General features: G+C 46.5%; 3 protein-coding genes across 6 annotated transcripts; 1 reads left to right on the forward strand and 2 right to left on the reverse strand.

Annotated features, from left to right (window-relative positions):
• Nucleotides 1–25,608: 25,608 nt before the first annotated feature.
• On the reverse strand, nt 25,609–33,501 carry LOC133898874 (vacuolar fusion protein CCZ1 homolog). Of its 3 annotated transcripts, XM_062339670.1 has the most exons (10): nt 33,026–33,500; nt 29,309–29,402; nt 28,842–29,025; nt 28,540–28,649; nt 27,359–27,454; nt 27,092–27,246; nt 26,788–27,028; nt 26,548–26,703; nt 26,073–26,302; nt 25,609–25,875 (listed from the first exon to the last, which is right to left on the reverse strand). In XM_062339670.1, the coding sequence occupies exons 1-10, from the start codon at nt 33,202–33,204 to the stop codon at nt 25,845–25,847; spliced, it is 1,476 nt and encodes a 491-aa protein (XP_062195654.1). In that variant the 5' UTR covers nt 33,205–33,500; the 3' UTR covers nt 25,609–25,844. The 3 variants fall into 3 exon arrangements, with proteins under 3 accessions (XP_062195654.1, XP_062195653.1, XP_062195655.1); XM_062339669.1 differs by having other exon boundaries at nt 26,788–27,246; XM_062339671.1 differs by lacking the exon at nt 26,073–26,302 and having other exon boundaries at nt 26,788–27,246; nt 33,026–33,501.
• LOC133898875 (phospholipase D gamma 1-like) lies at nt 30,982–32,831 on the forward strand. Of its 2 annotated transcripts, XM_062339672.1 has the most exons (5): nt 30,982–31,077; nt 31,600–31,716; nt 31,928–32,122; nt 32,333–32,581; nt 32,679–32,831. In XM_062339672.1, exons 1-5 carry the CDS (start codon nt 30,997–30,999, stop codon nt 32,760–32,762), a joined length of 726 nt encoding a protein of 241 aa, XP_062195656.1. In that variant the 5' UTR covers nt 30,982–30,996; the 3' UTR covers nt 32,763–32,831. The 2 variants fall into 2 exon arrangements, with proteins under 2 accessions (XP_062195656.1, XP_062195657.1); XM_062339673.1 differs by lacking the exon at nt 31,928–32,122 and having other exon boundaries at nt 31,600–31,662; nt 32,679–32,830.
• Nucleotides 33,502–51,531: 18,030 nt separating the features above from the next.
• LOC133898590 (probable inactive receptor kinase RLK902) lies at nt 51,532–53,573 on the reverse strand. Its single transcript, XM_062339291.1, has 2 exons — nt 52,244–53,573; nt 51,532–52,154 (listed from the first exon to the last, which is right to left on the reverse strand). The coding sequence occupies exons 1-2, from the start codon at nt 53,571–53,573 to the stop codon at nt 51,532–51,534; spliced, it is 1,953 nt and encodes a 650-aa protein (XP_062195275.1).
• Nucleotides 53,574–71,764: the final 18,191 nt, after the last annotated feature.

Here is a 71,764-nt window from a genome sequence, read left to right on the forward strand (position 1 = left end):
GTTTGCCCCTTCTTCGATTCTGCCTAACCTTACGCCACTGGAGAGGTGGACAATCTGATCCGTACCTGTGAATGTTGGATGGTGGGGGTGCGGCGGCTTCAGTCCAGGGAGTCGGGTCTTCCTTCCCGACGGTGGCTGTGAGGAGGAGTCGACGTGTCGGGAGGAGGAGCGGTGGCATGTCAGGAGGAGGCGACGCGTCGAGGTGCGGTTGGGGAGGAGGCGGTAGCCGGGGAGGAGGTGGTGTGGTCGGGGAGGAGTCGGCGCGTTGGGAGGAGGAGTAGCGTCGTGTCGGGAGGAGGAGGCGTGTCGAGGTGCGGTCGGGGAGGAGGCGTCAGGAGGAGGCGGTGGCTGAGGAGGAGGCAGTGCAGTCAAGGAGGCGACAGTCGGGGAGGAGGCGGTTGTCGGGGAGGAGCAGCACTCGGGGATGGAGGAAGAGCAGGCTGAAATGGTGAATGGAGTGAACAAGGAGAGCGGACAAGTGTTGGTATATATATGTACAGAAGCATCAGTGCCGATTCTAGTTGATAACCGACACTGATAAATATATCAGTGCTGGTTCTATTTACTAACCGACACTGATATGTGGAGTATTAGTGCCGGTTACTCCTTAGAATCGGCACTGATAAATATTTTTTCCTGCAAATATTCTTCTATTATTAGATTCTACTGAAAACTTGAAAAATTCCTAGAAAAATGATTACAGTTGAGAAAAATATAAAACCAAATTTGTTGAGTTTGTATTACTGTCACCTACATGATAAAAATACTTGCATACATGAAATATGCATTGAGTTATCTTTATTTCATTAATAAGTCTGTAATTTGTTAATTCCGTAAAGAAATTATGAAATATCCATATAAAAAATATGTGAAACCAATTATGTTAAACTAAATTTTTCATACTCTTTACATGAAAATTAGCGTTAACCACTGATTCTTGGTTAACTTTATGATTTTTAGCTATTATTTGGTTTTCTCCTTTTAATCCAATTTGAATTCTAACCAATTCACATAAGTCTAATTGTATGGTGCGACACTCGATCAGAACTTTCAAAAAGTTACTCTTCACCATACATGTCCTCAATACAAATTAAAACTTATCCTAAATTTGTGCAAATTTCACCAAATACATGAAAGTTGCTTTCATTAAATGATTAGTGCTTCGTTATGGTCGTGGCATATGTAGGTAGCTTCCTCAGTGTCATTAATGAGACAAAATTCGGCATTCTGTCCAAAAGGAGGTAGGTCATTGAATTTATCGTAGTCTTCTTCGTCGACAACATCCTCAACACCGATAATCTTTCTTTTTCCTTGAAGAACTGCGTGACACTCCTCCTTGATAGTTGGGACCAGGTCTTTTACATAAAAGACTTGTGCAACATCCATGGCAAGAACGAATGGTTGTTCTCTGTATCCGGCGAGTTTGAGGTCCATGGTAGTCATACTATACTTGTTGACCTTGACTCCCCCTTTGAGCCTAACCCATTGGCACCAAAACAGAGGGACCATCAACTCGCTATATTCAAGCTCTCAAATCTCCTCTATGAATACATAGTAGGTCTCCCTGTAGCCAGTGCGGTCATAGGTATCAATACAGACACCGCTATTTTGATTAGTGCTCTTGTTGTCTTGTGCTCTCGTATAAAATGTATAGTCATTGATCTCATATGCTTGGCATGTGCGAATCGTAGTTGATGGGCCATTAGCCAGCAGTTCCAACAGAGCATCATCGGTATCCTTACCCATCATGTGTTAACATAACCAATGACCAAAATTATCTCTATGCTCTCTTGCGATCCAATCATCTAACTTCGTTGGATTTGTGAAGCGTAGCATGCTCAAGTGCATATTGACATATGGGCTCACTACAAGTGACTGTTGCAAAATTACAAAGTGTGCTTGAGTGAATGAAACATGATCTTTGATATGGATTGAAATATGACATATCGTCCCTTTCCCCTTTAGCCTCCCCTCATAGCGGGATATAGGTATACCAATCGCGTTCAGTTTCATGTAGTCAATGTAAAACTCAATGACCTCCTCCGTATTCCACTCTTGGGCAATGAAACCTTCCGGGCAACCTCGGTTATGAACATATTTCTTTAGAACCCCCACGAACCTTTCGAAAGGATACATATGATGCAGAAACACAGAGCCAAGGCCCTTTATCTCACCCACAATGTGAACAATTAGATGGGGCATTGTATCAAAAAATATCAGAGGGAAAATAGTCTCAAACTGACATATAGTACGGACCACGTCTTCCTGCAGCTTTGCTAGTTTGTTCGGATCAATGACCTTCTATGAAATTGTGTTGAAGAACGAACACAACTTTACGATTGGGTCTTGGACCTTATCCGGCAGAATACCTCTAATTATAACTTGAAGCATCTGCATCATCATCACGTGACAATCGTGAGACTTCATGCCAACTAACTTCTTATCTTTCATGTTTACTAAGCTCTTGATGTTGGGGGAGTAACCAGTCGAAACTTTAACATCATACAAGCAACCACACAGGCGGATCTTCTCTTCCTTGCTTATAGTGTAGCAAGCTATGGGAAATTTCTTTTTGCCATTGTCTAATTGTATGTAATGTAGGTCCTTCCTGATGTTCATTTCTTCCAGGTCTAGCCGTGCATTTAGTGTATCTTTTGTTTTCCTGAATATGTCTAATAAGGTACCAATCAAGCAATCAAACACATTCTTCTTCACATGCATGACGTCAATTGCGTGTCGGACCATAAGATACTTCCAATAAGGAAGCAACCAAAATATTGATATTTTTTTCCACACATGAGCATGTTGCTCAATTGGGATTTTTGTACTACCTGGCCCATTTCCAAGTACAACTCTAAGTGTCTTTACCATCTTAAATACCTGTTCTCCAGTGCGAATCTTCAGAGCTTGATGATGCTCCACTGTCCCTTCAAAAGCTCTTTTATTCTTGCGATATGGGTTATCTGGATGAAGGAACCTACAGTGACCCATGAAGATCATTTTCTGACTGTTCGTCAGCCACCGCTCCCCCCTCGTTTCCTCCAAGCACTAAACACATCCATTGTAACCTTTCACAGTCTGCCCTGATAGGTTAGCAAGAGGAGGCCAATCGAAGATCGTTATGAACAGCATTGCGTGCAGGGTAAAATTCTCACGTCTCTACTCATCCCATACCTGTACGCCATCTTTCCACAATATAAGAAGATCTTCAACCAATGGTTTGAGGTATAAATCGATATCGTTGCCTGGTTGATTCGTCTCACTAATCACCAAAGGCATCATAAGGTACTTTCGCTTTATGCACATCCAAGGTGGAAGGTTGTAGATATAGAGAGTCACGGGCCAAGTGCTATGAGTACTTCTCGTGTTGCTGAAAGGATTCATCCTATCCGTACTCAACCAGAACCTTATATTCGTCACTTCATCTTTGTATTTCTTGTATTTTGAATCGAATCTCCTCCATTGCATGCCATCAGTAGGGTTTCTAAGCATTTCATCTTTCTTGCGCTGTTCGGTGTGGCATCGCATCAACTCGGCATTCACTTTGTTAGCAAACAATCACTTCAAACGGGGGATTATAGGGAAATACCAAACAACCTTAATGCGGAGTCTTTTCTTCTTTCTCTTCACCCCCAAGCAATTGCTCTCGATATCATCAATGTTGCGCTTGTACCATGGTGCATTGCAAACGCGACATGCTTCCAAGTCTGCATCCTTGCCGCGAAATAATATGCAGTCATTTCCACATGCACGTATTTTCTCGACTTCCAATCCCAATGGGCAGATAACCTGCTTGGTATGGTACATATTTTTGGGCAACACATTCCCCGTTGGAAGAAATTCCCTCAAGAAATCTAACAATTCATTGAAGCCCTTATCGACCCAACCATTACTAGCCTTCATTTGCATCAGTGTCAGCACCACATGCAACTTGTTGTGCTTATCTTTACAATTCAGGTAAACTGGTGTTTTAGAGTCCTCTACCATGTGCTGAAACTTCTAATGTTGTCTTTCACTGGTGAAGTCCCCCTCCCTATCACGCAACATTTTCTCTAAGCTATCTTCATTGTTGTCAACAAAAGTGTCCCCTCCATTGTTCTCGACAAAAGTATCTTCAAATGCTGACATATCGAAGTCTTTGTTTGCCATCATATCGTTGCTTATGTCTTCTTCGATTGTTGGTTGCCCTTCATGCCCAACATCTTCAAGTTCACCGTGCTCAATCCAACAGGTATAGCCAGCCTTGAAACCCCTGCGAATCAAGTGTGCATGGATCTGCTTTATGTTTGAAAACTGCTTCCCGTTCTTGCAATCAACACACGGACAACATATATAGTGATCGGCACGCTTCCTTTTTAGCTTCTTGTATACTGCGGCAGCCCTAAAAAAATCCTCAACACTAACAAAGAACTCTGGCCCTTGATCTTCGTACATCCATGACCGATCAATCTGCAAATCATTATAATTAAACACATTCAACTTATAATCATTAAACATTTCAAAATCTACAACAAATTCATTGAATTACCTCGCATCCTAATTGGTCCCTATTTGAGGGCCCATCTCCTTCCAGTACTTGGGCCAGATTGGGGGACCTGCCTTCCAAAGGCTACCGTGTCCGATTGCGACCCGTGGGTAGACGTGCCATCCCTACAACACAATATTCTATCAATTGTGTTAAATTCACTATATTGATTAATGAACAAAGGAAATCCACTGGATTATATTTAAATTTAATACTTTAAAAATATACGCAAACAACATACTAGAAAGTCGGAGCTAGATTTTAGGGGCATTTGCAAGTACCTCCCTGATTTTTTATTCTTTGCAAGGATGCCACTCAAATAACAGTTCTAGTGGTATTTTTACAATTTTTTAATGGCAATAACGGTTCAAGTAGTGTCAAATTTACAATTGTTCATAGATTTTAATGTATGCAGCTACATATATTTACATGTGACTATTAATCTACTCATTAAATCATCTACAATGACAAAATAGCGATCTTTCTCTAATTTATATCATATTGGAGCTCTTGCTCATTCCATTCAACACCGAGGAACAACCACCTAAATTCAAATCTAGAGCAATATAGCAACTAAATTCAGCTAAGAATCAAATGTAGATCATCTCTATAGATCTAACAATGACAAAGTTACAAACTTTTCCTAAATTAGATCTCAATTGTATCTCTAAATCTATAACCATAGAACAAGCACCAACCATCAACCCTAGAGCAATATACCAAGTAAATCTATCTAAAAAAGAAATATAGATCATCTTATTAACCTTAGAGAACTTGACTCCTCCAGATCTTGAATCCTCCAACTATAGAGATGGCAAAAGTGGCAATCAGCGCTGTTCTGGTGGGCTTGCGGTGACTCCGATCATGCTTGGGGGAGAGGGTGGGCTTTATACTAGAGCGCCCCATCAGTGTCGGTTGGTATATGGAACCAACACTGATGTATCAGTGTGGTGTTCTGTAGCACTGGTGGGGCGCAGGATAGGAGGAGCGATGTGAAGTGGAAGGGGAGCTGGATGGTACTTGCGCCGGTGACTTGGTGGGTGGTGGCACAGGAGAGGAGGAGCGGTGTGAAGTGGTGGCGTAGGAGATAAGGTGGAGAGAGAGGCTAGCTTGTGGACTTGTGGTGGAGGACGCGTGAGGAAGAGATAGTGGAGCGGTCAGAGCCGATGGACATGAGAGCGAGCCAAAACACGATTCAAGCAAAAATTCAGGTTCGGGTACCTTCAGTGCCGGTTGTGACTATAACTGACACTGATAGTCAACTATCAGTTCCGATTCATGGTTAGAACCGACACTGATGTATCAGTGCCAGTTCTAGCTAAGAACCGGCACTGATAGTGACTCTCAGTGCTGGTTCTTAGCTCCTCGATCGTCGTTCACGCGCAGAAGTTTAAGAACTAACACTGATACATCTTCTGTAGTGGTTACTATTAAACCGGCACTAATGGGCACTACTTATGACCCGTTCTGTAGTAGTGTGGGGTGGTCAGCTTGAGTTCCATTGCCACCCATTAGGGCCAGTTCTTAACCTGCCGACATGCCACTGTACGGGGATGGATTCATGGAGACGGCAGCAGTAACAGCAGAATGTAGGCTACGGTGATCACTGCAGCTCCAACGAGGAGGCCCACGACATATCTCATGTTGTACATAGTGATGAAGAATAGATATGGAATGGTCTCTCTCGCGGCATACACCTTCTGATGATAGGATTTCATATACGAGTAATTTTTGGTGATCCATGCACGCATATGTATATGTAATGAACACTCACAAGCACTACTGCAGAATACCTCATCAATGTCGGTTCAAAATCATCATCAGTGGCGGGTTTTGAACCGACACTAATTGCTCAGCACTGATAGTTAGGGTGTGTTTGGTTGCCCGAATGTCCTCAGCCTGGCTCGTATGGCTCATGCAGGTTGAGTTGAGACAGGCTGAGGAGATACAGTAGGGTCTGTTTGGTTGACTGCATGTGTTCAGTCTGGCTGAGAAGAGATTGCGTTTGGTTGCCCGCACGAGTATACGTTACATTAGATTGAAATAAAAAACAAGTATTAATATGATGTTTATTTAACATAAATACACTCTATAATAATTAATTTATCATATTAAACTTTAATCTAATTTAAAAAATATTAATATGAGATAATATTCACTAATTATTCGTCATTAGTGCTAATCTGCTGCATCTCGCCGGCCAGGCCCAGGAGAAACGGCCGAATCTGACGTTTCCCGCCGGCCTGGCTGAGCGGATGCATTTGCACCAGCGGGTGCAGCTTTTCCCACCGGTGCAGCCATCCAAACGTCAGTCTCTCTCCGTCTGGCTGCACGCGCGCGTCCTGCATGAGTGGAGCAGCCAAACCAAACACGCCCTTAGTGACTATCAGTGCTGGGTATGGAACCGCACTGAAAATCACTATCAGTGCCGGTTCCATCCACGAACCGGCACTGATAATGAATTAGGAACCGGCACTGATACTGATTGTTAGTGTCGATTCTAAAATAGAACTGTCACTGATAGATATTCGGCAACCACAAAAAATGCACAATCCAAAATACATCACATGCACATGCATCCATTGTTCTAATGCTTAAGTCACGATAAACACTTAATACATTAATTCAAACTACAGGCATTTCTAAAATTATATCAAATACCATTACATGCATAGTTGATATCTAAAATTTCAACTCCAAATATTACATCAAAATGATTCAGTGCATAAATTAGCGCACTAGCTGTTGCTTCAAATGGAAGTTCCATTGGACTTCTGTAAATAACAAAATTGTTACTATTACACTAAAATTTAAGGTGTGACTGGTACTTTCCTTCCCGAACCTTCCTGCATTGAAGACCAAGTAATGTGTACGCCATTGCTAGGTAAGAAGACGTAAGATTGAAGTTAAGCTATGATCCATCTGCATCCGAGTATTCCAGTTGAAATCCTACAGACAAAGAGCAACAATATAGAGGAAAAAATTAATATTATTGAAATAATCCTAGCTACAAATTACAGGTTCATGTCACCAACTGTTTCAGTTGCATGTAACCACGAGAGCCTAGGAGTCATTGCAAGCACATCCTCATTCTGTTCAAGCGCTTTCACTTTGGAATAGCTATAGTCAGGAAACATATATCCAAGTTGCAAGTTAAGAGATTGTAGAAGCGCATGGACAGCAGATCTTTCAGCCAAAAGTCTTTGGTCTGTTTCGAAGCTTGATGCTATTAAAGTGATATCCTTCTATGGGAAAAGCAATGCTAAAAGAGATAGTGATCTTCATTTTATTGTTATCAGCTAATGTGGTCATCACCGCAGGTGGTGTGCCACCAAGGTCCGCAATAATGTCATGTAGCCATTGTAGATGAGGAAGCATCTACATCAATCGTCATGTTAGTTTCTGAATTTGTTAACTGCAAACTACAATATTAACTGACCTTCTTATAATTTATAGCAAAGAGATTTTCATCTCTGAGCACGCAGATGTACCTAGGACAAGTCATAGGTACGTCTACATATCCAGAGAAAAAAAAACCCAATATCATATCAATCGGCGCATGTGGATAATCTCGCAATTAGGTCAAGTCATCAATTGCAGAATAAGGAAGTATCAAACTAGTTACTCATTGGAAAGTGATGGTAACATCTAAAACACCTATATAGCAATACACATCTAATATCATGACATACATATCTAAGCCAACATATTTTGAACTAAAAGACATATCTAATTTCATGACCTAAATTGGCTAACTAAAATTGCTAACTACAATAAGCTAAATATAATTTACTAACTTGAATTTAAGAATTAACCCAGGTGTTTCGTGGCCCTTCCGGGTAAGAAGCGGATACGCCGTTGAGGATCTGGAGGCCGGGAGTACGAGGGTGGTCACCCAAACCCGGGCGGTCGGATAGGATGAAGTGGCTGCCTCCATGCTGCCTAGATCTATGTCCTCCACCTCCACTGCCGCTGCTGCTCGCCATGGGGACGTTGAGGAGGTGACGAGGAGGCAGCGGTGGGCAAGAGTGCGACGAGGATGAGGAGGCAGGGACGGGCCGACGCAGGACGAGGACGAGGAGGTGATGAGTCAACACGTGACGAGGAGGCAACGAGTCAACGTGCAACGAGGTGGCTACGGACGGGGAGGAGGCAGCAGTAGGGGAGGAGGAGCGGCGTCAGGCTGAATGAAGCAAACGAGGAGAGCAGCTAAGTGCTGGATATAAATATAACATAGACATCAGTGTCGGTTCTAGTTCCAACTGGCACTGATAATGACTATCAGTGCTGGTTCTTAACTCCAGCGCGAACAATAATTAAGGCTCCAAGAACTGGCACTGATAGGCAGTATCAGTGCTGGTTCGTGGCTAGAACTGACATAGAAGTATTGATGCCGGTTCTAGCCAAGAACCGGCACTAATAGTGCCTATCAATGCCAGTTCTTGGCACCTCAATCGTGGTTCACGCATGGGAGTTTAAGACCGGCACTGATACGTCAACAATAACAGTTACGTTTGAACCGACACTGATGAGGTGCTACTTATGACTTGTTCTATAGTAGTGAAGAACAAAAAGATCAAATAGAGAAGAGAAAGGATAATTCAAAGACACGGCAACGAGCCGTGCTTGATTTCTCTATCCACCAATGTTCTGTTCTTCATCACCGTTTTTACAACAACTTTCCCCTCTCTTGTAATGAATTCTTACACAAGCATATGCACACGGGCCGCCATAAATACATGGGCCGCCTTCAGTTCACCCAGGTCGACCCACTCACTCATTCATTCAGTTTCCTTTGGCGCCTTGACCTCTCCGGCCTGCTCGCTGCCTACCCACCATCTTCAGCCTATGGAACCACCTCTTCTCCGTGTTGCTTCTTCAGGCTTGAGTTGGTAACATTCCCTCCTCCTTGAAAGACAGTTTGTCCCCAAGCCGGTGCCCTTGGAAACTACTGGCACAGTGCCTCCTCATCCTCCCAGGTAGCTAGATCCCCTGGCCAATTGGACCATTGAATCAACACTTGAGGAACTATTTGATCCTGATGGTGATGAAGATGTCTATCCAGAATTGCTTGAGGCACCTGCAAGTTAGAGGAGAATGTAGGCAATTCTGCACTTACTTGGTCAGGAGATGAAATTGCCTTCTTCACCTGTGATACGTGGAACACTAGGTTGACCATTGAAGATTGTGATAGCTGTAATTTGTAAGCCATTGTTCCAATTCTTTGCAAGATCTCATAAAGACCGAAGTATCTGAATGATAGCTTGTGGTGTGCTCAATTGGCTATAGAAGACTACACATATGGTTGTAATTTCAAATACACTTGATCACCCACTGCAAACTAATGTTCTGAGCATTTCTTATCAGCCTAAAATTTCATTCTTTGTTGTGCTCTAGTGAGATGCTAGTGTAAGAGTCTTGTCATAAGTTCTCTATCATGTAACCATTCTTGTAAACGTGGAATCTGACATGCTTATACCCTGTCAATGCCTATGTGTCTGGGCTCATAACCATAGAGAACCTCAAATGGTGTTTTGCCTAATATGGAGTGGTAACTTGTATTGTACCAAAATTTAGCCAAAGGAAGCCAGTTGACCCATTTAGTTGGACAACCATGAACAAAGCATCTCAAGTATGTTTCTAAACATTGGTTAACTCTCTCACTTTGGCCATCTGTTTGTGGATGGTAGTATATTCTCATTCTTAATTTTGTTCCCACAAATTTGAACAACTCTTGCCAAACTAAGCTTGTCAATATTCTATCTCTATCAGACACTATAGCTCTAGGCAGCCCATGCAGTTTAAAGACATGATTCATGAATGTAACTGCAACTTGAAAGGCAGTAAAAGGATGTGCCAATGGTATGAAATATTAGTACTTGGAGAATTTATCCACCATTATTAACATACATTTGAACCTAGCAGAAGGGGGAAGGCCTTCAATGAAGTCCATAGTGATATCTTGCCAGGCACCTTGTGGAATAGGCAGTGGAGACAGAAGGCCTGGGTATGATACCCTTTCAGTTTTGGCTTGTTAACAGACACTACATTGAGTCACAAATTCCTTAACAATTTGTATCATTCTGGGCCATGGAAACAAAATTTTCACTCTTTTGTATGTTACTTCCAGTCCAGAATGGCCCCCAATTGCAATAGTATGTAGTGCCAGTAGAATTTTCCTTTGCATGATCACATTGGTAGCCACCCAAATTCTATTCTTGTATCTAATTAATCCTTACTTGAGAGGAAAATGTCCCACTGTACCTTAACTGCAAATTCAATCAACAATTTGCTAGCATCAGCATCTTGATGATATCCAGCTACCACTTCTTCCTGCCACACTGGGTGAGCTATGGTGGTCACTGCTGCAATAGTTGCATGATTTACTCAAGAAAATGCATCTGGTACTTGATTCTCAGACTCCTTATGCACAATCTTATATTGTAATCCAAGTAATTTAGTAAGAGTTTTGTGCTGCCAAGATGTTGAAAGCCTTTGGTCTTCTAGGTGCACCAAACTCTTTTGATTAGTTTTGGTAACAAATTCTACTTGTTGTAAGTATGATCTCCAATGATCAACCGTCATAATGATAGCTAAGTATTCTTTTTCATATGTAGAGAGACCTTGAGTCCTGAGTCCACTATGAATTGTTTCTGAAAATCTGGTAAGGCTAATATTGGAACACTCACTAAAGCTTGTTTGAAGGTTTGAAAAGCCTCTTCTATGGCCTGAGTCCACACAACAATTTCCCCCTTTTTCAGCAAATTGGTGAGTGGTTTGCTAATATTGATCGAAATTTCTAACAAATTTTCTATAATAGCCAGCCATACCAAAAAAAAACTTCTAATATCCTTCACTGATGTAGGAGTAGGCCAATTGTGATCTCTACCTTGCTTGGATTTGTTGCCACTCCTTGAGCACTGAGAATATGTCATAAATAAGACAATCGAGGTTGAGCAAATGTGCATTTGGAGAGTTTGACCTTGAGTTAGTGTTCCTGCAGTATGTCAAATACTTGCTCAATATGTATGAGATGGTATGACCAATGTTTGTTATAGATAAGTAAAGGAGCCAATATGGTGTTCATCACCCCTTGGAAAGTAGCTGGATCTCATGTGAGGCCATAAGGCATGGCCTTGTACTCATAGTGCCCATGATGTTTTTGAAATGTGTTTTTGAATTCCTCACCCTCTGTCATTCTTATTTGATGGTAACCAGATCTTAAGCCAAATGATGTAAACCAACAAGCCCCTCCTAATTCATCCATGAGTTCATCTATCACTGGTAGAGGATACTTGTTTTTTATAGTTAAGGCATTCAATCTTCTATAGTCTGCACATGTTCTCCATTCACCAGTTTTCTTTCTAACCAACAATATTGGGAGGCAAAAGGGCTAGAGCTCAACTGAATCATTCCATTCCTTAACAGTTCTGCCACTTGATGTTCAATCTCATCCTTTTGGGTAGGGTTATACTTATAAGGTCTGATTATGCATGGTTGATCACCAGCCATCAATGGTATATTGTTATCCTTTATTCTTTAAGGTGGAAGATTCTTGGGTTCTGCAAATAATTCAGTATGTTTTTGAACTAATTCTTGTATCTCAGGTGGCCATTGATTATCCATTTCCTTGGAAGGTTCAACCATCTTGAGTTGCAACATGTGTATGAAACTATCTACCTTTGAAAAGCATCTCACCTGCAGATCATTGATGGGTGTGCCAATTTGGACTTGAGACTAAATACCTTTCAACTAAATCTCTTTGTTTTGATGCCTAAATGCCGTCCATTTCTCCATCCAGTGTATCTTCATAGGACTGTTTTCTTCAAGCCAGTCCAAACCCAATCTGATATCATAACCACTAAGAGGTAGTATCTTGAAAGTATTGCAAAAGGTATATCCTTAAACTCCCCATGTTTGATTCTGCAATTCAGGAGTGCAAAGTAAAAGACCTCCATCTGCAACTCTGACCCTTAAGGGTTTGTGAGTTTCTATCCATCCTAACATTGAGGCTGTTACTGTTCATTGATGAAAGAATGAGAGCTCCCTGAATCAATTAGCATGAGAACTTCTCCAATGGGAAAATATCCCTGGATCCTCACTGTTCTGGCGCCTTTAGTCCCATTCACAACTTGTTGAGAAATGGCCATTAAATCCTCCTCAGATTCAGACACACTCCCCTTAGTAGCAGGTTCAGAATTCTTAGACTATTCAGAGATAAGTTGCCATAGATCCTCTACTACATTAAGAGATATTGCCGATGCCATTTATGATTTAATCCCTATTTCTCTCCACACTTAAAGCATGAACCCTTTGCCCTTCTATAAGCTCTGAGAATGGACAGTCTATCATCAGCATCACCATCTTTTGAGATACTACCAGACAAAGTTCTTCTCTCTTCAATGGAGTTGTTCAGTGAGGAGCTTCTTTGGACAGTGACAGGTACAATTAATTGGGGCATCACAGTACTCTTCAGATAAGAATTCCCTTCTTGTTTTCTAGATTATTTTATTAGAGATTCTTGTAAGACCTCTTTGTTGGGGATGATCTCTTGCCCTCCCCCTTTGTAAGGTAACTCGAAGTCAAATGGTGGCTACGCATTCGGGTGTTGCAGGGATGTTTCAGGGAGTGCAGGCGAAGATCACGGCATACCTTCGGTTGAAGCCTGGAGGTGCGTCCGCGATCCCAGCTACCCGCGTCGGTGAAGGCGACAACTGGCCTTTGGTCGAAAGCCGAAGGCTACACCGACAGTTTCGCTGATGGAAGTGGGCGAAGGTACCAGCGCGTCTTCGACCGGAGGCCAAAGATCGGCTCATGGTGCCGAAGGGGAGGAGCGAAGCCGGTGGTGAACCTCCAGCTGATAGCTAAGAAACCTTTGGCGAAGTCATGGGATCAGTCATGGGATCAGCCGAAGACCACGGGTGGATGTCGAGGCCCACTTGACTGCCCAAGGCAGAGTTGTAATTATGTAAATACACTAGATTGTACCATAGTGCCCCCGAATATTCCGAGAATGTAGCAGGTGAGGAGGTAAAACTGTAAACCCTAGCGTGGAGTGGTTGAGTACAGGCTGTAAATGGGACCATACTGTACCCGAGAGGGGCAAAATCAATTGAGACTATTTACCCCCAAACACGTGTCACACCCAGAAGCCTTTGGCTTTCCCTTCAAGCGAAGGCTCTCCTTGTTCGGGACATCAGTTCCAACAATTGGCGCCAACCAAAGCCATGCCACCCAAGAAGAAGACGAAGCCAACTGGTACACCGGAGGCATTGCCGGAGCCTGCGGCTGCAGCCGGACCTTCAGTCGAAAGACCCCCTTCGGCGCTACTAGGGTCAAGCAATGCTTCGGTCAGAGGAGCTTTCGGTGGGCGCGAACAACACTACAGTGTTGATGTTGCACCACTAGGAAGCAATGATGACAGGCATGGAGCGGCCGTCTAGGAAAGTGCGGCACCAGCGCGGGTTGTGGAAACAAGCAATCACGCACGCTTTGAGCCTTCGGCATAAGAAGGAGGAAAGGCGCAAGACAAAGAGTGGGAAGACCTGGATGACTTCGCAGTGTATGAAGATGAAAATGAAACACAGGAGGAAAGAACAGCTAGGTTGGAAGCCGAAGAGCTAGAGAGGCAGATTGCGTAGAAAAAGCATATGTTGGATAGCCTGGTAGCAAGTCGAAAAGCTGCAAAATACCGCAGGCGGGTAGAGGAAGCTAGGAAGACATTAGAGAAAATGGAAGAGGAAATCGATATGCTACATCGTGCGGAGGAAACAGCTTTCCACGTGACGTTGTCGGAAGACACGGCATGACCTGCGTAGGACCTTCGGCGACGGTCATCCGCGGGGGACCCGAAATCCCCGCTATTCATTGGTCTGCAGAACCAGCTGTGGCCCTCAGGCTTCAAGATGCCTAGAGTAGTAATGTTCAATGGAGAGTCAGATCCAAGGGAATTCGTAATGAGTTCCAAAGCGGTAGTCAAATATATCGGAGGAGACGATGCAACACTGACGAAGGCCTTCATGACGACTGTAAAAGGGATAGCAAGATCGTGGTACTCTGTGTTGCCTCCGAGATCCATCTACTCGTGGGAGAAATTGTGTAATGCCATGTACCACAATTTTCAGGAAAATCGAGTAGACAAAATTACCGCGAGCGACCTCTTCGCACTGAAACAACCACCAACAGAAACATTACATAGCTACATGCATCGCTTCGTACACATCCGCTGTCAAGTGAAGGGGTTGAGCGAAGACACAATCATCGACGCAGCCATACAGGGCATCAGAGGGGGACTCCTAGCAGGAAAGCTTACAAGAAAGAGGCCAGGGAGTGTACAAGAGCTGCTTAACAAGATGGAAGAATATGCGAGATCCAAGCCCGACCATCTTCGGAGGAAAAATGAAATGGTAGCCTCAAAAGCAACAAAAGCAAATACGTCGGCCAGGGAGGCAGGCACTGGCCACTCTAGAGACCGATTGCGGCATGTGAGGAAAGATGAAGCATCTGACTATATAACAAGGCAAAAAGAGGTCAATCAAATAGACTCCAACCCCTTCGAAGCTGCTCAAGTGATAAGCGAAGGTTAGAGTGGGGCTACTCGAGGAGGCTGAACTAGCAGAGGTAGGGGCCGAGGAGGCCGGGGTGGACGGGTTCCGCAAGACCCGGCCACGTTCTACTACAAGTTACATGGCAAAGGAGCCGGCCATAGGACCAAGCAGTGCTCACAGGTCATAGCCTTGAAAGAGAGCTTAACGAAGCAATCCTTCAATCAGGCAAGAACCATACACCACGCCGCACAATTTAGGTGAGGCGAAGCATGGGAAAACCCCAACCAATGCACGACGTTTGCCAACCAGTGGCGACTGATGCTTACGCCACAACAATATGCCCCTGCAGCCTGAGCTCAGCTGGATCAAACAATGGGGCAACTGACCCTCCAAGGGGAGCTACCTCCGCCTCCACCAAGACCTACGATTGAAGCACCACCAGAGACCAGTAGGTTCACGAACATAGTAAATCATGGATACAATGTGGTGTTGGCGATCTCAGGAGGATCTAATCAGCAGATAGAATCTAAGAGGCAGCAAAAAAAAATGTGCGAAGGGTCAACCACGTTGGTGTAGGGCCAACTTACGTTCACTCAAGATGGTCCAATGTGCCCATCACATTCTCGCAAGATGACATGAGGGTTCTAGATTACCCACACACGGATGCCTTCGTGATCACAGCAAACATTTTGGGAAACGAAGTGCATAGAATCTTGATATATGGTGGGAGCTCCGCGGATATTATCTTTGTGGATGCCTTCGACAAAATGGGTTTATGGCGAATCCACCTGGACCAGGCTGGGCTTCGTTGCTAGGCTTCGACGGAAACACAATCAACGCTCTGGGAAAGATAACAATCCCGGTGTCATTTGGTGAAGGGACAAATTTCTGGATAGAGGATATTACCTTCAATGTGGTCGACACCAATTATCCATATAATGCGATATTCGGTCGAGGAGTCCTGAACACATTCGGAGCAATAACGCACCAAGCATATCTGTGCATGAAACTGCCGGGTCCCGGAGGCTTCATAACAGTGTTTGGAGATCAGCAAGTGGCCCGCAGAATCGAAGTAGGAATCACTCCAGGATGGCGAAATGTCCATATGGTGATGGAACCTTCGATGGATTGCGAGGAAAGTGAGATCCAGCCAAAGGTAAAGAAAGTGGCGAAGGCTATACCAGAATGGGAAACCAGAATAGTGCCGCTACATCCAGAATAACTAGATAAAAAAATCACCATAGGGGCGGAGGTCCCATAGGAGGACCAGCGAGAACTGATCATGTTTCTTTGCAGCAATGAGGATGTCTTCGCTTGGTCTCCAAAGGACTTGCAAGGAGTCAGTAGGGAAATCATTCAGGACACATTAAAATGTAGATCCCCACGCGAAGCCAAGGAAGCAAAAGCTCCAGAAAGCTTCGAATGAAAGGGAAGAAGCAGCGAAGGCTGAGGTAAAGAAGCTGTTGGATGCTGGCGTAATACGTGAAGTGTTGCACTCAGAATGGCTGGCCAACCCAGTGCTAGTCAAGAAAAGCAACGGTAAGTGGAGAATGTGCGTAGACTTCACAGACCTAAACAAGGCTTGTCTTAAGGATGATTTCCCATTACCTAGAATTGATCAGTTGGTGGACTCCGCGGCTGGTTGTGAAATGTTGAGCTTTCTAGATGCATACTCAGGGTACCACCAAGTTTGGATGGCAAAGGAAGATGAGAAGACAAGTTTCAGGACATCCTTTGGCATATACTGCTTTATGAGGATGCCCTTCGGCCTCCAAAATGCTGGCGTAACCTTCACCATATTGGTGCAAACAGTGCTAAGTTCACAAATAGGGCAAAATGTCCTAGCATACGTTGACAACATAGTGGTCAAGAGTGCAAGAAGAAGCCAACATCTCGAAGACCTACGGGAAACCTTCGGAAATTTGCGAAGGGCGGGACTAAAGCTAAACCCAAAAAAATGGGCCTTCAGAGTGCAGTCTGGGAGGCTATTAGGGTTCTTGGTGTCGAAGTGAGGCATCAAAGTAGAACCCCAAAAGATCCAGGAAATAATAAACATGAAACCTCCGCAGAGCAGAAAGCAAGCACAGCGCTCGATAGGAAGGTTAGCGGCACTGAATCTGTTCATTGCAAAATCTGCAGGACAAAGCTTACCTTTCTTCAGAATGTTAAAAAGCTCTGACCCATTCAGATGGCGTGTGGAGCAGCAAGAAGCCTTCAATGAACTGAAGAACTATTTGACGAAGCTCACAGCCCTATCCAGTCCCGATCCCGAGGCTGATTTGTTGTTGTACATAGCGGCATCCCCTTCGGCAGTAAGCGTTGTACTTGTGCAGGAGAGGCACGAAAACAAGCTACAGCAGTTCCTAATATACTATGTGTCAGAAGCTCTTGCAAGACCGAAGAGATTCTATACCAAAATGGAGAAGGTAGCATACGCACTGGTCATGGCATCTCGCAAGCTTCGTCATTACTTCACGGCTCACGAGATCATAGTACCAACCTCCTTATCCCTTCGCGACATGTTTGAAAACAGAGAAGCTATAGGAAGGATGGTGAAATGGGCTGCAGAAATTGCCCCACTCATGACAGCTTTTGTGGCAAGAACGGCGATGAAATCCCAGGCGTTAGCAGACTTCATAGCAGAATGGACGCCGCTGGCTGAAGCCCCAGTAGAAAAACCGTTAGACCCGATCTGGATCACATATTGCAATGGGGCATGGGGGGCTACAGGAGCAGGTGCGGCGGCAGTACTATGTTTGCCTTCGGGCGTAAAATTAAGATATGCTGCCAGACTAGAATTTCGATCTACAAACAATATCGCGGAGTACGAAGCCGTCCTCCTTGGCCTTCGCAAGGCAAAAGCTTTGGGTGCTCGAAGGGTGCTGGTTAAGACGGACTCCAAAGTAATAGCAAGCCAGATCGACAAGACGTTTCAGACAAAAGAGCAAGAGCTTGTTAAGTACAAGGCAGCAGTCTGAAGCATGGAAAAGTACTTCCTGGGGTTCACAGTCAAGAGTATATCGAGGAATGACAACTTCGAAGCAGATGACCTCGCCAAAACCACCGCACAAAATCTGCCTATACCACTAGATGTATTCTACCAAAAGTTGAGCATGCTAGCTGTCCAAGACTGTTCGCAGACAACGTGCTCGGTTGCTATGATTGAAAGCGAAGATTGGCGCTCTCCAATAATGGCTTACCTTTGTAGCTATCACGAGCCCGAAGATAATGTTGAAGCGAAGCGCATGGCCCAAAGAGCTAGAAATTACAAAATTGTGGGAAACAATTTGTACAAGGTCAAAGTCTATGCACCTTGATTGCGGTGCATATCTCAGGAAGAAGGGTAGAATTTGGTGAAAGAAATACACGGTGGACTATGTGGCTCTTATGTGGGTACACGAGCCTTAGTTGGAAAGGTATACAGATAGGGATTCTTTTGGCTGAAGGCGCTCAGTGATGCGGATTACATAGTTCGAAGTTGTATACAGTGCCAGTACTGGGCGAAGGGGTCAAACAGTCCTTCAGCAAAGACACAGCTAATCCCACTAGTCTAGTCGTTAACACAGTGGGGAATTGACATTGTCGGCCAGCTGCCAGCCGCTCCAGGGAACTTGTGGTATGCTGTCGTTGCAGTCGAATACTTCTCCAAGTGGGTGGAGGCAATGCAGCTCGTAAACATAACATCAAAAAATATCCAAAAATTCTTATGGCAGCACATCATCTGCCATTTCGGAGTCCCACAAGAAGTAACCGTAGACAACGGCACCCAATTTGACAGTGCAGGATTCAGGCACTTCTGTGAAGGCTTGGGAATCAAAGTCCATTTCGCGTCTATATATCACCCACAGTCAAATGGAGCCGTAGAAGAGCGAACGGTATCGTCTTTGGAGTGTTGCAAAGCGACTACAAGGTCTGGCAAAAGGAAAATGGGTTGAAGAGCTGCCGAAGGTCTTATGGTCTATAAGAACAACGATAACAAGACCAACCGGTTTCACACCATTTCACCTGCTCTTCGGAGAGGAGGCAATGACTCCGGAAGAGTGTAAGAACAAATCATTTAGGGTTATAAATGAATTAGAGCAAAGCGAAGAATTAACATCAAAAGATTCCCTCTAGGAAGTGAGATTGCAGGCTGCCAAAAATTTGAACAAGTACCAAGAGGAGACAAGAAAGTGGAGAGATAAGAAAATATCCGTAAAGAACTTCGTCCCTGGAGATTTGGTGCTGCAAAGAATTAGCAATGCCTCATCAGTGGGAAAACTGTTGAGCAAGTGGGACGGCCCTTTCTTGGTCAAAAGGTCGTTAAGGCCCGGCTCGTATCACTTGGCTACTCTGGAGGGCAAGGAGCTCCCGCATACTTGGAATGCGAATAACCTTCGTAAATTCTACGTGTAATAGCGGTGAAGGTCTTCGCACCTCTGGGCGAAGCACCCGTGCCAAGGCAACGTTTATGTAATTTTCTTTTCATGTAATAAAAAATGTACGGGAACTGCACTCTTTTCCTCACAAGGGACCCCTTCGTTAAGGCGTGAGGTTTTTAATGAGGCAGAGGCCCTTGTAAACATCAATATAATGGATATACCCCCAAAAAAGAATGCACTTTGGTTTGAGTATGAATGACTCGTCGTCGATGTATGCCAGCCTTTCAGAACAAGGCGGCACACCAATCGACGGGGAGCGTGCCGGAAGTTGACGGCAAAACTTGAGGTGCGAAGTGTCAAGAAAAGACACCGTACCCTTTCGACCTGAAAATAAAAGAAATTCTTAGATAAAGCCGAAGTGCCGCTCGACCCGAAAGAAGGCAACGCACTTCTCGCTAAAAAGTCGGGGCTAAGAGTGTCTGCCCCCGCACCGAAGGAAAATAAACCTTCGGAAGAAAAAGCCAAAGTGCCGTTCAACCTGAAAGAAGGCAGCGCACTTCTCACTAAAAATTCAGGGGCTAAGAGTGCCTGCCCCCGCACCGAAGGAAAAACAAACCTTCGGAAGAAAAAGTCAAAGTGTCGCTCGACCCGAAAGAAGGCAGCACACTTCTTGCTAAAAAGTCGGGGGCTAAGAGTGCCTGCCCGCGCACCGAAGGAAAAACAAACCTTCGGAAGAAAAGCCGAAGTGCTGCTCGACTTGAACGAAGGTGGCGCACTTCTTGCTAAAAAGTCAGGAGCTAAGAGTGCCTGCCCCCCGCACCAAAGAATAAAGTTCCATCAGTCAAAGGTACCTACAACAAAAAGTCGGGGGGGGGGGGGGGACGGCGTTCTCGGAACAACACTTCCATCGTTGCCGAAAGTACCTACGGCAAAAAGTCAGGAGGGGGGACGGTGTTCTCAGATCTTAAACATCCATCACCGCTGAGGCATCACCCCAAATAAATTATCGGGAATGACACTCGAGAAAACGCTTCGCGAACAGTACTCGGTTCCTGCGACCCTAGAAAGTCGGGTAAACAGTGTTCGCCGAGGGAGACTTTGCTCAAGTTATTGTGAAGTGTTCCTAACCTCTCAAAGCATTGCGAAACGTCTTTACTAAAATCACACTTCAAGCGCGGTGCCGTCGAAGAAACAACTCAAACGCCCAAAAGCGAAGTAACATTAATTGTAAAAACACTTTTTATTCCGCAAAGCGATCAATATCAGGATCAACAAAATCCTTATACCATCGACTAAAATCAAATTGAAAGGCTATGCCTTGACTAGCATGAAAAGGCATAGTTGGGTCCAGTAGGGACCCAATGTAAGAAGATGAAGCGGCGGGAAATGCATGAAGGGCGCTCTCGCCTTCGGTGTGTTGCACTAACTGCAAAGAGGGCCCCCGGCGGTAGCAAAGCTGAGCCTGGCAAGGCAGGAGTCCGTCGTCGTCTTTGGGCTCGGGCTTCAGTTCGATGAGAGTAGGTGATGGTTCGACGTTTCCGCGCGCAATCCGACGCGAATTACGCTCAGCTCTGCAGATAACCAAAGCCGAAGGGCTAAAAGATCTCCAAAATGCTTTGGTTCTGTTATTCATCACATCGTATGCCCTACACTTCGCCTCCCAGTACCGCTCAAATTCAATATCTGGATGGCGGCGGTGAAAGGAGTCCCGCATCATAGTAATGGGAACAGCCTCTTCAGCTACCTGCGCAGTGTCAGAGGGAAGGACCTGCGCAGGGAGCGCAAACAGTCAAGAACATTTTGCAACAAGTGAAAATAGTATATATTACATTGCTAATATATATTACATCGCCCCAGGTTATAACAAAATTTCAATAGACAATGTGAAGCTTCGCACTAATTCGTCACACCTTCCCTGTCTTTTCGGCCACCGCGGTCGTAGCCTTAGCTGAAGGTTCCTCCCTCGCCTTGGCCTACAAGAGAAAGATTTCTTCAAAGCACACACGACTGAACCAATTAAATAAAACTGGTAATAAGAAGCAACGTACTCACTGGTGGTTCATCTCCGCCTCCCGAAGGGCAAGATCGTGGCCATGTCTGCACCAATAATTGGTGGTGAATGATCGGGCAGTGGCCTTCGATGCCCTCGACACGGCCGAAGTAGACATGTTCATTGGATACCGGAAGGTGTGCTTCTGGAGTGCAATGTGATGGTCGCAGCCAGTCATTTCAATTGATTGGACAAGGCTTCGAGCTGAGACCATTGCACAGAAGTCTTCATACAATTGAGCCGCAGGGAGAAGGCTTCCGCTAGTTTCATAAATCCACCTTATAAGACCACCCAGCCAGACAATATCAAGTGTTGGGGGCGTGGCCGAAGCACCAATCCCTTCAAAGGTGCTGCTGATGGCTTCGCATGCGACGACAGCCTTCGGCTCCAGCTCCCCAAGTGCATTTAAGGCATCTTCGGACAAAGCCTTTGTCTCATTCAGCTCTTCTTGCAATTGCTGTGCTTTAGCGGTTTCAGCGGTGCAAAGCGCCTGCAGGTCAGAGACTTGCACTTCAGATGATTGTAAATTTTATCGCAAGCACTTGACCTCCTCTTCGGCTCCCTGTTTCTCCGAGAGGATGGCGCTTAATTCCTTCTCAAGTTGTTCCAGGTGCATCTTGTCTTCCCTCACTCGGTGCGCAAATTTGCGTTTGTGGCCTCCAACTCTTTCTGCGCGCTTCTGCAACATGTCTATTTGCGCCTCCGCATTCTGAGCGTGGGCTTCATAATTTTCCGCTTGTTTGCGTTGAGCCCGCAAGATAAGCATAGCCTAGGACGTTGCACAGATATGAGAGCGAGTAATAAAATGACCAAAATACAAATATAATAGAACATACGGATATACCTTCGCAATCGCCACATCGGAAGCGTCGAGAAGTTCCCGTGGCGGGATTCTGGGCAAGGGAAATCTCAAGCTTGGGCAGGACGAAGGTGCTAAAAATCTTTTTGGCATCGCTAAACTCCCCAGAGCTTGGTTCAAACAAAGAAATCTTAAATGTCTCAGGCTCGATAGCTTTCGCGTCAATCAGCCCACCATGACTCGTCAGCCCTTTCCCGCCACGGTGGGGTGCAGTGGACGTAGACTCCTCCGTGTCGGAGGACAAGCTCGACGACGAGGAGGGCAAAGAGTCGGCTACAGCTTCAATATTTTCAGCCCCTTCGACCTTGGTGTCCCTGGCAGTGATTTCGACGATGGTTCGTGTTTCCGCCGGATCCTCCACGTCGTCGCTCAGGATTAGCGTGGGAAGGTCCACGCGAGAGCAGAACCCCGATTTCGGGGAGGGGCGGGGATCCTGGGTACTCTCGGGCACCTCCTGCCTTAAGGGCACGGTGCGTAGTGCCACTGCACCCTCAGGAGTTGCCTCTTCGCGAGCATCGTCGGTGGCAACCTCGTGCGGTCTTTTCTGAAGGGCCAATGCCTTTTTCTTCCGGCCTCCTTGCGGCGAGCGTTTCGGGTGTCTTTTCGAAGCACTAGTGGGAAGTTCTTCGCTGATATCTTCCACCGAGGAGCCCTCTCCAGGACCTTGCAGGAGCACGCTAATCTTTGACCTATCTCTGTAGGAAAGGCCCCTGTATTCCAAGACTCGATTGAGCCTTCGGCCAAGACCCTGCTCAGCCCGCAACTGGGCTTCGCCTGGCGTGAATTTCCCGAGAAGCATCGTAGCTTTCGTTTCGACTTCGGACGCCAACAAGTTTGGCGAAGATCAAAAAACGTAAGCAAATGACAGCGAAGGTGCATCCAGAAACATTAATAATAGTAAATGAATGTGTACCTGTAAAACTGTGCACAGAAGGATGGGGACGGCAGAGCCCCTCGGGCCCCTTCTCTCCAAACTCCGGGAAGCTCCAGTTTATTTTGTCTCCAGTTGTAGGATTAATAGTTAGCCATCTGTCAGCATTACTCCTTCAACCGAGAATAGTATGCCATTTTTCTTGCTTTGAAAAAAAAAGCATGTCATTTTCTACGCACATAAGATGATTTCGCTAAATTATCTCATTCATGTGCCGTCACACATACAGATGAATGTATATGTATTATGGAGACCATGTTGTCCTGGTAAGTGCTTTCTTACTAATGATTAGGGCATATATTTGTTTGAATTTCTGCTAGAGCCTAAACAAACAGGATTGTTGAAAAAGATTTTTGGAGAAGTAAAAAGTCTGCTTCTAAGAAAATAAACTAGAAGCTGACTGATATAAGTTTTTTCTGATTTTTGATGTGCTGAGAAGTTAAAAATTTATTGTAAAAGCTAATAGCTAAAATCCAAAAGTAGCTTTTTAGAAGAAAAAAAAAACAGTTTTTTAGCTAGAAGCTAAAAATAGAAGCTCAAACGAACAGACGTCTAGTGACATGAAAGTTAGAAATAAAGGTTAAATACATATTCTGTTCTTCATTAGTCGGCTGCACGGAAGAAGTTGGAGAGATAGATAATACATGCTTGAAGGATATGAATATGATCGCCCTGGAGCGTTCTTTGTTGAACCAAATAAAGGTGACCTCAGAATCTTCTCATTTTTTACATTACTTATTTGTTGTTTTGAATGAACTGTTCATAAGGTTGTCTATGATTCCTCATATACTATATGAGGTGAACATATTTTTCCGGTGACAGTTCTGGATGTGTGGCATAACAAGAGAACCATCTGTACCATTTCAGTTTAAAGGGGAATACGTCAACAACCTCTCCAGAATTGAGGCCATTGTCTGGTAGACCTGCTGAATACCTAGCTATAGTTCTTAATTGGAGGATGAAACTGAATCTTAATCTTGGAGAAGGCCCCAACTGGACAGAAGTCTTTATTAGTCACAATCACACTTTTCTTTGTGGCTTGATCGTATGAGATAGATAGCAAAAATATATCAAACTTTGGCGAGTTAAAGAAACTCGTTGAAACCAGTTTTCTTGGAAAGGTATCCATAATTAGTGCGTCCTGAGTTAGAACCCGAGTGGCACTAGTCAACTGAGATACTGCTCAGTCCACAATTGCTCTAAATTTATGACAAGAAAAGATGATTAATACCAGTCGAGCGTACGATTAGACAAAAGTTATGGATATCACGATTCAATTTAGAGCTAGCGCATAGGAATAGCCAATTTTTGTTGTGTTTGTTTGTTGCGATGGCATAGCATCTGCTTCCCATATTTATTGCCTTTTTTGATGGTTGAAGCAATAGCAAATTTACGGATTTGAGACTATAAATACTCTCCACACACTCGATCATTTTAATGTCCTAAAGTTCAGGAAAAGACATCCAACCCATCAAAATACCAAAAATGATTGTTCAAGATAATTAAGCACAAAATTATATAGTGATTAGTGTTAATAGATTAAAAAGAATTATTGCTAGGTGTTATTTTCTAAAGAAATGATCAAGTTATTCTATAATGTACTAAGTGGTATATCGATACCCTATTATTTTGATGACTCGTCAGCACCATAAGTCTTGATCGCTCATACTTGTTGACCTTTCAATATAGTATAGAGCGACAATAAGACTCTTATACAGGAACACGAAGGCTTTTACCTCGATAACTTAAGCTCCAAAGTGAAGACAACAGTAAGTGATCAAAAGAGAGACTTATTGTGAAACCTTATCTTGATAGCTGAAAAGACCTAGATGACTTAAGGACCATAACCAAATACCATTTATTAGCTATAGCCTAAATGAATGCTTTAATATAGACTAAAGGTGACATTTATAATATTAATACTACAAGATAAAAATCTCTGATACTAAATTTACTCTCACTACTATCTTTACGTTTCCATATTTACATTCTTTACATACTTACAATTACTGGTTTACTTTACTAAACTAGTTTACTAAAATTAGCTATAAGATACAAACCTTTTTTAAAAATTAGAGTAGACATACTAAATAAATCTAAAATACATTTAAATATAAATTGATCTTATAAAGTTTTTAAAACCGATTAATTTTTAAATATTTTAATTCACCTCCTTTTAAGACCTCATTGATCCCTAGAGTTTCGCTGCTCCTTCTCAAGCCAAACTCAATCAGAGCATGAAGGAAACATCTTACTTTGGTATTAGTCTCGCTACTTTGATTTTAGGATTGATCATTGTGACCGAAAATCAACAAATGGGAACCACACGGTACCATTCCCCCAACACAAACTCTTTTTTGCTCTGCGTTATTCCCGGAGTACGCTAGTTCCCTTTTTTTCGGCACACATAACAAATGACAACAGAGAATCTGTACAACTGATATGAATCCCTTATTCCCTTTGCAAAGCAGGATTCAAATTCCCCACGCTGAAGGGGACTGATCCAGCTTAAAACCAATGAGTTGGACAGGAGGTAGTGCATGGAAAGGGTGACATCCAATGCTGGTGCTTTTAGTCTGTAGAGAATACTCCTTCACAGTACCTGAGAGAGGATGCAAATATTAAAAGGTCAGAAGCAGCTTTAGGCCAACATAAAAAGCCTGCATGAGCGTAAATTGCCTGTGAACGGTTAGCACGATTCTTCTTCGAATGCTAGGCACAGACGACTCGAATTGACCACCAATGGACATCCTTAATATGAAACTGGAATTAGCCACCAGAAATTAAAAAAAATAATACCTGCTGCTAAATTTCTCTACAGCAGTCGATGCATAAAGAAGTGTTTCACCACCCTTCTCCAAAGCCATATAAAGCTCCCTCCCTTGAGTAATTTTAGCGATAACCCATGCATTACTTTTGGTTCTGATGCATGCTTCGTAATCCTTATCATGACAAGGATCAGTTCTCTTAGATCTTGACTTCTCTAAATCTACTTCTTGTCTTAGCCTATTGAGGGCGAGCAGAGAATCCTGCATAATTTCATCGCAGAAGACATTCAAACTAACATTATAAGTCAAGTAGGGATAAAATAAGCTAGAAAAAAGCTGTTTAACCTAATAAACCTAACACCTAATAGTGTATCAAACAGAATAGCATCATCACTCTCCAATAACAAGTTACAGTGTGCCGAAAGGACACATGTTTCCCAAATAAATAAATGACAAACAAGATAGAACAAACTATCAAATAAATTCACTCAAACAAAAGAGCATACCCTTGACAAGGTGGTGACTTTCCCAGGTGGCGAGGCTCTTGATACTTTTTTGTCTGGATCAACAAGCAAGTAGCGATATCCACTAACATGATAAGCATTTTCACCACCCCATCCTCGTGACAATTTCAGTTCAACGGTGATAATCTTCTGTGATGCCTACAAGATTGATTAAATTATTGAGCATGCATTCACAGCCATAATCTTCATGAAGAATACGACAGAGGAAATTAAGCACTTTACATTTTCAAGCAGATGCTTCTTCACATGAGCAATACCCTCTTCTCCATTTATCACTGAGGAAGCTGGAATCAGCAGTAAAATAGTGATATTCTTGTGCTGATATATGCATAGGTGCATACGCTCCTCTGCCTGCTGGAACCACAGTATTGGAGTCAAGGGTACAGCACCACGAACTTCTGTAGCTGTGAAATCAGCAATAAAACCATCCTTTCCCTTTGACAATTTCTCGCGCAAGAGAGGCCTGAAATTATGATGCATCTGATTTTGTCCACCAGGAGAAGTATCACGAGATCGACTATGATACCTTTCTCCTGCAGTTGTTCCATTTGACGAACTTGAAGTGGGGCCAGCATTAACAGAAGATCCTTTCCGCAAATAGGACCAGGAGCTTGCATTGGAAGATAAAGCATGAGGAGTTAGCCTCAGGACAGCGTAAGTATATAGGTTTAAAGTATCATCCTGCAGAAACAAAAGGCACTTTTGAGTCCTTAACCAAGGGAACCACATGCTCATATAATCAACAAAAGCAAACAAATTTTGAATGGGACTGGTAATTACAGGGAGATCGTACCGGCGGCAGTGTCGTTGACACCAGGAGATCTTCAAATAATACAAGCGATTGGCAGGTGACATTCCCAAGACATGATCCAAGGACTGTGGTGAGTGACTGGAACACTAACACATCAATGGTTGAAATAGATAAAACAAATATATGCAACTATTGCAATTTGCATTGGACATGATTCTAGATTTCTAGAATATAGATAATAATGCAAACCATGATATTTGTACTACTGTTGTCTGCTGGAGGCTACTGTGAAAGTGTAATATGGCGATTGAATTGGGTCTAAATGATTTTCCTCGGAAAGCAAGCTTCTACTTACCTAGAACCAATTCAACTGTGCTGTATGACAACAATTAAAAGCAACCCTTTCTAATGTACTCCCTCCATCTCATAATAGAAGTCCAAGTCCATGCGCGCTGATTGTGAAGGCACTAAATCTAAGAAAAAGCTAATTGTTTTAGAATATGCATACTTCGAATGGCATACTATAGCTACGCAGTGACTTTTACAGCACCAAAGTAGGTTAAGGTTCCCCCATTGGACTTAAAATTGTGAACTCATTTATCCCATGATGATAGCCTTATATTGCGAGACAGAGGGAGTAGATGCTAATGTTGTCAACAGTACCCCCTCCCAAGCACCACACTATATAACAAACCAGCCAAGAAGGTAGTATATTAACCTATTCCACAAAAGATAAACAGTGAAGTATAAAAAAAACCTTCTGTGAACCATGAAAGGAAGTAAGGAACAAGAAATAACAGATGTATTAGATTTTGCTCAAAGCAACCATTGCTGGGATAGGAAATAATTTGTATTAAATAGATCCAAGTTATGACTACTGAAAGCTGCTGGGCACCATGCCCATGCCAAGACTCCATAAAAATGTGTTCAGATGGTGCTGCACCAGCTAGCATGGAATCAGTACTATTCTTACACTGGGTCTGCAAACCAGACTATATTCTGGACAAGATACGAATAGCCAACTACATTCAATAACCATGCCGAAATTTCAAACGATAACAGTAAAAGGGGACTCAATAACATGGAAATGCTTTTAACTGGTCCGGGTATCCTCATAAGGAGTAAGAGATCATTGTGACACTGTTGTTTGTATTAAAAATACTCTTAATATGGTCTTTTTGTAACCAAGAGGACATGCCAGATTTTAAAGCTATACAGTGTACCTGAACTTCAAGTGCCACTTCTCGTGAGATTGTTAGCATTTGAACTGTTCCCCGCTCCTTTAGGCTGTCACGGAAGGTTGGCAGCTGTAGCTTTTTACCAACAATAAAATCTGTTCCAGAGCATAAATAACAGGCAAATACGGCATTAGATTATCAAAAGATTCCCAAATAGCATCGTGCATTTCTTTTGAACAGGGCACAATTCTTTTTCATCCTAATGTATCCTTGTAAGTTGTAAGAATCATGTCAAGATACGAAATAGTTATGCTAGACACAAAATTAAATTGGAAAAGTAGACCCACCACTAAAATAATCAGTGACAAATGTACGGAGGTGGCCACGAGCAAGTTCAGCACTTGGTTGTCTGTTGAGTAGAGTTCGGATTGGTCCATGAAACATCGCAAAAAGCGAATGAACCTCTTTAAGTATCCCTTGCAATGCGCCACAACGCCAAGTTGGTTCATTTTCCTTGGTTTTCTCCACTACCTGCACATCAAATTGCATGTTAACAAATTCAGCAGTATATGATGATATTGCAACATAAAATAACACAGGTCAAGAACAAAGTCCTCAACTGAAGATCAAGTCTCCATCATAAGCTTCATCAAGGAAAAAAGTTCACAAATGGATAAAAAACGATGCTCTAACGGACAAGGCAACAACAAAACATTCAGAATACTTTTGCATCAGAAGACTTGGTGCAAAAACTTCACAACCGAAGTTCACATAAACCCAGAGTCATACTATAAATGACGTGAAGAGATGTTACCAGAACCATCCAAATATCTGGCTCGGCTTGGTAAAAAATGTGTGAGTGTTTATCTGATTCTATCACTTCGCAATCCTCTTCAGGAGAAAATATTCTGCACATAACCAAAATTGAAGAGATGAGATGACCCACAGAAATTAGGCAATAAATGAAGTGGCACAAGCAAATTGTTAGTTTGTGTGATTATTAATAAAAGTTTCTAGTTATCTTGAGATCTACTGAAATAAACAAACATCGCACGGAAAACAATGTACATGCGTTCAGTAGAGAGCAACCCCCCCCCCCCCCCAAAAAAAAAAAAATTAATTCGCCTTACAATATCTTACAAATTTAAAAAACACGCAAGGCGTGTTCCGTACGCCGCCGAATATTCCTTCGCTCCTCTCGCGATTCCTTCGCCTCCCTTGCGATTCCTCTGCCCCGTCCACATGCCACTCGGCCACACGATGCCGCTCGCCCGCGATCAGACGCACGCATCCCGCTCGTCTCCTCCTTCCTCTCCCAACCGCATCGGCCTCCAAAATCCTAGCTGTCGCCGCCGCACGCCTCCCCACGCCCCAGCCACCAAATCCCCCTCCCCACGACCCCGCCGCCGCAGCAGCTCTTCCTCCGCCCACACCGCTGCCTCCTGCTCCTCCACACCCAACCCCACTGCCGCCGCCGCCTCTCCGCCACCCCCGCGGCTTCAACTTCCGCTCCCGCTGCCCCCGCGGCAGCATCGACGGATGCCTGGTGCGGCATCGTGGACGTGCTCCTGGAGCACAGAAGCCCAAGGGAGCTCAAGGTGTACTGCGGCTTCGACCCCACCGCCGAGAGACTGCACCTCGGCAACCTCCTCGGTCTCGTCGCGCTCTCCTGGTTTCGCCATTGTGGCCACACCGCCGTCGCGCTCATTGGCGGCGCCACTAGGCACGTCGGCGACCCCTCGAGCAAGAGCGCCGAGCGCCCCGAGCTCGACGTCGCCGCCGTCGTCACCAACTCCGACGCCATCAAATCCCTCGTCGCCCAGATCCTCGGCTGCGCTCCCGAGCCATCCCACCACACCCAATCCGGTAAAAACGCAGCCTGAAGCAAAATGAGCAGCCTTTGCCCAATTCGGAAGCAGATTTGTCAGAAAAGATGGGCTCTTTCTTGATCCTAGATAACTATGACTGGTGGAAGGAGATCACGCTGCTGGATTTCCTCAAGGAGGTAGGGAGATTCGCGCGTGTCGGGACAATGATCGCCAAGGAGAGTGTGAAGAAGCGGCTTGCGTCGGAGGACGGCATGAGCTACATCGAGTTCACTTACCAACTCCTACAGGGCTACGACTTCCTTTACATGTTCAAGAACATGGGTGTCAATGTGCAGATTGGGGGCAGTGATCAGTGGGGGAACATCACGGCTGGAACCGAGTTGATTCGGAAGATCTTGTAGGTTGAGGGGGCGCATGGCCTGACGTCCCCGCTCTTGCTGAAGAGTGATGGCACCAAGTTTGGGAAGTCAGAGGAGGGCGCAATCTGGCTCTCGTCAAATTTGCTTTCTTCATACAAGTTCTACCGGCATTTCTTCGCGGTGCCGGACGTCGACATCATTAGGTTTATGAAAATTCTGACATCCCTGAGCTTGGATGAGATTTAGGAGCTGGAAGAGTCAATGAAGAAGTCTGTCTACATGCCAAACACGGTCCAGAGGAGGCACTGTTGAAGATGAAGTCACAGGAAGGGGTGCGGGTGCTGCTTCTTGTTTGGGATGATCCAACATCAAGGAGCGTTCTTGGATTTAAGATGGTATGGATTATTTATCGAGTTGAAAATATGCTGCTTTGAGGTTTTTACGCTACCAGAGAAACATATTTTTGCATCCACAAATTTCGAATTCTATCAATGTTCTAATACTTAGATGCCTTTTCAAATTTACCCAAGTTGCTAAGCAGATGCAGGGTAGCACTAATGATGTTTCTCTGTAATTGAAATCAGTACACCGATTTCTTGATTAAATTGTGCTGCAACTTTTTTCCCCCTGAGCAAACTGTGCTGTAACTTTACTCTTGTATTTATTTATGTGGTGTTCAAGTTAAAGGATTTGCAAAAATATCTAGCTGTCATCTGTACTTTATAATATTAAGAGGATATTGCTCAACTTAGTGTCCAGTTTCTCTATCATATAGTTTGGTAGCTTATTCACTAGAGACATTTGGTAACATGTTTGTTTTCATACTTCACGGTGATTAAGAATCGAAGTGCACCGAGAAATGAGTTGATGAACCCTCATGGGTGGTCTCACCATGCTTATCAAAATTCTACTTATAGGATGGTTTCATGGGCACTCGAGACGAGGAGACATGCAGATTTTTCAAGAATTCTTCAGTGCAGGTATTGCTTTGCCCACGATCTACTGGGAAACGACACAGCTGGGTGAAACAGCAGGTTATCTCTAATTCTCAATTGTGGTGGTAATGTCCTACAAATTTACCCTTTATGATGAATCATTTGTTTTTTTTTTCACTAAAAGTATCATGTCTATCTTTAGCGTTTATATAAGTCTACCCCACCCTCACCAATTTTTTTTATCAAGTCATCTTGCATTGTAATGATTCTTTAGTACCATCTATTTATCTACGAAGTTTGTGTGGATTAGGAAACAGGAACCATTTTTACTCATCATCAGAAAACAGTTATTGTGGATGCTGATGCTGGCAATTATAGGAGAAAGATAATTGCTTTTGTCGGAGGCCTTGATTTATGTGGTGGGCGATATAATACACCTTGGCATCCTCTGTTTCAGACTCTTCAGACTGTTCACAAGGAGGATTATTACAATCCCAACTTTGCTGTAAGTGTCTCGTTTCTGTGTTGTTTCTTGTGTAAAATTTCTGGAATTTTCTTAATATTGAAAAGGCGGGAACCTTATATGATTTTTGGTACTTAATTATCATTTATCAAAAGGAAAGCATTTTAGCATAGGAAAAAATATTTGCATTTGCCCTATGTATTTATTTTGTGGCTATTCTGAAAATAATTCTTCTTTGTCATTATTTTGCAGACAGTTGATGCTCGTGGCCCAAGGCAACCGTGGCACGACTTGCATTCCAAGATTGACGGTCCAGCTGCTTATGATGTTCTGCAAACCTTTCAGGAGCGTCGGTTAAAGGTGGCCAAACGTCATGGGATTAAAAAGTTGGCAAAATCGTATGATGATGCTCTGCTCAGTATTGAAAGAATACCGAAGATTATAAACATAAATGATGCAACATATTTTACTGACAATGATCCAGAGACATGGCATGTTCAGGTATTTATAGTTTTGTATATAGTTGGAAAAAAGAAACATTTGCCCCTCTTGTTATTCTGTCTTTCAAGCATTGACCTTTCTTTACTTTGAAATTCAGGTGTTTCGATCTATTGATTCAAACTCTGCCAAGGGATTTCCAAAGGACCCACGAGAAGCAACTAGGAAGGTGTTCTTTTGCTAAGGTTGTGTCACGTTTGCTATGGTGCCATGTCACTTTTATTTAACAAATTTTTGGCGCCCGTTGCAACGCACGGATAGAAAACTAGTATCTTACAAATTTCGTATCTTAAGCTCAGGGTCGAAGTCTAAGTACTACTTTTGTGCTACTCTGCGAAGCTGATTCCTTTTTTTTTTACTAAACTAAGTTTCAGAAGCAACAAAGCTAATTAGCCTACGTTAGGTTGTGAATACGCAACGAAAATGAAGGAAAGCGAAGAAGGCGACCTCGTGAAAGTGACGATCCCCTCGCAGAGTCCAATGACGGAGAGTTGGAGCAGGATGGGGCAGTCGGCAGGGTGGAAGAAGAGGATCTTGTCGAGCTCCTGGCCCTCCTGCTGCCCCCTCCTGAGGTCGAACACGCACAGCTGCGCCCCGTCGCCTGCCGCGGCCGAAGAGAGCCCCATACGGACCAAGCCACCGAGGAGTCACCCGCGCGACCCACGACCCGAGGCAGGGGAGGCCCGAGCTGATCCGACGCGGAGCTCGTCGCCGGGGAGAGATCCAGCGAGCTAGGGTCCGCCGCGGAGGAGAGGGTGGCGTGAGGCGGCAGGGGAGAGACCGGGGGAGAGGGGAGGGGAGGGGAGGGGAGGCGGGCGTGGACGGGTTGTTGGGGTCGGCGACTCAGGCGTGCGGCGCCGGTGCGAGGTGGAGGGAGGGAGGGGGAGGCGCCGGTCGGTCGGTGGGTCGGTGGGGGATTGGGCAGCCCGCTTGGTTCGGCCTCGGCTGGTGGGTCCCGACACGGACCGGCACGGGAAATCACCGAACAAGGGCCGCTTGGGCTCATCGGCTGGTGGACGCAGCGAGCCCAGATTTTTTATTTTTTATTTTTAATCTAAAAATTACAAATATATGTGTTTTCAAATTTTGCAATTCTATGAAAATTAAAAAAACTCGCGAGCCCACGCACGCGTGTGTCTGGGCCGACGGTAACTCGTACACAACTGCGTACCATTTTATTTCGTGAGGACTAGTTTAAATTGTATCGAATTAATTAAATTAGACTATCGTTTAATAAGGTGAGAGCTAATATGTGACCGTCTCTCGATGTGTCATATGTTAATTCACATCTCATCATAACAATCGTAGTTACTAAATAATTAAACCGAATCCAATCTCAACAATTCCAATATATATATATAAAAATTTTAAGAAAGTTATTATCCACATATATCTCTATCAATATGTAAATCACAGCATCATGATTTTATAAAAGATCAAAAGATTATATGTTGATAAGTTAAACAAATGACAAGTATCATCTAGCGTAAATATATATAAATCGCAGCAAAATAAACATCTAAAAGAAAACAAAGATCGGTGGTACCATTTGCCTATAAGGCAATTGACCGGGATTAATAGTAGTATAGGTAACTACTCATTACCACACCGGTTTTGGTGGGGCACAAGTAGTCAACTTCTAAATTTTTCTTGTAAAATAATCAACAAAGTACGGTAAATGCGAATGTACTCACAAGTCTTACTCGTATGGGTATATATATTCTCGACTCCAAAAATAATATATTTGGATAAATTAGTAAGAAATATGTCATAAGGTTAAAATTGAATTATGAAAAAGTAAGTAACTTACAACTTAAACATATAAGCACCTATCTAACTTAACATTTAAGCTATCCTATCATGAATATAAGAACATAACTATATACAACAGGTGAATATGATTATCTCAATATAGAATATAACCGAACATTCTCATCTCATCCCACATAACCTCCACACCACCAATATTAAACAAAACTCTACGATGACGTCTAATAAATATTTAGCTTACTCATAACCAAGAGCTATATGAAGAGTCAGGATGATGCTATCTTTAATGAAATGATTGCTGCTTATGATAATCATAACCTGACGAGGATCATAGCTTTTAAATATCCTTGGTGTGAAAAAGTAATTGCTTAGTTTTATGTTACTTTGTACGTTGGAATGGACGCATCAAGGACAATCCATTGGATGACCAACAGTATATGGTACAAAGTGAAGTATATAGCTTTTGCTGGGCTTTTGGGCTTCACGCCAGATGATCTTTGTAACAAAAATCAAGTCCATAGTGGAAATTTTTGGAAATAGGTGATATCGAGTTCATGTACAATCTGGATGAAGAATAAAAGCTTAGCAAAACAATTGGTCTTTTTCCTTTCTATGTATATCTCAATAGGATGTTCAGGAAGACTATTGCACATAAGGACAGAGATGCCAATAGTATTCTATCTTATACAAGGAACTTTCTTGTTAGGATGAATGAGAACACAAAGTTTGATGTGTTCAACTTTATTTGGGAAGAGATTCGCTTCACCTCCATTGATCCTAAAAGAAGATATGGATATTGTCCATATATCATGTTCATGATTGAGAAGGTCACAAACCTCTCTTTTGTCAACAAGCAGAAGCATATAGGGCTGCAAGTAAGGTTAATCAAGTATGTTCGTTCCTCTAGGAGAGAGCAGTCACCACAAGGTGATGCTTCTTCTTCCTCCACCCTAAGAATCCTAAAGTCTATCTTTTGCTAGTGCAAAAACACTTCAGTGAGGGTTCAAAAAGAGAGGGCAGCTAGGAAGAAACTCACCAGGAGAGTCAGGGAGATCCATAGACACCTTGACATTTAACCACCTTGCTCTTTTGATAGCTCTGAGGTTGAGGACAATGATGAGGATGTGATAAAAAATCCCTTCAGTTCAATTCCTGCTCTTGCTCATGGTTCTGAGTCCGATGAAGATGAGGAGGGCAATGAGTAATTCTCTATCTTAGCTCTTCTTTCTTCCTTTTTGATGTCTTGATGGCAAAGAGGAAGAGAAAACCTTAATCTCTTATCTCAGGATATTTTCGTTTCCTTTTCATCTTTGTTAGTTGGACATCCCTTGTTTTTAAATTTAAATAAATATATATTAGGATTTTAGGTATATAGGAAGTTCAAATTTAAATAAATATGTATTAGGATTTTAGGTCAATAGAATGTTAATAATTATAGATAATACAAACTCAACTGAAAACATTTGAGGAGCACAACGATTTAATTGTTTGGTCTTACTTGGGGCAAGTCGTGGGTTCGAGTCTCTATGCGCGCACAGCTAAATCAAATTTTTTGCACCCCGCACCTGCAGTGAAAGGGGTTTCACTGCCGGAGCACATATTTGACCGGCAGTTATTTCACTGCCGATGGACTTATTGGGCCGTAGTGAAATATGTTTCACTGTCGGTTCTCCTATTGAGCCAGCAGTGAAGATCCACTTTCACTGTCAGTCGTCATTTTGAGTCGGCATTGAAAGTCCTCCTGTATAAAAGTGCTCGACGCCCGCGCCCTCTGACACTTAGAAATTTTTTCCCCTTTCTAGCCTCTGGCCTCCACCGAATCACCTCCTAACGTCAAGGAGCCCACAGTGCCATGCCTTATGCCATCGTTCACCGCCACCATCATCGAGGACCACCACTCTGATGCCAAGGAGCTCGCTGCCTCCTCCCTGACGTCGAGGATCCGTGCTATCGTGCACCATGCTCTCGTCCACCACCGCCGTCGCCAAGGACCACGACCCCGACGTCGAGGAGTCCGTCGCCTCCACCCCGACGAGAACCTCGACACCAAGGAGCCCATGCTGCCATGCCCTGCGCACTCGTCCATCGCCGTCATCGTCATGGACCACCACCATGACGTCGAGGTAGGCCTCCCGGCTCCCCCTTCGTCTCCTTCTCCCCTCCGATTCCTAGGGTTTAAGCACAAGTTCATACTGATTCATAGCCACCTGCTTATGTGTTCAAATTATGAGAACAGATGCTTGTGTGCTGGTCCTTTTGTGTGCTACAATGGTAAGAACAGATGTTGCTTGTGGTCCTTTTGTGTATTCAAATGATAAGAACAGATACTGTTTGTGATCATTTTGTGTGTTCAAATGATAAGAACATATGCTGGTTGAGGTCCTTTTGTGTTCAAATGATAAGAACAGAGACTGCTTATGGTCCTTTTGTGTGTTCAAATGATAAGAACAGATGCTGCCTTGATCCTTACAGGTCTGTACTTGTATATCGAGACATATTTCTTATGTTGTCTCTGCAGTGGGCTACATATTATAATTTGATCCCTAGATGCCGTGATGTTGTAAGTTTAGAGATTGATTAGCATATCAGATTCTGGATAAGGAAGTTGATTCATCCTTTTCGTTATGTCATTACTTGTTTGAATCCTACTTTTCAATCTCTATTTCTGTCTCGGTTGGAAATTACTTGTCCTTTTTAGAATCTATGCTCTCTGATTTGGTACAAAAACACTATCCATGATGATGTTGTGTGATTTTTGAGAATTATGTCCAGGTTCTAAGAACTAGATGAGAACCTAGTAAATTATCCAGTTGTTGATGTACTCAATAGAATGATTAGAGGGCAAGACCTTGATTATCCTGGGGCCATTTGTTATTGTGAGGAACCGTCTAAATAGTATTCTAATTAATCATCAGAAGGATCATTATTCATAATCACAACCTCAATGGTTAACCGGAATAACATCCTGGTAGTCCCGGCACGTGTTTTGTCCCCAAGATCAGAATACATGCCTTTCCAATATGTACATCACAACATACCTTAAGAAAGAGCTAGTAATTGAAGTTATATTACAAGTTCTTAAGTATACAACCATTTGCAACAGTTTACAAAAGAGAAACTACGCAGTGGAAAATTAAAACCTTAACGACAACCAAAGGAGAGTGGAGTCATATGCCCTAAGCTTCACCCCAAAAGCTACGCCTCACCAGAGTAGGATGCACTACTCTTGCCCACCACCTGCATCGGCGGGTACGAAGTAGCCAAACACCGCCTCACCCTCACTAGCAGAACCTAAAAGCGCAAGCATGAGTACGAAGGTACTTGCAAGACTTAATCCATATAAAGCACATATACATAGCTTGACTCCAAGGATTATGCATTGAGCTATTAGCAAGAGTAGGCCACAAGGTTAAGTAAAACATATGCGGTAAGCAACCTAGACACATATGTGTGAGCATCTATACTTAACTCAAAAACAACTACACTTTCTACCCTGTAAACCACAACTTAAACATGTATGCATACTAACCATAGTATGTCATCAACAAACCACCAACCATGTCCATCATACCATAACCTTATCCCACATTCGTAAACACTACGACCGATACAAATGAAATAATAGCATGCTCATGATCGAGAGCGTGGCAATTCGAATTGTTCTCCTGGACACCTACGGCTCCCCGCCACCTTGCTTCTCCTTTTCTTTTTCTCTTACACATCATAGAGCCGTAAGGCAAGTGTCGGCACGGTATATGGTAATCAGCTTACCTTACCATTAGATCAGCATGTGGTGAGTACGGAAAGTGCTAGAGCCAACTGTACCAACGGACGGCCTTAAACGATGCAAGCGGTCTATGACACCCGGGCTCCTCTCGCGAACTACCCAGAGGACTCCTCCTGGGCAGAAGATACCCCTAACACCGCCCACATCTCGCCTCAATCTCACATCTCAACCATTCATCTCAACCTCATCTTTGTATCTGTAAATAGTGATTAAGCCCTTAAGCTCGTGAACAACGACAGCACCATCGCTCGACTTCTACCGAGGACCTAAGCATTTCAAATAAACCTTGAAGCTAGGCAACAACTATATCATCAAGGCTACAAGGATAAGGATTCATCAATAAATCAAGGTAGAGATAATGCATCAACATAGGTTCTACCCATATCAGCCCGATGCTGGACTCAACACATGCAAACATACATAAAGCATAACTTATCAATTTAGACTCCATTTAATTTGAACAAAGGGTGAAACATGCTTAGATGGTTTCCTTGCTGCTCTGGGGTTTCCCCGATACTTCCTGAACAAAACTCGTAGAAGTGGTGTGCCTCGGTGTCACCCTCAATCACACTCGCGTCACGCTCTAGACCTTCGTTCGCTTAAAGAAGAATGCGTACAATGATGAGCATGAAGGAGGTACAATGTTTCACAACATGAGTTTTAAAGCCTCAAGATTTTCTTAATTTGGATTAATGTTAAGCATCTAATCATTTCCTGGATTAATTAAGCTTAACACAAAGCTTAACCCTAAATAGGAATTTAATCATATCTAACATGAGGATGATTATTTTTAATGAGCAGGGAATCAATTAATAAGATTTACAAAATTGTTTTCATCAATTTTGGAGTTACCAATATTTAATTATGGATTAATGAAACTCAAACCTATTTTATCAACCTATGCAATTTAAATACACATTTAATAGCTCTCAGTATTTTTAACATGTAGATAATGATCATATAAACCTAACAAAATTGGTTTCATAATTTTTGGAGCTATATACAATTTTCTATGTATTTTACAAGTTTCAGCCGAATGATGTGTTGAACCAAAATTTAATTTCGCATTTTCTGGAATATCCAAATTAAAAATAGCCCGGAATCCTTTTTGTACCCAAGCCGAGCTAGCCATGGTCACTGATAGTGGGCTCGGGCGCTTTGAAATTCTATGCTTAGCAACAAACTTTTATTATATGAATGAATGTGAAGCTTCAGAATCAAATAATATTATTGTTGGAGTTGAATTGGCTATGAACTCACCGAATACAACGTCCGGTGCTTCATGGGCATCATGAGCATCAAAGGCTGATGCGGCCTCTCCCAAAGGATTGGATGGTCTTCTTCTCCTGTTCCCGAGGCTTGTGATCCACCACATTCAACTCCTGATGTTGATGTCCTGATACTTCCTGCAGAGTTTGTTGGTTCTCGTGCTATAGTGGGGTTCTTATGTGGGCAGTTGGCTATCATATGCCCGGACTCTCTATAGTTGTAACAGACTATATCTTTGTTATCTTTGTTTCTTTTAGACACTTGGGCAATACTTCCATTGCTATTCTGCTGATTTGCTGAATTCTGGTTGTGGTAAATTGAAACTGTTGGCTGGTTGTATCCTTGAGACCAGTACTGCATAATTGGTTGGTATTTTGGCTTCTGGTAGTTGTTAGGTCTGGGCCTTGTGAATCTTTTCTGCTGCCTATGCTTATGTGCCATGAAGTTATGTTTCCAGTCATTGTCTCCTTCAGTTTTGGCTTTGTCTATGATGATGGCTCGATTCATCATCGTGTTGAAGTTTGGGTAAGTGCTGGCAAACAGGTGCATCTTCATAATACTATGCAAACCCTTTCTAAAGCGGCCTACTTCTTCTTGTCCATATTCACATCTTTTGGGGCATAGCGAGAGAGCTTGGTGAATTTGCGAATGTACTAATTTACAGTCATGGCCCCTTGCTTCAAGTCCCGAAACTCTACTGCCTTCATTTCTATGATTCCTTCTGGATGTGATACCTTCTAAATTCTTCTTGGAATTCCTCCCAGGTGATGGCATTAGCATCCTCTATAGCTTCTCGATAGTTTTCCCACCATTCCAAGGCTGCTCCTGTCAACTAGTGAGATGCCAAAAGAACCTTTTCACGGTCACTGGGATTTATGACATCTAGATTCTTGTTGATGCCCCTTAGCCAATCATCTGTTGCTAGTGGGTCATCTTCCTTGTGATTGAATGTGGCTGGTTTGAGTCTCATGAACTCGGTCATCTTGGATTGTGGCTCTTATCCATTTCCACGGTTGCCTTGTATTCCTTGTGCTATGGCTTTTGTCAAACTATTAGCCATTATTTGCCACAAGTTCTTCAACAGACGATGGGAGTGGCAGCTGCCCTCTCAGCTGGTTATTTTGAGCATATCCCTCTTGTCCTTGATTCACTTCATCCTCATGGTCTTGCTCTTCCATAGCTGCTCCTTGGGCTCAGGGGAAACAGGGGGCTTGCCTAACCCATCCACCTCTCGTTCGTTACCTTCCTCTAGGTTGTTGTCCTACTTAAGCCTCACTGGCAGTTTCATGGCTAGCTTGAGCTTGATGCACTTGGTGTTGTTGGATCCTGGCTGACCTCTTGGGCATCATCTATTTTGAGGGTAAAAGAAGGGTAAGACTTTAGGAGGGATAGCTAGACATTAGATTACTTGATTTCTTCTAAGAACACTTAGGTTGATTATGGCACACGATAGCACAAACATCGAGCACATAACATTACATCACATAAGGTTTAATACACACATACGCATGGGAGCCAAGGACTCCAAGTGACACTAAATTGCTACATGCATGGACTACATTACTATGACATGATATAGGATACTACAACACAATACATACTACTAGAAAAACTAGCACACGGTAGACTGACGATGCACTGGTCTTGATGATACTCTTGAGTCATGGTGCTACTGCTGATGGTGGAGAAACAACCTTTAGGGGTGGTTTGCACGCCACTCTGCGGTGAGGCTGATGTCATCATGGTTGGCTAGTTCGAGGTCTTGCATCTGCTCAAAAGCTCTAGCCATGTTCTCCTCATCACCATCTAGGTCGATGATGTTATCTCCAACAGACTCTTTACTGCCCTCAGAATCATCATTGTGCACAAACTAGAGCTCGATGGGGTCTTCTTCTTCTTCGAAATTATCTTCATACATCTGGTCATCCTGCTTTGCTCCTGAAATTGGTGGAGGTGGCGGTGGCACTACAACTGGTGCTGGTACAACTCTACCTGATGCAATTGAATTGGCTACTCCTAGAGAGAGGAGGGGAACTCCGGGTAACTCCAAGCGTCTGACGTTGTCAATTGGGGGGGTAGGTGAAAGGTCCTCTTCCTTGCAGTGAGCTTGCAGTGGGCTCCTCCGTAAGTACTGTGGCAAGACAAGTAGGCTTCGTTAAGCTTCTTGACATAATACTCAAAGGTCTCTATCAGTGCCTTGGTAGTCTCCTTAGCACGCTTTTTTGCAGCTATTGTCTACTCTTGAACCTGTTGTATCTTTATCCTTGAAGCTCTCTCTCGAGTCTCAGAGTTTTCAGCCCTCTGGATTCAGGCATTCCACTCGAAGTGATGAATCTCATACAACTGGCCCAAAGCAAGGAGGTACTTCACTGTGGCGACCAAGGTAGGATCGTCCTCCCTTTGACCTTGACCTTCCAACCTTCTCATCCTGCTACGCCACACAGGGCATGCGTGGTCACTGACTGGGAAGAACTTCATCGGGGTACATCCAGTATCCTTCTCATACCTCCGACAAAAGTAAAGGAGGGCCTTGCAGGCTGCTGCCTGATATGTGTCATTGTACCCAGCTCCGTAGACGACAGTACTCCATGGCTGCTAGTCTGTATACTTAGGTGTCTCAAACACATGGACGTGGACTTCACATTTGTTGGTGTCATTCTCTCGGTACTCTCATCCATGATACTCCGGGAGCTGAGTGTACCCAAGTCTCATCAAGGTCTCCCAAAGGATGAGGGGGAAGCCTTGCACTTCTCCTTCCATCTGCCAAAATTTTGAAAAAAGGTGAGTAAGGATTGAGTGAAAAACCTTTTTATTAAAATGGAACATCAAGGTAAGCACACAATGGGATAATAGAAAATTTTATCAAAATATTCTATTATAAAATTATCACTCCTTTAACTGGCCAATCCTAAGATTTCACCCTACAGTTAAGTATGACTCTGATAACACTCTATCGGACTCTTCCTTCGGGTCACCTTGTGCAACTTATACTAGTCCCTGGATCAGTAACTAGTATGCACATATTTCAAACAAAATTAGACATCACAATCATACATCGATTAAAATACGGTATTATGGTAAAATATAGAGTTCATTACAATAAAGGCCCGTAGGCACAATTAAACAAAGCCTCACAACACAACGGAGACAACTCAAAAGCAACCCAAGCCCTACAAGTAACCTGAGAGCAGACGAAACCAAACTTTCCTACTCTTCATCTAATCATCTTCACCTTCGACGAAGTCGGTCTCTGGATCACCTGAATCCACATATAGCAAGAGTGGGTACATAAGGTACTTAGCTAGTCCTACCTCAAGGGGGAAAATTAGATGCATAAAGGTAGATCAAGGATAAGGTTGTAGAGTTTTTAGGCTTTCCAGAAAGCTAGTTTTCGATGCAAGGTTCAATTTGCAAAGACTATCTTAAAATATTTTTGAGGGAAACACATGAGTTGAGCTTACAGGGTGGTTGGCCCTACGGGAGATACTTTTATCCCACAAGTTCCCACACTTCTTTTGTCGGTGGACACATAGCCTGGGATACTCCAGGCACTAGGGTTGAAAACGGTCAGAAACGGTCGGAATACGCTAAAACCGTTTTCATTTCCGTATTTTTTCTCGGAAACGGAATCGGTAGCGGTAATGCCGAAAACGAATACAGTATCGGTTGTATCGGAAAATCGAAAACGATATTATCGGATCGATAATATGTCGATTTCGATCGGGGATCGATAATTCTGAACAGAAACACCAAAACATAGCTCACAAGTTATACATCACATACGACAAGTTTAATGAAGTCATACATGACATGACTATAATCGACATGAGTATATGGTATATTGATACATCTTTTATGATAAGACAATTGTTAATTGACAAGCAAAAGGATAAAAATCTCTATATAAGCGCAAATGTTTAGCACAAGAATTTAAGTTTCCATACAAGCAGTCAAGCAGAACACAACCTCGTCACAAGGATTAAAGTCTCCATACAAGCGCAACACTAAGTCTCCATACAAGTTTTGTCCATACAAATATTATTTGACCAAGCACAACACAAACTCATCACTTTTGAACTTCCTCTTTCTTCACTTTTTTGGCGGCCTACAGCTCAACCTCAAGCTCATCATCATCACTTGCTAAGTCTTCGTCCTGTTGTTTTATAGGAAAATTATTCAATTAATCTCCAGCAAGTCTTTTTGCACAAATGAGAACAGAAAATAGAAGTAGTTGTACAATTTATATTTTATACCTCAAACATCAGATTATTAGCAACAGCCTCAAGAATATCAAGATCAACGACCAATGACGAAACATTCTTAGAACCTGAAATGTCAAGGCATGTAGATTAGTAAAAATGTGAAGACTTTACATGAGTAGAAGTTTAAATTGTCACCTTTTTTGTTGCAGCTATCCAATCTTTAGTGCAAATTAGTGCTTGTACCATCTCAGGATCAAGACGAGAACGATATGGATCAACAACACGGCCACCAGCACTAAAAGCCGATTCAGAAGCTACCGTTGACACTTGCATGGCAAGCACATCACGAGCAAGCAACCATAGAATAGGATACTCATCCCTCTGACCCTTCCACCATGCTAAAATATCAAATGTATGATAATTGGCTTTGGTAACCTTTAATGGTGGTTCTGCCAAGTACTTATCCAAGTCGTTTGCATCATCATCCAGGTCATGTATGTCATATAGGTAGCTATCAAGTTCCTCATCTACCGTGTCCATAAACAAATCTGACTCTGTTGAAGGTGCAGGTGCTTTACTCTTTAAAGATGAAGGATTACTAGCAGCATAGCATTCATACATGTTCCTCATAACACAATTAAATTTGTTAAGTTCATCTTGATAGGAATTTTTGTACACCCTCCTCAAGTAAAATTCTACAATTTTCCTCTTGAACCTAGGGTCAAGAACACTTGCAATAGCAAGAGCAACATTGGACTTCTTCCAATACTTCTCAAAATTAAAACTCATAGAAGTTGCCATGCTACTAATAGTAGGATCATCACTATGACACTAATCAGTTAGCAAGAACTTAATCTCACAGAAGCCTTTGAAAAATAAGTTTGCAGTTGGATATAATGTACCAGAAAATAACTCAGTGAGATCAAAGAACTTTTTCAAGCATGGTAAAAGAGATTTTGCCTTTTCCCATTCTGCAGAAGAAGGAGCAATTTTCTCATACCTGCCACGTTCACAAGACATGAGCCTCTCAAAAGCTGCCCTGTAATATAAAGCATCCCTCAACATGGTATACATTGAATTCCACCTAGTAGAAACATCAAGTGAGAGGCCCGACTTTGTGTCCAATCCACACTCAGTAGCACACTTTAGGAACTCCTCCCACTGCAATGGAGAACCCTTCACAGCCACCACAAATGTTCTAATATTCTGAATTGAAGATGCAATCGCACTCATACCATCTTTAGCAACCAAATTAAGAATGTGATTAGCACATCTGACATGAAAAAAGAGACCATCACAGATTAATGGACAATACTTCTTGAGTCATAAGATGACATCCTTAACAGCAACTTCATTTGCAGCAGCATTGTCCAGAGTCAAAGAAAATATTTTCTTCTCGATGTTCCATTTCAACATACATGAACTTAAGGTATGAGACATATTCTCACCAATATGTCGTCCTGGCACATGGAAGAAATTGATAATCCTCTTCTGAATACGCCAATCATCATCTACCCAATGGACAGTCACACACATATACCCCTTGTTCTGATTTGATGTCCACATATCCATAGTTGCACTCAAGCGGCATTGAAGGGTTTTAAAATAAGCATACATCTTATCCTTTTCTTGCAAATAGAGGTCCATTATATCCTTCCTAACAGTGATACGAGACTTGATAGGAAAGTTAGGGCGCAGGGATTTTATAAACTCAACAAAATATTCATGTTCAACTATGTTAAAAGGATACTCATGCATGATTATTGCAATGTATAACTTCCTCAAACTAACTTCTTGATCATACTTGTATGGTTCAATAACTGTCATACATTTCTCATGATTAGTTTCTGATTTGAGTAGTTGCTGGCCTTTAACAATACTGTGATAATGCTTTAGATGACTCCAAAACCCTGTGGTTCCTCGATTACTCTCAGCTCTACCTTTGCTGGTTTTGTTATTACACCCTTTGAACTTACATTGTGCCCACAACTGATCAACCTGCTTGCCATTCTCCTCCACTGTCACTGTGTACTTGGTGAAATACTGCCATACATCTGATGTGCTCTTCTTTTGCTGTTTCAAAGGAGGTTGTCCATCATCCTCATGGTCCACATCGATGATATCATCAGCATTTGCACCCACTGCACTTGTACTCGCACTTGCACTTGTAGCTGACACCACTTTGTTCTGAGTTCCTATCATCCATTGATAGACAAATGAAAATCAGCAAAGCAAATGAACTATAAAATGCACTATGTTATTTTATCCTATCACAACCAAACATTTGAGTTGATAAAACAAAATTTTACACGGAGAATGTCATCACATAGCTATCACATTTGTATTTCAACGAAATTATTTCATAATTTGTCAAATACCTATTATCAGCCTAGTTTCACAATTTGTCAAATACCCTTTGCAATTTAGATTGTTCTCATCACACCAGAACTATAAAATGAAACTGCAATTGTGCTTGTAAATGATTATTACCTACAAGCGAATTCTGAGACGAAGTGGCGGTAGCATCACGAGATGGGGGCGGATCCATAACCGTGCGCTGTCGGGAAGTTACTTCTCCGGTAGGTGGTTTCATCACAGATATGATATGGAGGAGAAGGTGTGCTGCCTACTGTGCTGGACTGCTGGGCACCGGTTTGCGCCTCTGCGGAGACACCGGCCTGAGGGGGAGACACCCGGTCACAGAGCCCGTCTGCACACTGGTCGAAGCGCCGGTCTGAGTGTCGGTCTGTGCGCAGGTGGCAGCACCGGCTGGAAGCGGCGCTGGCTGGAACAGGCTGCGGGCGGAGAAGACGTCGGTGACTCGGCGCAGAGGAGACACCGGGCGACGGGTGGAGAAGACGTCCACGCGGAGGAGACGCCAGGCGACGGCCAGCCCAGAGAAGACGTCGGGTGGCGGGCGGAGATGACGTGCCGGGTGGAGAAGACGTCGGCCAGCGGGCGGAGAATACGTCGGCCGGCGAGCGGAGAAGACGTGTCGGCGCAGAGAAGACGTGCCGGGTGGAGACGACGTCGGGCGACGACCGGAGAAGACGTCGGCCGGCGGGCGGAGAAGACTTGCCGGGTGGACTCGACGCTAGATCCAGTGCTGGGCTCGGGCGGAGAAGATGTGCCGGGTGGACTCGACGCCGGCTGGAAGCTCTGCCGGGCGGAGGAGACGCCGGCTGGAAGCTGCGCCGGCCGGAGGAGGTAGCGTCACCGGCGTCGGGAGTTGGCGGTTGGCGGCGGTGCAACGCACGCTTTATCCTCCAGAGACCAGAGCCAGGCAGAGAAGATGTGCGTGAGTGCGTGAGCGTGACCGTGCGGCCATGACCCGTGAGCCCGTGACTTCGTGAGGGTGACTGTGGGCCGTGGCCGTGAGCCCGTTTGGGTGATTAGGTGACGCCCAGATCTAAGAACCAAAGACCCATATACTGAAGTGAAGTGGGCTGCTGATGGGCTGATATATTTCGGTAAATACCGAAAGCCCATACCGGTAATTTCCGGTAAAAATTGAAAAATCGACTAAACGATCGGAATTGACTCAAACCGATTCCGCTACCGTTTCCGGAACATTTTACCGATACCGATTCCGAAAATTACCGATTTCAAAATATACGGTCGGCGGTTTTCGAAAACGGCCCCCGGTAAATCGGAAATTTTCGTTACCGTTTTCAACCCTACCAGGCACATAGTTAACACTTTTTGAAAACACAGGCACACTGTCCACTTACACGCCTAGAAGGTACTCATGCCGAAAAGCTAATCACTATGACTGAACCATAGAATGTCCTTGATTTAGGATACGGCTATCTGGATAGGTTTAACACTTTATAGAGGTTATACATTTTACTCACAAGATATGCACAGACTCCAACCTTAACAACTGGTACAACTGTTATAACGAGACGCAACATCCTCACAACATAGCCACAATATCCATCCATGGGGTACTAAGATACTAGGGGCCTTAGAATATTCACGAGAAGGACAACTTAGCAATCCCAAAGCTCTGACATAGCCTTAACAACATCACCAGTCGGACCTTGAGTTACGTACTATCCAAGTCTTCTCCTGGTCCCCATTGCCACTACCGGCCTTCGAGTGGGTACCGAACTAAGTTGAAGAGGTTGGGTCAAGTCCTGCCCATCCACATCATGTGTTTGTATGATTAAAATACTAGGTAGGATGTCATAGCGAACTAATCCTTATATGACTGAGGCAAGTGTCTCCCAGCAAGAACACCACAAAGGTGAAACTTACTCTAAGGTAGTTTTCACCTTTGTGGGGTACCTTACTCACCCCCGTAAAAACATACTAAGTTTTCATGAACATATCTTACACACACATCAAACACACAACACTTCACACTTTTTGAAAATGCATGATTAACTTATGTAATTATCCTGATTATTTCGTTTGAGCAAAGCAATCATAAGCATGGTAGTAAACAAGTATTTATCCAAACAATCATTATATTTGATGTTGGGGACCTTCTAGGGTTTCAACAGAATAAAGGTGACAATATCAAGGCATGTCATAAACATGCTAGATCATAACTACATTAGCATATTTTTAAAATTACAGTTATTAACTTAAGCATGCATATCTCTATAATTTGAAACAGTGGCTCTATAGATTGTATTTGAAAACATAGGATCAACAGTGTATGACTTGCCTTCATTAAAGTCCTCGTCCGCTTCTTCTTCAAACTTCAGATCCTCTGGGTCTTCCTCGAATGTACCTTCCTCTAACAAATGCAACAAATGGCAAAAGCGCATACACAAACAATTAATCAAATGATTATTCTAATTACAAAAAATATTAAATTGACATGATTAGGTAGATCTCAAATTTAGATAAATATCAGTGGAAGAATCGTTGAAAATAGAATTTGGACGGAGGAGAAACGAGCTTCGGAAGTTTTACCAGGAGGTAAAATTAGAAAAAGGAAAAAAAGCGAAATATTCTTGGAATATTCTGATTTCGGCTCGGGGCTCGGCTTGGCTTGACTCAGGCGGCTCGGCTCGGTTGGGTCGGCTCGACTAAAGAGATAAGGAGAGGGGGGCACCGGTTCTATTCTGATCAGATCAGATTGATGAGAGAGAGAGAGAGAGAGAGAGAGAGAGAGAGAACTGGGAGGAGGGAGACGATGGGGAGGTGAACGGCAGTGGCGCACCAATGATGAAGGACGACGGTGGGCTCCGTTGACCTGCAAAAGGAGGCGGCGACGGTCGAATCTGGCTTGGGGAGTGGCAAATCTGGACTGACCGGCAAGGATGGCAGCGAAGGTGGATCTGAGCCGATGATAGCGTGGCAGTGGAGCTCTAGCGATGAGGACAACAAGGCGACCGGCGATGAAGTGTTCTCTGGTGTTGTGGCAAAGATACATGATAATGTTAGGGTTTCAAGGGATCTCGGGTTGGCTTCTGGTAAGGAAGGAAGAGAAGCACGATGCTCACTAGCTGTGGCGGCGTTTCGGAGGCAGATGTGGCGGTCGGCTTTGGTGGTGGTGCAATGGGAGGGGGTAGCGGTGGAGAGGAGAGGTGGTGCTGTGCGGTGTGGAGGAGAGCGAGGAAGAGAGCACTATTCCTCTTGATAGGGGACGGAGGCATTGGCACGATGGTGACGCGGGGCGTGAGGTGGGGCTCAGGGCTCAAGGAAGCGACGCGGGGCACGAGGATTGCCTGCGATGCATGGCGATGGGATGGACGGTGTGGCGTGGCACGGCATGACATAGAGCCCTAGCACACGGGGATGGCGAGCGGCACGGATTTCTGAGGATTGTTTTCTGGGAAAAACATGAGTGTGACACCCCTTGTGTCAGCAATGTGATGAGACAGCAATACATTTGTTCACTCGCTACCGGTACAGCCAACATATCTGGAATTCTATGCGTCTGTGGGTCTGGCAATCTGCCTGAGCCAAGCTCTTGGTCGAATTGTGAAACCATGGCACAATGGTGGCGCCAAGTGGGGATGACAATCGAACTGCCGTAAAAAGCGATCGGCTCTTTGATGATGCCAGTGAGTTGGGAGCTATGGAAAGAGCATAATGCGTGTGTTTTTCAGCAATAGGAATCACAGTGATGTACTTGTTAGCTAAGATTAAAGAGGAGGCCACAACTTGGTGTATTGCGGGTGCAAAAAAGCTTTGCATGATAATCCTGGGCCTCTAGCATGCTTATAGCTCTTTTTTTCTTGTTATTTTTTCTATGTTTTTGGTGGTTTCCCTTAGCACCCTCGAGGTCGTGAGGGTTTAGTATTTGCGTTGCTTTTCTTCTCTACCAATACAAAATCGGCAACTCTTTTGCCGATTCTAGTTCAAAAAAAGGGCATTGTGCCAAAGGTATTATTAACTCTTTTTTAGTATGACTCACCATTAGGAACATCCAGTCCTTGTTTTCTGGTGTTCCATACTGATCGATGCTAAAATGTCTCCAAGAATGATCGTGGCCAAGTTGATGTATGGTCAGAGAAATGCCTTCCACCTGGTACAGGACACTTGAGGTTACCAAGATTATTCCAGGTCGCAAAGAGACTTGGCGTCGATTATGCTCCTGCCATGGTTGGATTTGATTATCGTAGTGATCGGTGCATTTCAGTTTTCGATGGACTTGTTGTTTGTGCGGAATTAAAAAATGATATCCTGGAGGTATGCTTTGATGTGAGGATTATTTTCAAATGTTTGAAACCTTTTATCCTTCATTATGATTTACCTGACCTATTATATGATTTAGCGATGCTATCGTTTTAAAGGTGAAGTTTTAATAATTTAAAACCTTTAGAAGTTATTGTAATTGTAAACACGAAGCCTAGTAATTTAGGAGGTCTTTGTGATACTGAGGTGTGCATGCCTGAAAACAGCCTGTATAAATACATACACACCTTGTATATTTGTGTCCGAAGCAAGCTAAGTGTCCCTTTTTTCCCAGCACCATCATACCATACGCTATTAGTTCTACAATTGATGTGATACTTTTGCTTTCATACCTGCTACTAGGGATATGCAGAAGAAGAGGAACAGAGACAAGATGAGGAGAGGAAGCAGGAGGAAGCTCAGGCACTATCCAGGTGGTATCAACTGCTCTGTTCCATTGTAATAAGACAGAGGACTCCTGCGAAACACCATCACAAATGCATGGTCAGGAAGGACCACCCAAAAATGATTACTTCCAGAAAAACACTCGCAGCATTCGACGCTCGGAAATGGAGACTCGTACAAGCAAACTACAGGCAGATCAGGTGCCGAATCCTTATCTCCCTGCTCATGACCATGAGCATGAGTTTCCGGAGGAAGACCAGAGCTTCGACGAGGAGACGTTTGTGCGAACAAAACGCTGTCCATGTGGTTTTTCTATCCAAGTAGAGGAATTGTAACATTGATACCAGAAATACACTGAGCTTCTAACGTCGTAGCACATGGTCTCTTTTTGTCCATTTGAAAGTTGAAACAGCAGACATTTAGTCAAGTCAATAGCAATAGTGCTTCTTCTGAAGTTCGCAGTTCCTACTGTGCAGTTTATGGTGCGTTTATGCACAGAATGCAAGAGTAAAATAAAAATGTTGTGACTGACTCGCTCACAATGAGTTTCCACAGTAGTTGTAGGTTAAATAGTGTTATGAAGCAAAATTTTCATAAGACAACTAGACAGGTGGACGTCGTGAATTAGTATTCATGTCAGCAGAATTTTCAAACTTGCTTAAATTTCCCAGTAGAAACTAGCAACTTTATTACATTTAGCAAGAGGAAAATGAAATGCTCTGGAGAGATAAAAGAATGTCTTGCAGTGTATGAGCTTATGCCACTGCACAATCCGCAGCCAAGAATATGGAACATGAACAAATCAAAGTAGAAGCCGAGATGCCTCGCTTCAAATGAAAATCAGAATGAAATAAAGAAACTGCCGACGAAGGCCAACCGGCAGATCACGCAGACACGCTCCGGCTGCCGTACGTGCTGCTGAAATTGGCTTTCATGCACGCGTCCTCGACCATGCGCTCGATCCTCGCCTCCACCTCGGCCATTGACGGCCGCCGGTCGGGGCGCTGCTCGGTGCACTCCATGCCGAGCTGCAGCAGCCGCATCATCTCCTGCTCGACGCCCGGCTCGTTGGCGATGGTGGCGTCGAACACCTCGGACGTCCACTCTTCCTGCACCACCGACCGCACCCACCGCGGCAGGTCCACGCCGTCGGCGCCGTCCGGCAGCGCGTGCGCCGGGGCGCGCCCGCTGAGCAGCTCCAGTACGACCACGCCGAAGCTGTACACGTCGGCGCTCTGGGGCACGCTGCGCGCGTCTTTCACCTCCGGGGCACGGTACCCCGCGCCATGCCTCGGCAGTGCCGCGGCGCCCACGAGCTGCGCGACCCCGTAGTCGGCGACGTAGGCGCCGTCGCGCGTGGCGGTGACGATGATGTTTGAAGACTTGATGTTGCCGTGCGACGACTTGGACCCTCCGCGGTGGATGAACGCCACGCCGCGCGCCGCCACCAGCGCGATGCGCGCGCGCTCCGTGAAGTCCAGCCGCGCGCAGCCCTCCGCGCCATCGTCTGCAAGTTCAGAAAAATATCTGAAAGTTCCCGTCCTAGCAAATGGCATGGTATGTACACGAGAAGACGAAAAGTTGATAGGGACGAACCGTGGAGGAGGGCGGAGAGGCTGCCGGCGCCAACGAAGTCGTAGACGAGAAGCTTCTCCTCCCTGCTGTAGAAGTAGGCGCGCAGGCGGGGCAGGTTGTCGTGGTGGAGGGCGCCGAGCACGGCCGCCTTGTCGTGGAACTCGTGCTCGGGGAGGTGCACCGCGCGGAGCCGCTTGACGGCGAGGACGGGATCGCCGCCGTCAAGCGTGGCGCGGTACGTTGTGCCAAGTGCGTCCTTGCTGAGCACCTCGGCGGACGCCCGCAGCAGCGTCTCCAGGTCGTAGGGCCTCTCCGGCGCGTTCCCGAGGAACACTAGCTTATTGCCGTCACTGATCATCTCCCGCGCGAGCGGCGGGGAGTGCGACTGCTTCACCGCGTCCCGGTCCGTCCTCGCCATGGTCACCGTTATAGGCGCGGAACCCTCGTGCACGTCGGCCGCAGCCCCCGCAGGCCTCCCGGCCGCCGCCCGACGCCGGCCCAAGCAGGCGACGAACCCTATGATGAGCAGGATTATGAGCACGGCGCCGACGATGATTCCGACGATTGCCCAACGGGATAGCTTGCCGCTCTTGCTGTCACTCCCTGCAGACGGTGATGGCAGAGGCGCCGGCGGCGTGGAGTTGGTGCATGCGGTTAGAGGGCTGCCGCAGAGCCCCGTGCCGAGGAACGAGTTCGCTGGCATCCGGGCAAGCGACGCGGGCACAGGGCCAGTGAGCAATGCATTGAACGACACGTTGAACAGCGAAAGTTTCGGAAGGTAGAGGCCCGCCGGAAGTGTGCCGAAAAAGTCGTTGCCCTCGAGGTAGAGCGTGTCTAGCTGCTTGAGCCTGTTGAATTGCAGCGACACGCCGCCTGTTAGCCGGTTCCCGGCGAGATCAACCTTCTTGAGCACCGCCAGCCAGAAGAACCCCTCCGGCACGGCGCCGGTGAGCTGGTTGCCCCTGAGGAACAGCCCCCGCAGCTCGGCGCAGTTGCCGACGTCGGCGGGTATCCCGCCGGAGATGGCGTTGAACCGGAGCGACAGCTTCTGCAGCGCGGTGAGGTTGCCCACCGTGCCCATCGGTATCGTCCCGGACAGCCGCTTGCCCGGCAGCCGCAGCTCCACGACGCGGTCGCCCGAGGGGGAGCACACGACGCCGGGCCACCGCCCGGCGCACGGCGTCGGCGCCGAGGGGTCCCACGGGAGGCGTCGCCCCGGATCCAGGGCGCCCCGCAGCGCCAGCAGCGCCGCGCGGTCCCCCGCCAGGTCCGGCGCCACGCGCGCGGGCAACAGGGCGAGCAACGGGACCACGAGGGCCAGCACCACGCGGGCAACGATTAGCCGCGCCATCGCCGGCGCCTCTGTCGCGGAGTGCAGCAACTCTAAGCACCACGTACGCCGGCAGTAATGAATCGAAGTGCAATATAGCTAGCTTAGAGCTTGTAGGATTTAGTAACCAAGAATCAACGATGCTAATGATGGAAAACTGAGAAGTAATCAAGCAGCTGCGTTAAGCTAATCTACGTCGACGGAGGATTCGGTGGACGCACAAACAGTTGGAGGTGTAAATAGGGCGCCAAATGACGGGAAGTTTCATACTCGTTTCTTATCGTTCTGTTTGTCCGTACGCTTGTGAGCTTGTCCAGCTACTGCCAGAACTGGCAACTTTGGTTGTGGTAATAATACTAGCGGTAATTAGATGTTATTCTTAATCCGCATTGGGCTCGACGCCGGCAGAGGATGATGATACGAGGTGAAAGAACTCAAGCGTGACGTTTGGAGGCTTTGGAACGCACCACGGAAGCGCCTTGCGTTCTCCTCACACTCGTCCTAGCTTGCTGGAGTTGGTAACCCTGCTACATGCTCATGTTAGCATGAACAAATTCGTCGTCAAAAATTACTTTTATTATATTACATTCCTTTAAAAAATTCTGCTGATGTAAAGTCACTAAACCGCAATAGGCGCAGCTCAGAACCATAAAATGTTGAAGAAAATCAGAAAGACCAAAGAAATTGACACAATGTTGGTGCGTCAATTCCGGTTGTTGGTACTGACACAAATACTCGAAGACTATATGTGCTAGTTCCGATGGTTCCAAACTGGAACTGACACACCGACACTGATAGTATTTCATCTATGTCGGTTCTTGGTGACCGCATCATCCGCGATAGCTCGGTCTAATGAACTGATGCAAATAGCCGTTGCGATTTCCTTTTTGTGGTTGTGGCAGTGCAGCGGTGCCGGCAGGAGCGATCACGACAAGCTGCGGCCCAACATGTGAGATCTAGGCATTGCGGTAGTGACACGGGATTAGGGCATGTCTAACTCACAGATTCACTGAGAGAAGTAACATGCGAGATCGTTGGGAGTAAGGGCACCAGTGGTGGAGTGTTAAGCCAATTCAAGGTTGGGGGGTGGAAGGTCCAATTGCTACCAACTACCGATAGTGGCAATGGCAGAGCGAACGCTATTGGCCACTACTACCATGGCAATGACCCATGATGCAGCAACAGCACATGTAGACGTGTGAGGCAGCCCTCCACCCATGGAGGCCACCCTTGTTGGACTTAATCCTAGCATGAGCCTCGGGGATTTGAATCACACGGAAGCAAGGAGTATGTATATGGCTCGTATACGGCAAGAGTGTCGTTCGTATGAGTGCATGATTTTGGATCGTGCAGTGTGCATGGGATTAGTTAGAATTTGAGTCGGATCGTGGGATGGCATGATTCAGTTTAGAATGCAGAGTTAGCTGGTGCTATAAGTATCGAGTTGTAATCCCTAGTTTGTAAGTTGAAAAGAGTCAGAAAATTCCTCCAGAAAATTTTGATATGTTCTATGTTGTTTTCATCGACGGATTGTTCGACGACAATAACTTGCTACCTGCCTGAACAAATTTGTTTTGCTTTTGTTGTTTTCGTTCTCGTCGAGTTGTAGGAACTTAGCGCCTCTTCCTAGGTTCTTGAAACCAATATCTGGTATAAGAGCCAACTAGATCGTGCAGGGCCTAATCCGCTGGATTGTCCGGTGTTATCATCTTGCTTCTCGCCAGATAAAGGCGGATGTCAATGGTTCCTCATGAGAGTTGGCACGGGAGAGCGGCGGAGGGCCGTTCTAATTCCCGTAGCTAACGGCGATGAACTACACGAGCTGGACAATTTGGATGCAAGCAATGATGGAGGATCAAGATGTCTAGGAGGCAGTCGAGCCGACGGCCAGTACAGTTGTCGATGAGAAGAAGGACAAGAAGGCAAAGTTGCACCTCTTCCAAGCACTCCTGGAGGACCTCTTAATGTGGTGAAGAAGAAAATAGCAAAGGAGGTCTAGGACGGTCTCAAGATAAGATTTGTTGGCACGGATCGTGTCAAGAACGCGCGACTGTAGATGTTGAAGAGCGAATTCGATGCCATGCGTATGCAAGAGGGAGAGACCTTGGATCAGTACGCCGGAAAGCTCAACGACATGTTCGTCAGGTAAGCAAACCTAGGGGCAACACTCGACAACGCTGCATTAGTCAAGAAGCTGTTCGGCATCGTGCCAGATTGATTCCTCAGTGTGATCATCGGGATCGAGCAGTTATATGACCTCAATACCATGCCATTCGTGGAAGCCATAGGAAGGCTGAAGACGTATGAAGAGCGTACGCACCCGCGCGCATCCTGTGGTAGCAACGGCACGGACGGCCAGCTCCTACTCACTCAGGCCGAGTGGCAAGCGCAATAGAAAAAGGATTGCAGTGACTCCTCATCAAGCAACAAGGGGAAATCTCACACCCTTGCGGATAGCAGCAATCGCGGCCGAGGTCGTCGTGGACGCCGCAGAGGCCATGGTAGAGGTGGTCGTGGCAGGACATGGCATAATGACGAGGAGAGCAGCTTGGGCGGTGGTCGCCGCAATAAGAGCTATATCAAGTGCTACAATTGCAACAAGATGGGGCACTACACATACGAGTGCAAGGAACCAAAGAAGAAGGAGGAGGAGACACATCTCACTCATGCTAATGACACCGAACCGGCCTTGCTACTCGTGGTGTTAGAAGAGCCGGCACTAGAATGGCAGCACAGGCGAGGAGTCGTGCTGCTAAATGAGGAAAAGATAACGCCGGAGCTGCATGGCACTACGGAGGTAGGTGCCAACTCTAAAGTCTGGTATCTGGACAAGAAGCTAGCAACCATATGACTGGTGATAAAGGAAAGCTCAGGGAGCTGGACGAAGGTGTCACCAGGAGGTTGCAGTTTGGGGATGTCTCCACAGTGCCAATCATGGGCTTAGGGTCTATCGTGTTGAGCTACAAGAGTGGTGACCAGTGGGTGATGTAGGAGGTCTACTACATTCCCTGACTTTGCAGCAATATCACAACCTTGGACAATTCATTGAAGCTGGACACAAAGTGATCATGGAAGCCGAACATTTATATGTCTATGATGGAAGACCTGCATGTTTGCTAATGAAGATGAGGCGAACTCCAAATCGCCTCTATAAGATCAAGCTCCATCTAGCGACACTGGTGTGTCTCTTAGCAAGCTTTGAGGACCCGATGTGGCTCTGGCATCGAGGCTCATCCACATCAATTTTGCTGCCATGAAGTAACTCGTTGACAAGGAGATGGCGGTGGGAGTGCCACCGATCACACACTTGAACCCATTGTGTCAAGGGTGTTTTGTGGTGAAGCAAGCGAGGCTATTGTTCTCGACGACGGCAAATTACAGAGCGAAGGAGCAGCTCGAGCCGCTAAATGCTGACATGTGTGGTCCAATTACACATTCAACTCCCGCTGGTAATAGTTATTTCATGTTAATTGTTGATGAGTTTACTCGATGGATATGGGTGTATATGATCAAGTCAAAGGATCAAACCTGCTCCATGTTCAGAAGATTCAAGTTGCAGGCCGAGAACACAAGCAAGCGACGTGTTAAGGCGTTGAGGACTCATCGAGGTGGGGAATTCCTCTTTGTCTAGTTCACCCGATTGTGCATGGAGGTCATGATCGAGGGGCATCTCACCACGCCATACACGCCACAGTAAAATGGAGTGGTAAAGTGGAGGAACAGGACAATGATGTTGATGGCGTGGTCTCTTCTCAAGAGCATGAATGTGCCTGGAAGATTTTGGGGAGAGGCAGTGTGTCACACACTGTATCTACTAAACTGTTTGTCAACAAAGGCATTAGATGATCGCACTCCGTTTGAGGCATAGAACAAAAGGAAGCCACATCTAGCACACCTTCATGTGTTCGGCTACACGGTGCACGCAAAGGTAACAATGTCACACTTTAAAAAGCTTGACGACCAAAGCCAGTCGATGGTGTATATTGGTGTCGAGGACGGCTGTAAGGCTCACCGTCTCTTTGATCCACGACATGGGAAAATTCATGTAAGTCATGATGTTAAATTTGATGAAAGTATGGAGTGGAGCTGGTGTACAGGTGCAGGCGGCGGGGAGCCATCTGATTTTTCCATGGAGGAGGAATTTAGCACTGAGCCGGCTATGGGGGGCTCTGTGCCACTCGTGGGTGGTTTGGCAAGTGTGTCATGGCCTGCGACACATGTTGATCTAGCTCCTTCAATGACTTCGCTGGCTGGCAAGGTGACACTAGAAGGGTCAGCAAGCAGGACTCATGCTGCGGCACGGACGACAGCAACCTCTTCGACAACTCCCACCACCCCGTGATGTTGTCTGCTCTTGAATCACTGACAGTTGATTTGGCCACACTACCACCGAGTGGGAGCAGTAGCACAGATGAAGGTCATGTTCGTTACATGCACATAGATGACATCATGAGAGATGCTCCAAGGGTGGATCTCGATGAGGACATGGAAGAAGAGAACATGCTCATGGAGATGGGGGAGTCATCATCCTACCATGAGGTTGTCAGACAGTAGGTATGGGAGGAGGCCATGGCCAAGGAGATTGAGTCCATAGAGAAGAATGACACGTGGACTCTCATGGCGTTGGCGGCTGTACCTAAGCCAATTGGGCTCAAATGGGTTTACAAACTAAAGAAGAATTCAAATGGAGTGGTGGTCAAGCACAAAGCAAGACTAGTTGTGAAAGGATAATTACAGTGGCAAGGAATCAATTTCAAAGAAGTATTTACGCTGGTGGCTAGGCTAGACACAGTGCGAGTCATCCTTGTTGTTGCAACCAATCAAGGTTGGCAAGTTCATCACTTGGATGTCAAGTCAGCATTCTTAAATGGTGAATTCGAAGAGGAAGTATATGTGGCCTAGCCAGAGGGATTTACAGTGAAGAACAAAGGGCATCTCATGCTCAAACATAGCAAGGCTCTATATGGACTCCAGCAGGCACCACGAGCATGTAATATATGTCTTGACAGGAGCATGAAACAGATCGGTTTCAGCAAATGTGCACATGATCATGTTGTATACACAAAAGGAACAGGCTGGGATGGAATCATTGTTGGAGTATATGTTGATGATCTCATTGTGACAGGAGAAAGTCCAGAAGAGATCATGGGATTCAAGTGGTAGATGATGAGTGAGTTTGAGATGACCAATCTAGGATTACTAAATTACTATCTCAGGATTAAGGTAGCGCAAGAAGATGGATGAATTACAATCAAGCAAAAAAATGTATGCAAATAAGGTACTTGGTCAATTCGGTATGCTGGATTACAATCCCACAAAATTCCTTATGGAACAAAGGGCATAGCTGCACAAGGATCCAGATGGGCCACCAGTGGATGCAACTGATTATCGTCACATTATTAGTTGTCTAAGGTATTTACTCCATACAAGACCAGATCACCGGGTACATAGATAGTGATCTGGCTGGTGACATGGATGACAGGAAGAGTACCAGAGGTGTGGCTTTCTATGTTAATGACAGCTTGGTGTTATGGAACTCGCAGAAGCAAAAAATGGTGTCTCGGTCATCGTGCGAGGCTGAGTTCATGGCGGCAACAACAGTGACATACCAAGCATTGTGGCTTAGAAGCCTGTTGGGGGAGCTTACAGGAGTGGAGTCCAAAGTAGTCAAACTCTTTGTTGATAACAAATCGGCAATTGCTTTGATAAAGAATTGAGTGTTTCATGGCCGCAGTAAACACATTGACACCAGATTCTATTTCATATGTGAGTGCATTGAAGTAGGCCATATTGAGGTTGAGTTCATCTGCGTTGATGAAGGCGTTGCCAGCGGTGAAGCTAGTGGTCATGCGGCATCTATTAGGAGTTTGTGATCTCAGCCCACGTTAGGTTTAGGAGGGAGTAAGTTGGACTTAATTCTAGTGTGGGACTCAGGGATTTGAATCACATGGAAGCTAGGAGTATGTATATGGCTGATATATAGCAAGAGTGTCATTCGTATGAGTGCAGGATTTTGGATCGTGCGGTGTGCACATGATTAGCTTGAATTCGAGTCCGAATTAGAGTCTAGAGTCAGATTGTGGGATGGCATGATTCAATTTAGAATTCAGAGTTAGCTATTATTGAGTTGTAATCCCTAGTTTGTAAGTTGAAAAGAGTCTAAAAAATTTCTCCAGAAAATTTTGATCTGTTCTGTGTTGTTTTCATCGGTAGATTGTTCGGTGACAACAACTTGCTACCTGCTGGAACAAATTCATTTTGCTTCTGTTGTTTTCATTCTAGTCGAGTTGCAGGAACTCAATGCTTCTTTCTGGGTGCTTGAAACCAACAACCCTATTTAGTGTTGTAAAATCACACACGTTCTCCTTCCTCCATAAGGTTTTGAACACAGATTTGACTTTTTAGTTCATGGACCTCGTTGGCAAAAGGTTTGGATTTTTATTGATTTTTGAAAACAATTTTTCTTGCACAAATGGTGATGGCGGTCTATGGAACCTAGAGTGATTCTAACCATTTGTTTGTTGGATGGCAGCTATAGTGGTTGAAACCAAGAGATTAGCTACGGTGATGATGACTTGTGTCATGCAAGCCGTGGCCATTGTCGCCTAGAGATGGTTGGCTCTGGTTGCTCTCCACATGAATGTTTTTTCTGTGTTCATATTTTTGTTAATGAATGTAGGTAGTAACACAAACCATTTATCTCTTAGGAGACACAACTAACCACCACTACGTAAGAAAACATCAAAGGAGACACATCATTAGTGATGTCTCCTTAGTATACGTCACTAATGCACTATTAGTAACGGATCCAGTGATGACCCATCACTAATGTGTGGCCGGGCTAGGACCCAGCCAAAACCCATCACTAATGACCCCCTCATTAGTGACAGCGAGGGAACCACCTGTCACTAAAGATAGTAGTGACAGACCATTTCAAAGCCTATGACTAATGATTGAGTCATTAGTGACTGGTATAGAGGGCACACATCACTAAATGTAGCCTCCTCATTAGTGATGGGTTGTGAGGAGACCCGTCACTAATGTTAAAGTCATTAGTGACGGGTCATACTTATCACCTTATAAATATCACGCTGTCGATCACTTCACTCTCACTCTACTCACTCTTGCCCTAGCTATCACCATCTCTGGCCACTCCATCTGCTTACCCCTCTGATGCTCAAATGGACACTCTGATGCCATCACCAACTCTGGCCACTCCACGGTCTCTCTCGCTACTGCCGACTCCCCTTACCCCTCCCACCCCCACCTTCATCTAATGATGAGGTAGAGGTGGCACTGGAGTTTTCAAATGATGGGGCATTGTTCGCTAGCTCCGGTGGATCGAAGGTCTCTGATCTTGACCGGGAGCACGTCCTCAATAAGCCCACTTTGAAGAAGCCACACTTGGAGTAGGAGGAGGAGGAGGAGGAGGAGGCAGAGGAGGATGAGGAGGAGGAGGAGGAGGAGGAGCTAGAGGAGGATGACGACGATAGGTGGGACTCATGGGAAGACTTCGACAACAACAACGACGACATGGGCCCAACTGATGAGTTCTAAACATCGATGACGACGACGACGATGGCATGCAGGACATTAGTTAGGGTTATTTTGTTGACGTAGGTGTAGGATGTTCTTTTGCGATGCTGTGATGAGAAGTATTTTTCGCGCGCGAGGTGAGAAGTTGGAAGTAGATAGTCTCTAGTTAGTTAGGGTTACTAATGTTATTTTTTGTATAGTTAGGATTAAGTGAAGGTGATATGCCCTAGAGTCAACCATAGAGATGATTGTATCACATCTATGTTTATGTACTTTTGAATAATGTGTTATTCCAAGAATGACTATCATTTACATTGATTGCAGGTATGTGACTTGTTCACAAAACTCTTTGTTTGTATCATGATGTTATTCTAAATTGATCTCTAGTCATGTATCTTTGTAATGATTTATAAGCTCAACACATGTATTGATTGATGATCACGTTTCATGGATCATAGATATACAGATACCAGGTCAATAATGTGGATATTTATGTTAGAAAATATGATGTTGGATAGACCAACCTTGAGATACTGCTAGGATTGTTATTTATGATGTGTCATCAGTTGTTATCTCATATGGTGTACCTGCAGGATCCTTAGACCTGAGATCGTCATTGATTCCTAAATTGTGTAGTGACATACTTTGGGGCTACCAAACGTTATTATGTAACTGGGTAGTCATAACTGTAGTTTTTGGATTTGTCATGAAACATGTCATGGTGTGTGAGCGATTAAAATAGAATTTGCCCCTCCTTAATAATGGAGAGATATTTCTGGACCTCTCAAGGTAGTTGGATTGAGAAAGTGCATGACCATGCCAATATGATTAAAGAGTCTATCATGATGAATCCACTACTTGATCGAGTGAATGGTCGAGCTATAACAAGGGTGGTACATTTCTCACCTTGAGCTTGACTGGTATCGTGAGGTAAAAGGATCAATGCATGTTTATATCAGGTTCAACCGATATGATCTTTGTGTATACTCGGGAGTCAACATGTCCTGCTAGGCACCGCTATTGATTTCGGTTTGGAAAGGTTTTCCGAGTCGTAGCCATTTGTACATGAACCTAACGGATCACATACTTAATGGGTTGGAACAAAACATAAGAAATGGATTCATATATGGGTTTGATTAGATTATGATCATGAGGTGTTAGAGTCCTAAAGGGCTTCCAACGTAGGAGCCCATTAGCGAGCTCTATATAAGGAGATGCATGGGGTGAGGTTTTGAGAGTAGAGCCACTCTGAAACCCTAGCGTAACCCTTCACACAATCTCCCAGAACCCTAGCCGCACGTGTGGTGCTAACACATCGGCACTCGGCAATCCTGCCCAATACGTGTGGATACCGTAGAGGCGCTGCTACTATTGTGGCGCTGATCTCCATTGGTGTGAAGATTACGATGCTTCTATCCAGCTAGTCGAGGACCTACTCAGCTGGTCGACATACTTGCTCGCCTAGTCATGGAGCACAATGCGATCACTCAGAGCTAGTCGGGGACGCAAGAGCCCTGCTCGAGGAATTGGTCGAGGAACAGGTCAAGAAGCACGACCACCTACTCGGAGCTAGTCGAGGAGCATGACCACCTGCGTGGGACTGGTCGCGGATTTGATCAAGAAGCTGCTCAAGGAGTTTGACGTGCACGATGTTAAATCGGTCTGCTTCAACTTTTCTTTCGCTGCACTGGGTGCTAAGTGGTAACGATATATGGTCTCCTACTTGTATGATTTTCTGGGTGAATACGGTAGAAATTTTTTGTTTTTAGGCTAGTGTAGCCAACCTATTCCCCAGCATTAAGTACTCAAGTTTATTTCATAAGTACTCTAGTTTGTTAAATGCGATCTATTGAATGAGATTGAAGTTCTATTCTATTCTGTTGAATGTGATCTGTTTGCATGCCTTTGATCCAAAATTCGATCTCTTCTGGAAATGTGAAAGTCATTAGTGATGGATCGTAGTTATCACCTGTCACTAATGTTCTCTATTTGCATGCCTCTGTTTTGAAAGTTGATCTCTTTTGTCATTAGTGATGGGTCATAGTTGTCACCCATCACTAATGTAGTCATTAGTGACGGGTGTCCTTAGCATCACTAATGTGAAAGTCATTAGTGACGGGTTTCCTTATCACCCATCACTAATGAGTGTACTATTATTTTCTACGTTGAGCAGCGTGACTAGGCAGTGTTTGTCCGCTGACTGCTCGGCAAAGGCGCGATTTTTTTTTGGCGATTCTATTGAGGACCAATCAAATCTTGGTGATTTGAAGTTGGGATTATCCCTTGTCCTTTGAAGGTTTGCCCCCCCCTCCTCCTTCTCCTCCTCTTGCTCATATATTCATGGCTGATTCTAGGTTTTGAGTTGGAATTAACAACTTTGCTCCTTCTCCCAAATCTTGATACATGTGGATTGTCCCCCTTGGCTTTTGAAGGTTTGCATCCCCCCTTTCCTCCTCCTCTTGCTCCGATTTGCTAGATTTTAGGGCTCTTGTTGATGTTCAAAATTTCTCCTTCTCCCAAATCTTGATATGTATATGATGCAATTATGTTAATTGTATTCGTAAAAGTGAATTAGTGGACATACGTAACCTAAGTTCTCCCGTTTGGGAGTGTTTCATTATAAATATTACTTAGCAACTCATCATATTTTTAAGAAGATGCTCCAGAATTGTCTACGTACTTTGGACAGTTCGACGATATGTGGCTCGAGTAGTAGGTTTTTGTGCTCTTGTATAGTTCTAGAAAGAATTTTGGTGGCATCTCCATGTTGTTATCTGGATACACACCCTCTTGGCTCGTTGTTAAGACATGTATTCAGAGAACAGCGAGGAGGTGTTGCCAAAATTTTCTCTAGAACTATACAAGAGCATAGAAACCTACTCGTGCCACATATTCTCGAATTGGATTATGACATATCTTTGCCTTTGTAGAAATTAGCTAGGATCCTTCACCATAGGTAACATATATCATATTTGGATGTTAATTGTTGGCTTGCATCTCACTAGAACACACACACACTTGATTTAGTTCAATTGAGTTATAATTTTTATGCTTATTCTATCTACTCTGTCATTTCTTTTAACAATGAATATTATTTTCAATTGATAGATGGTAGACCGAAGTTGGATGTACCTTGATTGATGTACTTGTAATGAGTACATGAGTGGGGTGAAGTCTTTCATGAGTGCCTGTCGGAGGATGAACTCCTGTCGCAGGGATCCCGAGAGACCCCTTTTTAAAGATTCGGCCGGGGGGATGATCTTGAACGAGCTCGTCGGGGAAATAAATGGAAACGAAAATAAATGCAACGGCTGGTGGTGGGGGATGATCGACCTAGTGCAAAAAAGAGATGAATGCACCGGAGTTTAGACAGGTTCGGGCCGCACAGGGGCGTAACACCCTACTCCTGTGTGAGTGCAATATCTTTCCTTGAAGGGAATTCTTCAAGGATGTGTCTGGTTACAAGGGTGTATTGCCTAACAGAGAGCTTGAGGCTCCCGTGTTCTAGCTCTGCTCGAGCTTGTTTGTGATGTTCTTCGTCTCAGGTTTTTTTTTGTCTCAGTTCTTCAGTGTCTTCAGCCTCTTCTTCGTCACCTTGTTGTCTTTTTTCATGTGTTCTCCATCCTTTCCTTTTATACATACGCCGACCTCGGCTTACCCCGAATGGGAAAGAGGGGGCGCGAGTGCCAAGGCGGCACGGAGAAAGGCGTCATCATTCCGTCTGGGCGAAGTGACAGGGGCGGTGGAAAAATGCGGCGCGCATCCGACCACCCGCCACTATGGACGTCCTCCGGCGCCGTCGAGAGGGCCCACCGGGCGGCCACAGAGGCGCCCAGTGCGCCCACCCTGTCTTGTTCTTCTGTCAGGGCAGGGTGGCAGGCGGAACGCTTTGATCCTGGCAACGTTATCCCGAGGTACCCGGATGATACGGGACGGGACCTGTGCAATTAATGGACCCACGCCCCCCTGCCAAAGTATGGCAGGGGCTGACACCATGGCATGGGCAGCTGAGAATGTCAGGATGTCAGGATGTCAGGCCGCGCGTGCCTATTAAATGTGGCATTGGACCTTTGACTGGCTGACACCCCGCCGACGGGACCCTTCGGGTCGTCGGGCGATCTTGCGCGAACCTTCGGGGAACCAAGTGCTCGGGGGCTACCACGTGCAGCCCCGAGCACTCTCTCCCGAGCATTTCTGTAGGACCCTTCGGGGAACCGAGTCCTCGGGGGCTGCCACGTGCAGCCCCGAGCACTCTCTCCCGAGCACTTGGGCAGATCCTTCGGGGAACCGAGTCCTCGGGGGCTGCCACGTGCAGCCCCGAGCACTCTCTCCCGAGCACTTGAGCAGATCCTTCGGGGAACCGAGTCCTCGGGGGCTGCCATGTGCAGCCCCGAGCACTCTCTCCCGAGCACTTGAGCACATCCTTCGGGGAACCGAGTCCTCGGGGGCTGCCACGTGCAGCCCCAAGCACTCTCTCCCGAGCACTTGAGCAGATCCTTCGGGGAACCGAGTCCTCGGGGGCTGCCACGTGCAGCCCCGAGCACTCTCTCCCGAGCACTTGGCTGTTTGGCCCCTCGCGGGATGGTGACACGTGGTGGACGGCCGGCCCTGTCTCGGGACTCAGGGACCCCTGGTTCCCGATACACCGACAGTAGCCCCCGGGCCCATTGGTAGGCGACGGCATGGAGACTGCGGATGGGCCCTTCGTCGCGGCCGAGGCCGAGGCTGGCGTGGACGCCATACGGCAGGCTTTCGAGAGGTGGCCCTTGCGGACCCGGGCCTCGGGTATGACCCAGCGGGGAAACGAGTGGACGCGTGTCCACACAACTCCCGAAGGGTATGACGACCGTACGGGCGGCACGCGCGGCCGCCGTGCAGATCGAGGAAAATACGCCTGGCAGCCGCTGACACCGCACGATCGGCGGGAGATTCGCCTGGCGGTTGCGTCGATCGAGGCGGCGCTTCACCGAGTGAACTGTTGGGCGGCAATATTTGAATTTTGAGATATAAAAGGGGGAGGGGATCGGTCCGTCCCCCTCTTTACGCCTTCTTGCACTCCTGCTCTTGCCTTCTTTGCGCTCCGAAGCCCTTAGGAAATTTTCAGGCGACCGAAGCACTTTTCCTTCTCTTTCTCCATCACCAAAACACCTCCACTCTTGCCGAGATGACGAGGGTCGGAGGAGGCCATCGGGACAAGGCTCCGGACAGCATTCTGTCGGAGTCTCGTCTGAGGAACGAAGAGGCGGCGGACAAGATCAGGAAGTTGCTGGTGCCCGAGGGGCAGGAGGGAGCTGTGGTGGTGACGCCGGTGAGCCTGACGCTGGCGACGACCGTTCCCGGGCGGATCGTTCTCTTCACGACTTTCGTGGCATCGGGGTTGGTGTCGCCGTTCTACACTTTCTTTTTTCAAGTGCTCGAGACCTACGGCATCCAACTGGTGCACCTGAGCCCCAATTCCGTCGTGGTGTTGGCGATCTTCGCACACCTCTGCGAGATGTTCGTGGGGGTGGCGCCTTCAGCGATACTGCTTCGACACTTTTTCGTCCTTCGGCCGGTGGGGAAGAAGAGATAGCACTCCACGGCGGATGTCGCGGGGTGCTGCAACCTTCAGCTACGGGACGGCCTGGGGGAGCACTACATCCCCCAGGTACTGCGCAGCAAGTGGGAGGAGTGGCGACGGGACTGGTTCTTCATCGACGTCGACCCCCACGAGCGCCTCGAACTACCAGAAGCGGCGGCGGAACCTCGGAGATCGACGTGGGAGGCGCCGCCGCCAGAAGATGCGAGGCTGGAGCCGGTGTTGGAGCGCATCCGGCTCCTGCGCGACTCCGGGCTGACTTCCGTCATGGTGGTGGTGGATTTCCTGCGCCGTCGTCTGGCGCCTCTGCGGGAGCGGGCCCGGCTATGTTGGTTCTACACCGGGCCGGAGGACATCACCCGGACCCAAATCGGCGCAAGCTGGGACCTGGGCCCAGCTGAGCTGAGGGGCATGACGCGGGTGATCACCGGAGTAGAAGACATGGGCCGGGCAGAACTCCCGTGGCCGGAGATGGCGCTCTGCGCCAATCCCGACCGGGTGGCAATCATGGCGCAGCTGCCGGAGTTCGACGCCCAGGGGCCCGTGGACCGGCCGAGGAGCCGGAGCCCCGAGGTCTCCGAGCTCCCTGGATTGGACGAGCTGCTCGGCGAGGAGGCTACAAACAGCTCGACGCGGGCTGACGACGGGGCCGCTGCGGGCAGCAGCCACCGTGCTAGAGAGGAGGGCGCCTCCGATACTGCCGTGGTGGTGGAGCCGGGGGATCGGGGAAAGCGTCCCCGAGTCCTCATCTCGGTGCCGGATTCTCCGCCGTCACCGCCGGCAGCGGCGGCATTTCCGGTGCTGGAGCCGCGGCTTGTGCGGATGGGGCCTGCGCCGGCGCCTGAGAGTCGCGCGGCGGCTCCGCCGAGCCCCCAGCGAAAGAGGCGGCGGGAGGACTCCGGGCCGGCGCCGCCGGACCCGGACTTCAGGCTTCCAGCAGCCAAATGGCAGTACCGGTAAGTTTCTTTCTTTGCTCTTTCTTGGGCGCTTCTTGCCCGAACTGAGCCTTGATTTTGATCTTCACCTATCTCCCGCAGGCCGACCGCAGGCGCCATCGCGACTGAAGAGGTGCGGGCGCCGAGGCCAGAGCCGAGCCCGCCGGCCGCGTCGACGCAGGCAGATGCAGGGCCGGCGGGGGCGCCAACAGTCGTGGCGGCCACTGGGAGAGCGGCAGAGGCGGCGGCCGAGAGGAGGACAGAGCAGCCGTCCGAGTCCTCGGCGCCGGCGGAACCTACCCCGAGCGTGCAGAGCCCGGGGCGGATGACGGTGGAGGCAGCGGCCTTGCCGGGGCCGGCGGACGCGGCGGTCGACGCGGGGATGCGGCCGCCGTCCGAGTCTTCGGCACCGGCGGAACCTACCCTGGGCAGACAGAGCCCGGGGCGAATGGTGGTGTGGTGTCCCGTGGAGACCTCGGACCCCCCGGAGGCGATCTGCGGGGAGGCCGACGCCCCACCGGTGCCTGGCCAGCCCGCCGACCCCTTCCTGGCCGCGATCGAAGGCGTCCAGGTGGCGGTCAGGCGGCTGGGCGCGGTAGTGGGTGCAAAGGAGGAGCAGCTCGAAGCTGAGTGCGCCCGCCTGGCTTCGTAGAGGGCGCAGCTCGCGAGCGCCCAGGAGGAGGCCCGCACGGCGGCCGCGCGGGAACAGAAGCTCCTGGAGGATACCCGCGCGGAGGTCACGCGGGAACAAGAAATTTTGAAGGCCGCGCGGGCGGAAGCCGCGCGGGAGTGAGAAGACGCCGCCCGCCTGGCTGAGGCGTCGAGGCAGCAGGCTGCCGAGGCCCTTGCCAGGATGGGGCAGGCGCAGGAGAAGGAGGCGGCGGTCGCAGTCCGCAAGAAGGCGGTGGAGGAGCTCCGGGCCGAGCTGACCCGCCGGGAGGGGGAGGCCGATCAGACGCGCGCCGACCTCCAGCGTTGGGAAGACAACCTCCGGAAGATTGAAGAAGACATCCGCCACTGGGAGGAGGACATCTCCCTTCGGGAGGTGGACAATGAGATCTCAGAGGCGGATCTTGGTGCCCGGGAGGATTCGGTGACCCAACAGGATGACGCGCTGGCCCGGCGGGAGGGCGAGCTGAGTCGTCGAGAGGGCGAGCTGAGTCGTCGAGAAGGCGAGGCTACCGCGGCGGTAGCGGCCGCTGCTACCAGGGCGGAGGAGAACGCGAAGCACGAGGCGGAATTAACCGCCCGTGAGCGCGCCTTGTCCGAGCTGGTGGCGAAGACGAAGCAGGCTGCCAGCTCCGCAGCCGTTGGTGGTTCTTCTGGCCCGGTCGGGGACCAGGGACTTGAGGCGCAGCTGCGGGCTGCCAAGGACAAGCTCGAGACCGCATTCGTCTCGCGGGTCAATCTGCAGCATATGTTGGAGGATATACTCCGGCGGATGCGGCGGGCCGTGGAGAAGGGCGGTCTCAGACGGCTCGTTGAAGACCAGAAGAGCGACAGCCCTGCACGACAAGCTGTCGGCCTTCCGGCCAACCGATCCAGGAGGGGTGTGTGCTTCCGAGCTCGGGGTGCCCGGGGACTTGGTTCCTTCAGCGGAGTGCCCGAGCGCCCAGAGGCACGCGAGGATCCCGGGGTCGGGTGATCTCGACCACTCATGCCTAAGTGGTAGGACCACCCGAGGACCCTTGGGGCCGACCAGAGACCGGGGCATTGAAGCCCTCGTGGTCAAGCTGCTCTTGATTATCGGCCTGTGACTTAAGAGAGAATAGGGAATTTCTTTGCGTGGTGCGCTCTGTTAGTGCGGTACTTGTTATAGACTGCTCTCGTTTTCGACCCGAGACCTCTTGAATACCCAAACCGACGGACGAGAGCGGACAGAGGCATAACCCAGAGGTCCTATGGTTCGGTGGCGCCCGGGTATGACAGACCAGACCGAGCACCGACAGCCCGCTCCGGGGGCCCGAGCTCCAGACTACTCGAGCAGCTCGAGCGATAGGATTACCCAGAGCGCCCCGGAACTCGGTAGTGCCCGGGAGCCTGCCACGACACCGAACACCACAGCCTACTATGCCGGACGTATTCAGCGGCAACTGCCCGCATGCATACCGATTGGGATTCTTTTATCAGCGGGGAAAATGAGAGAGCTAACTTTTTCTCGCACAACCGAGCACCTCACCAGACAGAATAAAACATACGGAATCCAGAAAAAAGAATTTGATATAGCGACTGCCTATTGAGATATTGAACTTACAATTTTTACAAGGTTGGGCGACGGTGACTTACCCAATGGGTGGAGCCCTCGGTCAGCTTGGGCGGGGGGAAGCCCCCGGCCTGGTTGACCTGAGCCGCGAGCATGGCCATCTACGGGTAGAACCTGCGGAGGTGCTCGATGTTCCACGGGTTCAGGAGTGGCTGCCCATACTCTGTCGCCAACCTGAAAGAACCTTCTCGCGGGACCCCGATCACGGTGAAGGGACCTTCCCACATAGGGGACAGCTTATTCATTCCTTCGCGCGACTGGACGCGTCGGAGAACTAGGTCCCCCACCTCGAGAGATCGGGCCCGGACATGGCGCAGATGATATCGCCGTAGACTCTGCTGGTACCGAGCCGCCCGAACGGCGGCACGCCACCGGCGCTCTTCCAGGTAGTCAACGTCGTCGCGCCTTTGCTGCTCTTGCTCACCCTCAGAATATGCATGCACCCGAGGGGAGCCCAGAGTGAGCTCAGAGGGGAGGACCGCCTCGGTGCCGCAGACGAGGAAGAATGGAGTCTCCCCGGTGGCGCGACATGGCGTAGTCCGATTAGCCCATAGCACGGCGGGCAGCTCATCCACCCATCCCTTCCCGTGCTTGGCGAGCACGTTATAGGTCCGGGTTTTGAGGCCCTTCAGTATCTCCGAGTTGGCGCGCTCGACTTGCCCGTTACTTCGAGGATGAGCGACGGAGGCGAAGCAGAGCTTGATCCCGAGGTCTTCGCAATAGTCCCCGAACAGGGCACTCGTGAACTGGGTGCTGTTGTCGGTGATGATCCGGTTCGGGATGCCAAAGCGACTGGTGATGCCGCGGATAAACTGGAGCGCCGTGTTTTTGGTCACCTTGATGACTGGGACCGCCTCCGGCCACTTGGTGAATTTGTCGATGGCGACATATAGGTATGCATAGCCCCCGATTGCTCGGTGGAATGGACCCAGAATGTCCAACCCCCAGACCGCGAAAGGCCATGACAGGGGGATGGTATGAAGAGCCTGAGCTGGCTGGTGAATCTGCTTTGCGTGGAACTGGCACGCCCTGCAGCGCTGAACCAGCTCGGAAGCATCCTGGAGAGCTTTAGGCCAGTAGAAACCTTGCCGGAAGGCCTTCCCGACCAGCGTGCGGAACGATGAATGGCCACCGCACTCGCCCTCGTGGACCTCAGCGAGAAGATCGCCGCCTTCTGCCCGGGAGATACATTTCAGGAGGACACCTCCTGCGCTACGCCGGTAGAGATCCCCATCTACTATAGCATAGCGTCTGGACTGCCGAGCAACTCTTTCGGCAGAAGCCTCATCCCCGGGAAGGAACTTTTCCTTCAAGTACCCTCGGATGTCAGACATCCACGAGGCATCTTGAGAACATTCGGCGAGTGCAGCGCACTCGCCGGACGGTGGCGCCCTGACGGGGCTTCCCACTGAGGGCACCGCCGGGGTCCCCTGAATTGAGTTCGAGGTTTCCCCTTCATCCTGTTCGGCAGGCAGGACGGAAGGCTGTGCGAGTCTTTCTTCAAAGACTCCGGCAGGGACGCGCGCACGGGAGGAGGCCAGGCGGGAGAGCTCGTCGGCCAGAGTGTTGTCGCGGCGAGGGATGTGCCGCAACTCCAGGCCATCGAAACGCCTCTCCAGCTTCCTGACCGCAGCCACATACGCTGCCATTTGAGGATCCGTGCACTGGTACTCCTTGGATACCTGGTTGACCACCAGTTGGGAGACCCCTTTGACTAGGAGGCGATGAATCCTGAGCCCCACCGCAGCCCGGAGGCCGGCGATGAGACCTTCATATTCTGCCATGTTGTTGGATGCGCGGAACTGCAACTGCACGACGTACCGGAGCTCTTCACCCGTTGGGGAGGTGAGAACCACTCCGGCCCCTGCGCCTTTCAGCGAGAGGGAGCCGTCAAAGTGCA

Source organism: Phragmites australis, chromosome 18 (assembly GCF_958298935.1).
Source record: "Phragmites australis chromosome 18, lpPhrAust1.1, whole genome shotgun sequence".
In the NCBI taxonomy this organism is placed as follows: domain Eukaryota; kingdom Viridiplantae; phylum Streptophyta; class Magnoliopsida; order Poales; family Poaceae; genus Phragmites; species Phragmites australis.

Coding starts and splice junctions, on each gene's coding strand:
- LOC133898590 (XM_062339291.1), bottom strand. CDS start 53,573: ATGGCGCGGCTAATCGTTGCCCGCGTGGTGCTGGCCCTCGTGGTCCCG. Junction 52,155..52,243: donor CCTCTCCGCCCTCCTCCACG/GTTCGTCCCTAT, acceptor CTGAACTTGCAG/ACGATGGCGCGGAGGGCTGC.
- LOC133898875 (XM_062339672.1), top strand. CDS start 30,997: ATGAAGTCACAGGAAGGGGTGCGGGTGCTGCTTCTTGTTTGGGATGAT. Junction 32,123..32,332: donor ATTACAATCCCAACTTTGCT/GTAAGTGTCTCG, acceptor ATTATTTTGCAG/ACAGTTGATGCTCGTGGCCC. Junction 32,582..32,678: donor CAGAGACATGGCATGTTCAG/GTATTTATAGTT, acceptor TTTGAAATTCAG/GTGTTTCGATCTATTGATTC.
- LOC133898874 (XM_062339669.1), bottom strand. CDS start 33,204: ATGGGGCTCTCTTCGGCCGCGGCAGGCGACGGGGCGCAGCTGTGCGTG. Junction 29,026..29,308: donor CAGATATTTGGATGGTTCTG/GTAACATCTCTT, acceptor TTTGATGTGCAG/GTAGTGGAGAAAACCAAGGA. Junction 26,303..26,547: donor AAGTCACCACCTTGTCAAGG/GTATGCTCTTTT, acceptor GAAATTATGCAG/GATTCTCTGCTCGCCCTCAA.